The following is a 61,462-nucleotide window of genomic DNA, read 5'->3' as shown; positions in this document are numbered from 1 at the left end:
AGACGTCTTTCCAACGTTGTGAAAGAGACGTCAACACACCTTTCATTATCAACCAAAAACAACGTCTTTCCAACGTTGTGGAAAAGACGTCTTTCCAACGTTGCAAAAAAGACGTCTTTCCAACGTTGTGAGAAAGACGTCAACACACCTTTCATTATCAACCAAAAAACAACGTTGTTACAACGTCTGGAAAAGACGTCATAACAACGTTGTAACAACGTGGTGTGTTTGCTGGGGTGCTCCAAAGGGTTTTAAAGAAGTGAAAGAGGAAGAAGCTAAGAAGCGACAAAAACAGAAGACGAACCCATACTCTAAGTCTGCTTTTGTATGGAGTTCATCTAACGATGACTTTGTGCAAATTTATATAAAGCCTCGTCAACATCATTCATATTTAATACATGAGAAACAGTGATTTGTAAATAGTTTACTGATTTGAAAGGAAGCAACAGTATATAAGGAGTTATTTTCTTGGGAAAGAAGTGCACAATCAGGGAAGGAACACTTATGGTGAACATGTAACACTTGACAGAGCAGGTAATGGTTTCATCAAAGGCATCCGAATTTCAGTAGGGCACTGCCATTTTGGAATCATGCATATTCATTTCAAAAAGCCTCTTTGCCAATGTGTTTTTACGCATCTTTAAGTCAATCTTTAGTGAAATACAACTACGTAATAACAGACCTACGAGAAACAACAGTATAGTTTAAATCATATAACTCCTAAGTCATAATGTAGAATCGAGATTAACTAAATGAGTATGCATTATCTAAAAATATTGTCTGCTATTATTCTTCTTGGTTGCATTTTTTGCTTACAGATTTTATTTCATACCAACTATATTTATTTTGACGTTTTAAAAGTATTACCATCAAAACATACTGTACTCGAGATTTTTTGCTTGTCTGTTAATGCTATTTGCACGCTATGCACCGTCACCGTATTACAACATTTTAATTACTTCCCTTGTTTTTATCCAGAACTGTATAATATATTTTTTCACTCTATTGAGCTATAAAATGTTTCTAACTTTGTATTTTTATCGTTTTTGATGAGTTGTTTTGTAAGATTCAAGCTGTGAACTTTTTATACGCTTTTGCTTTCAAACCCATTAGTTTGTTGGTGCATATATACGCCCTTTTTCTTCTGGCTTTATCGTTCTGCAGCTGGAAGTATTAATCATGCGGTGCAATTAAGGGCGATTGGCAGCATTTTTACAAATTTACAAAGAAGCAAACACACGACCAAATTCTGATCTGTGCCACTAGTGAAGGTTTCGACAGTGGTTCCCGAAATTTTGATAGAATGATGGTCTTTGTTATTTATTGTCCGCTGAAAATATTTAGGTGGAATCTTTCATCTAAATATTAAAGGTATTAAAGGTGTTTGATTATTATTATAAGTTAGATAAATGTTTGTGTGAAATAACTTTAAATATTCTTGAATAGAGCTAGATAAGAATGCACGTAAACTAACAAAACACATTTTTCATAATTGTTTTATTAAACATCTGTAACAGAATGCCAAAAACAGATCCCTTAAAAAGAATATTTAATATGCGCTAGAAGGAATCTTTTGGTAAGCTAAATCTTCTTGTATTATCTACATGTTGTACGAAGCAGTACTGTATATTTTGATATGCTTTTCTCTTACGCTAGAATGACATCACGTTAACGTGCGGTGACGTCAATGTTTTTGTTGCGACCAAGAAAGAACGCTACTGTTTTATCTACTGTTTTAGATTAAGGGCATATTAGAATCGAAATAATTCATAGCAAAACCGTGTTTTAACACTATTTATAAACTCGGGCGGTAATACGTCGTACAAATAATTTCACTCGGGCTGCGCCCTCGTGAAATTATTACGCCCGACGTTTAACCGCCCATCGTGCATAAATAGTGTTAAAGCACTCTTTTGCTATAAATTATTTCTTAAATATAGATGTTTACAAACAACACGTGACACCTGTCAAAATGCATTATGGGTAAGTGAATAATATTTTTTTTATTTTTAGATACATGCAAGTGTCTGAATGATCTTGATTACAGAAGTCGCATTGGAACCTAGTAATATATTTCTAAAAAAATAGAAGAAAAATATCTTCCCCGGGGGAATTAAACCGGATATTGCTTCGTCATCTTTGATGTGGACACAAACTGAGAAGATAGGAAAATGGCTGACTACTTGCCCAAATAAGCATGCGCATATTGTTGTGACGTATGGCCAGGGATCGATCATTGTCGAAGTGTCATTTATATTTTTTATTGATAATAATTTGTTAATTTTGTTTGTTTGTTTGTTTTGGGTTTAACGCCGTTTTTCAACAGTATTTCAGTCATGTAAGGGCAGGCAGTTAACCTAACCAGTGTTCCTGGATTCTGTACCAGTACAAACCTGTTCTCCGCAAGTAACTGCCAACTTCCCCACATGAATTATCAGAGGCGGAGGACGAATGATTTCAGACACAATGTTTTTTATCAAATCGTCACAGAGAACATACGCCCCGCCCGGGGATCGAACTCGCGACTCCGCGATCTGTAGACCAACGCTCTCCCAATAATTTGTTAAGGCCCCATAAAATAGACAAAATATATAACTTTAACATTGAATAAAGCTTTTATCGAAATTACGGATTTGTCAAAAAAGTAAAATATTACTTTAAAAAATTCAGTAACGTTCCAAGGCTGTTTGGATCGAAAACATGAACTTCATAGGTCAATGAGGTCGTTCAATTCCCAACCTTGTAGAATCTAACCAGGACTTGCTACTGTGCTCGTGGTGGGCACGGAACTCTAAACCTAAGACAACCTCTGATGGCTGAGAATGAACCCAAGCCAATTAAGGTTCCAGACAATAATCTACCAAACCTTGGACCTAGACCTTTTGCCAGCTTGCTGAAATAAAACTAACTGAAAATGGTGTTAGGAAAATTCTGGAAAACTTAAATCCATCTAGATCAGATTAAACCTAGAATTTTAAAGGAATGTGCAAATGAGATAGCTCTAGCACCAATTTTTACTGACTAGTTCAATATTAAATTCCCTTCATACTGGTTCTGTACCGTCAGATTGGTCCGAGACCTATATAACGCATGTTCTTTAAAAAAGGGTGAAAAATTTCAAGCTTCGAATTATAGGCCAATGTCTTTAACCTGCATAGCTTGTAAGATTTTAGAGCACATAGTAGTTAGTAATGTTTTAGATCATTTAGATAAATTTAATAGATATACCCTGGTGGACTATCAGCATGTTTTTCGAGCTTAGCGGTCTTGCGAAACCCAACTAAGGAGATTTATTCATGATTTAGCTCAGTCAGTACAGCGAAGCCAGGTTGATGTTGCCATCATGGATTTCTCCAAATCCTTTGATGTAGTCCATCATGACAGACTGCTCATAAAATTAGCCCATTATGGCATCAGGGACTGTACTCATTCTTGGATAAAAGCATTTCTGGGAAATCGAACTCGAAAAGTTGTGGTCGATTGGGCAACATCCAGCTCGGCTCCTGTTAATTCAGGCGTCCCTCAAGGGTCAGTTTTAGGACCTCTCCTATTTCTGCTTTACATAAATGCGTCTGTGTCTTCCAGCGTGCACCTTTTTGCAGATGGCTGTGTATAATTTATAATATAGGACAATAAACTCTCAGAATGATTCAGCTCAGATAAATGCAAGCGGGACATTGACAGTTCGTTACTATGGGAACAGAAATGGAAGATACCATTCATGTAACCAAATGTCACATACTGCATGTCTCTAATTCCTAGTCAGAGCTTGGGTTTCTTAAAACGTAACATTCATTCTAAAAGTTCTACCAAAGCGGCTGCTTATAATCTATTGTAAATAAAATCTGGAAAGTAAATCCCTCGGAAGCATCGAGACGCAGGCAAAAAGTGAAAATTGCAGACTCGGTTTGATTGAGTCTGTTCATGAGCAGTAATGGAAAATGCAACACTGCCCACGCCTACTAGCACCGGCTTAAGCAGAATTCAACCCCCAAACCCAAACGAGCCGAAACCAATGATCCCGAAGGACCAGAAAAGACTGAGATGAAGTCGGGGCGACTTTTTACGGCCGCCACACAGCACTTAACACCCGCTGTTGTGAAGTAAATAAAATCTGGAAAGTAGATCTCTCGGAAGCATCGATAACAAGGCAAACAGTGAAAATTGCAGACTCGGCAGTAATGGAAAATGCAACACTGCCCACGCCCCCTAAGACCAACTTTAGGATGCTTTTCTAGTGTATGGGATTCTTACCATCAAAAGGATATAGATAAACTAGAAATATTCAAAGACAAGATGCAACATTTGTAACAAATAATTATAGCAAGACCACGGGCACAGTCACAAATATCATAAAAGACCTAAATTGGAATACATTGCAATTTAGAAGACAATATAGTAGATTCATTTTATTTAACAAAATTGTTAATTATCATGTAGATGTTGATCCAAAGCAATACCAGACAGTCCAGACACATACTACAATCATCTGGTATTTCAGATTCCATCTACTACAGCTGAATATTATAAAAAACTCATTTTTCCCTAGGTAGTCAGTGTTGAAACAGACTCCGGATTCAAATCAGCAATAGCTACATTGATGTCTACACCATAATTCCAGTACATATCTTTTTGGTTTTATCCTGTTTTTAACCCTACTAACGTCTTTTTTTTTTCTGCACAACAGATGTGCATATATATTCGCAGTTAAGGGAATTTAAGTTCAAGGTTTTTGCAAGTTTTTTTTATCACAACTGTTAGGAAGAATAGAATGTTTGTATAAATCCATGTAGAATTTAACCAAACAAGATTTTTTTTCAAAACTTTAGAATATAGAAGGCAAATAAAAAAAGAGGGCCCCTTGCTTGCTTTTTTGCCAGACTGATTTGAGAAATTTGGAACTCACAGAAGTTTTCATAGTGAAAGTCTATGGGAATAAAATTAGTTGGATTAGGCCTACATTAAATAGTTTCATTAAAATAAAAATGTAGGCTATCCGCGAAAATGTTATCAAAATGGTGAATTTCCCATTGGTACCCGTGATGAAAACTTGTATGAGGTCCAAATATTCAAATCGGTATAGCAAAAAGTCAAACACACGACCCTATATAGATCTACATCTACATTGAGAGCGTTGAGCTGTCAGGCTTGACAATGTTTCAACGGTGCACAAGAAAAGAATACATTTAGATGTAACCGAAAGTCAGAAAACCGGTTCCAAATGGTAAAAGCCAGAAAAAACAAAGCTTGCACAACTATTAAACTCCATCAGAGTAACCAATTCGGCTTGCGTGGCGCTACAAGGACACACGGTCCCGCCGACATAGCTTTCTCGTCTTTTGAGAATGAAGCAGTTAAAGTGTTTTCCCCTAGAAGGTTAGGTCTTTCAGTCCACTCTTAACTTTAGGATACCAAAGATGGGGCCTCAGCAACTTCAGCTGGTAACTTGTCATTCCACACGGGTCTTATGCGCGGAAAGAAGCTGTACTTGTCATCAGATGTAGAAAAGCGAAGGAATCTAGCACTACGAGTTGATCTAGGCATGACCTTCCCTGGTGTAAGGTATATTTTATGCCTCAATGTCTACAAGTTGGTTTGCAATTTTGTAGAACTTTGATTCGGCGTGATTCTAGTGATTCCCATTTCTGGTATCCGAGCATATCAATCACGCTGCTGGTATTGTGATACTGTAAAATCAATTAATTTCGTGGGCATGAAATTTCGTGGATTTGGTCAAATCGGCAATTTCGTGTGGATGTGAATTTGTGAATTTCAACTTTTGAATATAAAAGAATGGGAATTTTACTTGTTGGTTGGGATTAAATTTTGTGGATCGACTCAACCACGAAATCCACGAAAATTAGTCCCCCGTGAAAATTAATGATTTCACAGTATCTGTTGGTCACAAAACTGCTGCTCGTCTTTGGACCATTTCAACTTTCTTCACATACTTTTGTGATGGGGATTCCAAATAGTGCAGCAGTACTCAAGATTTGATCTGACCAGGGAGATGTATGCTCTGGTTTCAGTCTCTCTGCTGGTGTTATATACTGTACGCAGATTTCGCCAAGAATGATGGAGGCTTTCTTTGTCACTCTATCAATATGTGTATTCAATGATAGGTCTGATTTTAGATCTACACCCAGGTACTTAGATGTCTGCTCCTGACCAAGAGTAATTCCTTTAAAGATGTAGTTTTCAATGAATGGTGACTTGACTCAAGATTGCCACTCTGAAGACGCTGCATTTCTCGGGGGGAAAGTCCATACCCGACGTAGCCTACCAATTGGCAAGTGCATCCAGATCCTCCTGTGGTAGCCGTTGGTCTCGTACGGACCTGAACTGGCGGTAAAGTATGCAGTCGTCTGCGAAGAGGCGTGTCTTTGAATGGAGCCATTCAAGAAGGTCGTTGATGAATGTCAAGAATATTAAGGGACTTAGGACCGATCCTGGTGGAACCCCGCTAACGACAGGGACCGCATCGGAGCTTTTGACATTGAACGGGTACCTTCTGTGACCTGTGGTGTAGAAAGGACGCTATCCAGTCATATGTGGAGCCCCTCATGCCATAGTGTTGGATCTTTTCTTAAAAGACGCTGATGGGGGATACGATCAAACGCTTGCTAAAATCCAATATGATCATGTCAGTCTGGATGTGCTTGTCCAGTGATGACGCTAGCTCATGTACGAGTGTTAATAGCTGAGTTTCGAAGGTCCTCTTCGCCCTGAAACCATGCTGGTAGTCATGCAATATATTGTGTTTGGCCAGGTGCTTCTATGTCTGACTCACTATGACATGCTGTAATATCATACAACAGAGGCTTGTTAAATATACAGGTCTATAAGTAGCCGGGTCTTGTCTGGCTCTCATTTTGTAAATCGTTGTGACGTTTGCTAGTTGCCAGTCATCTGGAATCTTTCCGCCACTAAATGAGCACTTGAATCTCATAGTCAAGATTGGAGCTAAGTGATCGGCACAGTCCCTCAGTATCCTAACCGACATACCGTCGGGAGCAGAAGACTTTCTGGGATCTACATTATTAAGCAGCTTCAAGATGCCCTCTTTCTTGATCTCGATCTTATCCATGTCAGAATATTATGTTCCATTTGGACTTTGGATGTCACCTTCAGATTCCTTAGTGAAAACCGACATGTATTGTCTATTTTGGATGTTGACTTTATCTTTATCTGAATTAAACAGTCTGTCCTTGTCTTTGAGTGGAGAGATACCGGTGTTGTCTTTCCGGAGGGACTTGATGGAATTCCAAAATTTCTTCTGCTTAGGCTGTTTATCATCATCGACGTCATCATTCACTTCTATCAGGTGATTCACATAGTTGAAATAGTTACTCCTTTCTAATTTTGCGTCATTTGTTTAGCTTTTTTTTATATTTTTACAGATTCTTTACCAGTTTTCTTCTTCTTGGTGTACACCTTTCATCTTTTCCTGATGGCAGCCTTCACTTTATGATCTATCAAAGACTTCCTCTTGTGACTTTCTCTTAACATTTTAGTTGGGATGAATTTATCCGTGATGCGAATTACATTTTCTTTGAACTTGAACCAGAGAGTATCTATGGAGGCCTTTTATATGTTGGACATCTCTGTATGGATCTTCTGAAACTCATCTTGCAGTCAATTATAATTCGCTTTAATATATAAGGACACTTTCCACTTCACTTTTGGTGTCCTGTGTGGCCTTAAACTAGCTTCCACATAGACAGCCTCGTGGTCAGATATTCCAAGGATGACCTTGGTTGTATTCATCAAAGAGCTGTTGTTTGTGAAAAACAGGTCCAGGAAATTGCTACTGTCGAAAAGGTTGTTATTTGCCAAATCAAGTATTTGATTGCATAATTTGGGTTTTGAAGTTGCTGATATGTTACTGCATTATTCTCCCAGTCAATACCGGTGTAACATTAGATATTGACCCCGTTGAAAACTGACCCCATTGATCAAAAATTAATGTTGGCGGGGTCAATTCTCAACGATGAAAAATGACCTTTTGATCAAAATTTAATGTTAAAATGTTGATGGGGTCAATTCTCAACGTTGAAAAAGGACCTTTTGCTCAAAATTTAATGTTGAAATGTTGATGGGGTCAATTCTCAACGTTGAAAAAGGACCCATTGGGTCTATTTTCAACGGGGTCAGTATTTAATGTTACACCGGCAAGATTAAAATCGCCACCAAGCTAAATACTTGCCCCAGTTGGGATCTGGGATAGGAAACTAGTTAATAAAAAGTATTCAGGTTAATTCATATTTGGAGGGCAATACAATGCTCCAATATAGAGGTCTGAGGCTCCACTAGCTTTAACTCGGATCCAAAGCATCTCAATGGTTAGCTCTGCGGGCTGCATGCTGTCAAAACTTTTGTTAACTAAGATAAAGACACCAACAACATTGCCAGATTTTCCATCGCGTCTAAAACATTGCAATGTTCCGGGAAAATTTCTGAACTGTGATGTGAAGAGTTCAGTCACGACTCAATACCGATAACAATGTCCTCTCCAACTCTTTTTGACATGTTTTCTGTTCAGTTATAGTTAAATATCTAAGTATAGTATGAAGTTTTGAAAAATCAGGGTTCTAGGCTTACACTGTAGAAAAAATTGTTACCCGAACTACAGACGTTCCAAACTTGTGTCCATATAAATATAGAAATACTATCACACAAATAAAAATTAAAAAAAAAAACACTCGACCTTGGCAAGACATTATTTAGAAACTTGTACCGTACAGAAAGAAACCTTAGAGGAACTTTGAAAGTTGTATAGATTAGACAAGGTAAGACCATATATATTTTCTAAATGCCCAGTTCTATGAACGCTCCCTCGTCCCACCCACATACTCCAAAAAAACAACAACATGAAACCACACAGCAGTATATGTATGTAACCTAGCTTGAGATTTGGCGGAATAAATGATAGAAGCGTCAGTGTAAAATGTTAAACCATAGAAAATGTTAACTATAGAGTGAACAACTTTCTTAAAAGTAGCCGGAATAAACGATAACACTTTGATTCCATGTAGTAATATCAATTTTATAATAATAATAATAATGATGATGATGATGATGATGATGATGATGATGATGATGAAGGTGATGATGATGATGATGATGATAATATAATAATGATAATGATCTCATATACTAAGTTTTTTCTGCAATGGATACAATAGTAACAGTATTCTAATTGTGGGCGAACGTATGTTTTTAGGCAGTTTCTTTAATATTATTGTTATTACATTGTACATACATTTTTTTATAAATCTGAGAGTGTTACTAGCTTTTGAAGATGTAATTTCAATATGTGTTTCCAAGTCAAGACACCACTAATAGTAATCCCAAGATATTTAGCATTTCCTGTAGTTTTTAGTTCTTGATTAAGTAATTTATATGGAATGATAAAATTTTTTCTCTCTTTTTGAGATTCCTATTACTTCGCATTTATCAGGCTTGAATTCAATAGACCAGTTACGTTCCCATTCTTCCTTCTTCTTTTTGTCAAATCATCTTGAACTTAGTAAGAGTATATTAACGAGTCTATGTTGAGGTATGTCATCAGCAAATAAGCGTATTCTACCTTTAACAGAGTCAGGAAGGTCATTGATAAAACAAAGGAAGAGACAAGGACCCAACACTGAAACTTGAGGACCCCCCCCCCCCCCCCCCCCCCCTTGATAGAACAGGTAAAGAGTGTGAGCCTTAAACTACTACAGATTGAGAACGGTTACTAAGTAAAGATTGAATCCAGGAAAGATAGATTCTGTAGACACAAAGTTTCACGATTTCATAGAGAAGGAGTTGATGATCGATCTTGTCGAAAGCTTTCGAGAAATCCATTACAGTGAGACCTGTTTGTTTCCAGATTCTTGTGTAAATGATAATAGTTGAGCCTCACAGCTATGTTTGGAACGGAAGCTGTATTGGAAAGGTGTGAGAAGATTCTTGACTATTTTGGTTCTCTCAGGTTTGATTTTTTTTGTGTTTTATGTGATTCATCAAGTGATTCATAAAACGGACTTCTGCCAGAGTAGCCAGAGTTTGTTTGTTTCCAGATTCTTGTGTAAATGATAATAGTTGAGCCTCACAGCTATGTTTGGAACGGAAGCTATATTTGAAAGGTGTGAGAAGATTCTTGACTATTTTGGTTCTCTCAGGTTTGATCTTTTTTTTGTGTTTTATGTGATTCATCAAGTGATTCATAAAACGGACTTCTGCCAGAGTAGCCGGAGTTTCTAGGGCTTTAACATGTTGCGAAATGACCCTTTTTTACCCTCAGGGTTGATTTTTAGTGTTTCATGTATCAAGTGATCCATCAAACGGACTTCAAAGAATTGTCTTACTTATCAGTTAGCAGTCCTATAACTGTTTAATCCAAACACAGTCAATATCGTTTCATACACACACACAAGTAATACCGAGTTAATACAACACGGAATGTTGATTGTCTGATGGCATAAGGTGACCACAATCAATTTTTGAATGGCATTTTGCGTTGTGATTGGCATGTCACAGGAACCTACCTTTTTCCAAGGGTTTAGATGAAATACCGTTATTAAGCCGCTTTAGGTGTATGTGTTCACATGTCAACCTTTGGTCAACTGACACAACTTTAAAATGCAAACTTCAGGAATTGGTTGCTGTTAACAAGTATGAAAACTTTATTCTCCAGTTTCTTTATATTATATCTTCAAGCTAATTTATTTGGTACAAATTCAAGGCAAACACTGAAGTTTAATAAATACAAAACCAGAAGCCTTCAAATAAATATTCTTTATTTTTACACTCAAAGTTATATGGAATTCACTGCAATTGTTTATGATATCAATATAAACAAGAGGACCCATATGGTCCTGAATAAGGTCCTGAATCGCTTAACCTGGACCTTGTCGGTTATGACAGTCATAGTAAAAATTCACAATTTGTAATAGTTAACGCTACATTCTGGGCATTCTGGAAATTTTAAACTTATATTGGATAAGATTAGAAGTATATTGATAATCCACAGAGAGAGACTAATATTGCCCTAGGGGTGGTGATTCAATCAAGTTTGAAAGAACTCCATTATAAATTTTGCTAATTTACATGCAAAATATTTTAGCTCTTACCCTTGTGGCTCTGAAAAAGATTTTTGCTATATAAGTAAATCATGTTTTTTAGCTCCACTATTCGGAGAATAGGGGGGCTATACTACTCGCTCCGGCGTCGGCGTCGGCGTCGGCGTCGGCGTGACCCTTCTTGGTTAAAGTTTTTCGGCAACCTTTGTTTTTCTGTCATATCTTTGTAACTATTGCTTATATCTTACTGTAACTTCACATAAACATTGTCCAGTATACAAACAATGTATGTGTAGGGGCTGAGCCCATTATACCCAAGGTCAAGGTCACCAAGCTGTTATACTTAGGTTATTTTTAAGGTTAAAATTTTTCGGCAACCTCTGTTTTTCTGTCATATCTTTGTTACTATTGCTTATATGTTACTGTAAGTTCACATAAACATTATCCAGTATACAGACAATGTATGTGTAGGGGCTGAGTCCATTATACACAAGATCAAGGTCACCAGGGTGTTAAAATTAGGTTATTTTTAAGGTTAAAGTTTTTCGGCAACATTTGTTTTTCTGTCATATCTTTGTTACTATTGCTTATATCTTACTGTAACTTCACATAAATTTTGTCCAGTATACAAACAATATATTTGTAGGAGCTGAGCCCATTATACTCAAGGTCAAGGTCACCAAGGTGTTATACTTAGGTTATTTCTAAGGTTAAAGTTTTTCGGCAACTTTTGTTTTTCTGTCATATCTTTGTTACTTTTGCTTATATCTTACTGTTAGTTTACATAAACATTGTACAGCATACAAACATAGTATATGCAGGGGCTACGCCCATTATGCCAAAGGTCAAGGTCACCAAGGAGTTTACTTGGAATTATTTTCGTCTTAATTTTTTTCGAAAGCTTCGTTTATAGACATATCTTTGGTAACAATCCCCATAACTCTGATTTGTATTTTTGACCAAATTGTGCCCCTTTTATACTTATTTTTTTTAAACAAACTTCGTTTTCTGGACATAACTTTGGTACTATATAAGATAATAACTTGAAACTCAAAAATATCTTTACAATCATCATCTGCATGTGTTGTATCAATCCTAATAACTCTAATTTGTGTATTTGATGGAATTTTGCCCCTTCGTGTATCTTCCTTTTAAAGTAGAAGTCTCTTATTCAGACATATATTCATTTTACTGTCCCCGAATAGTGGAGCACGCTGTCTTACGGACAGCTCTTGTTCTATATAAAACTAAGTAGGAACCATTTTGATTTGAACATGTAAAATATCTTAACTCTTGTCATTGCAATTCTTTTGAGATTTTAAAAGATTTTCCTGTAAGACTTTGCAAGCTCATTAGCACAAGCGGGGGCAATTTTGACATCAGGGGGCATGATTTGCTCAATTTTAAGAGATGCATTCATTAGGCCATGCTACATACAAAATATATATAGTCTGGGCCTAAAGGAATATTTTTATAGGATTTAATATATTACTCTATGTGAAACTTAAAGCCCCAAGGCAGATCCAATATGTCCCCGGAGTCCATGATTTGAACAATTTTGAAAGAGATGTACTTGCCAATGCTTCTTGCAAAATATCTAAGCTCTGGGTCTTGTGATACTTGAGAAGATTTTTAAGGTTTTACAATATAAAATGGAATATGTACTGAGTTCAGTCAAAGAGCCTGACTCAATCTGATAGACAAGACAAAAGTTGATCACAAAACCTCACCTTGTCACACAGTGACACGAGCTAAAAAAATTCAAGTATAGTTTAATCTGACTTAGTCTTACCTATCAAATGGAATTTTGTTCAATAATGTAAATTGACTTTTCACCATTTTCACACTGTTATGTATGGCGTTCCGTTTGGACAGTCGTGACCCTTTGTTTAATACTAAACCGCGATGCTCGATGGTACGATGATACACTTAATACATATAAAACACTAAAAAATCAAATCTGAGAGTACCAAAAGGGTCATTTCGCAATAGGTATTACAGTATTTTCTCTGGCTATTCTGGCTAGCTAGGGTAGCTAGAACCAGTGGACATCTCGGAAATTCTGGCAGTTCTGGCTAGCCAAAGTAGCCAGAGCAATTGACATCCTGGTTACTCGGCTACTCTGGTCAGCCAGAGTAACCAGATTTATGGCTACTATGGCTTCTCTGGCTAAACTCTGGCTGACCTCTGGCTACTCTGGCCAGCCATAGTGACCAGAGTTCTGGCTACCATGGCTACTCTAAATAGCCACATGAAAATAGTTATTAACTTGAAATTCAGTTTTAAACATGCTTTTTAGATAGAAATGACATATTATGAGTCGCGCCATGAGAAAACCAACAAAGCAGGCTGGTCTGGATCTATGCTGGTGGCAAAGCCACTATGTTTGTTTTCTCATGGCACGGCTCAATTATTAGAATTCATGATCAAATTCAGCAAAGACTGAAAAGATTTTGTGAACTTGGGACCTGGTTACTCTGGCTACTCTGGCTGACCAGAGTAGCAAAAACATGTTAAAATCCTAGAAACTTTGGCTACTCTGGCCAGCCAAAATAACCAGAGCAAATGGAATCCTGGTGACTCGGGCTACTCCGGATACTCTGGCTGACCGGAGTAGTCAGAACATGTTAAAATCCTAGATACTCTTGCTACTATGGCTGAACTCTGGCTACTCTGGCTGAACTCTGGCTACTCTGGCCAGACAGAGTAACAAGAGTTCTGGCTACTCTGGCTACTCTAAATAGCCACTTGAAAATAGTTATTAACTTGAAATTCAGTTTAAACATGCTATTTAGATAGAAATGATATATTAAGTTCATAATCAGACTCAGCTAAGACGGAAAATGTTTTGTGAATTAGGTTACTCTGGCTACTCTTAAAATCCTAGAAATTCTGGCTACTCTAGCCAGCCAGACTAACCAGAGCAAATAAAATCCGGGTGACTCGGGCTATTCTGGATACTAGCCTGACCAGAGTAGCCAGAACATTTTAACATCCTAGAAACTCGGGCTTTTCTTGCTGAAGTCTGGCTACTCTGGCTGAACTCTGGCTACTCTGGCTAGCCAGAGTAACCAAAGTTCTGACTTCTCTGGCTACTCTGGCTAAACTCTGGCTGAACTCTGGCTACTCTGGCTAAACTATGGCTCAACTCTGGCTGCTCTGGCTAATTTCACGCACATGATTCAGCGTAAAATTTGCATCTGATGTTCATTCAGCGAAAGACACTTTAACTAAATAGATATCTTCTCTACAGTTATTTGCCGAATATAGATGTATTCATAATTATTATACCCCCACAAAACGAAGTTTGGTGGGTATATAGGAGTAAGCTTGGCGGTCGGTTGGTCGGTCGGTTCGTCGGTCCGTTGGTTTTTGTGGTTTCCGGATGATAACTCATGAAAGGCTTGACCGATTTGAATAATTTTTGGTACACAGGTGTAACATCAGAAAATACAGGTCAAGTTTGAATTTGCGGTCAATAGGTCAAAGGTCAAGGTCACAGTGACCCTGAACAGTTAAACAGTTTTCGGATGATAACTTGAGAACGCTTGGGCCAGTGATCATGTATTTTTGTACACAGGTGTAACATCATGAAATACAGGTCAAATTTGATTTTGAGGTTTGTAGGTCAAAGGGAAAGGTCACAGTGACTCGGAAGAGTTAAACGGTTTCTAGATGATAACTTGAGAGCGCTTGGGTCTAGGATCTTAAATTTTTGTACACTGGTGTAACATGATTAAATACAGGTCATGTTTGATTTTGAGCTTTGTAGGTCAAAGGTCAAGGTCACAATAACACGAAACAGTTAAACGGTTTCCGGATGATAACTTTAGAACGTTTGGACCTATGATCATGAAAATTGATAGCGAGGTTGGTTATGACCAGCAGATTATCCTTAATGATTTTGAGGTCAGCAGGTCACAGGTCAAGGTCACAGTGACCCGGAACACTAAAACGGTTTTCGGAAAATAATTTCACAACGCTTGGGACTAGGATCACGAAATTTAATAGGGAGGATGACCAGCAGATGACCCGTAATTATTTTTGGTTCCAAAGGTCAAAGGTCATTTAAACATTTTCCGGACAATAACTTGAGAACGCTTGGGCTGAGGATCATGAAACTTCATAGGGAGGTTGATCATGACCAGCAGGTGACCTCTATTGATTTTGAGGTCAGTAGGTCAAAGGTCAAGCAAGTGCAGCTTTGACATTGGCTTAGTTCTGTGACAAGGCCATATTTGGGGGGTATAATTCGTCACTCCTGTGACAACTCTAGTTATATTTATTGTCTATTTGAGTCTAGTTGAAATGAATTATTCGAAGGAGACACGACTTGTTCATATTCACATGTCTCTCGAAAGCTGAGCTGTTGCATAATTTTGTTACGACACATATATCAATATTGCAGTCCTTTATAAATGATTCTGTCTTCACATCTGCTTTTAATATCACTTTAACCATTTAGTCTGGTTAACTTCTTTTATTTCACCGGTTAACTGCTTTTCCTTCATCGACTCATTGGCCCCGGTTAGCTGCTTTTTATCTCTTTCCAACCATTGGCCCCGGTTAGCTGCTTTTTATTTCTCCTTGGCCATTGACTCCGGTTAGCTGCTTTTCGTCTCACCTTAAACATTGGGTCCAGTTCGCTGCATTTTTTAAATTCAACTGAACTATTCACTCTGTCTAACTGCTTTTTATCTCGCCAGAACCATTGACTCCGATTAGCTGAGATCGAGCTGTGTCTGTCGTCCGCTGTACGTCAGCAACCATAGGCGGTTATTTCATTTAAAGGTCAAAGAAATCACCATTGACATCTTTACCAAGATAGCTAAATGAACTGGAGCCCTGTAGCAATGTAGTTTCTATGACAACTGAACAGAAACACTGTAACAGTCTTCCTTTCAACAGATATCTTCACTTCGTGATCTTTTCATCAAACTAAAAAGACAAGACCACCAGGAAACCAGTGTCCAGGATCTGATTTGATTTCACAGAAATTATCTCGATGCGTTTGCCTCATCTATTGTATTTCACTTTACTAAATATAAAAAAAATGCATATAGAACTACCGGTATATTCATAATAAAATGTCATACAAGAACAGTGGTAAGTTTGTTGATTATTAAAAAAAGACAGCCAGTTTTTTAGTGGTAGTAACATTACTGTTTTAGGTAATGGATTTATTGTTTTAGCAGATCTGAAAAACAATTTAAATCTGTTTGACCCAGATAAGAGAACTTGCACAGCAGTATTGAAGTTAGAGAAAGGTCCACGAGATGTGTGTGCGTCTAATGTTAATAATACTGACTTGTATGTTAACGAGGCCGGTGTCAAGGGGATTCATTTAATAAATACGAGTGATTTTAGTATTTCAAAAACATTACCGACAGAGGCTGAATGCTATGGCGTGGCTTGTTGGAAACGTGGTATTGCAGTTACATCAACTTCGTATAAAACGTATTATGGGCAATATGAACTACAACTTCTTGATTATCACGGACGTGTATGTAGAAAATTCGTTGTTGCAGAATTATGAAGTTTCAGTGCGAAAACGAATGTTTTGATATTATTATCATTGTATATTTTTAAGGTTTTGCATATATACATTTCTCGATAAATAAAGTTGGACTTTTCGTAATGTTTTGACCCTTTATTCCTGTTGATGTTTTATCAAGTATATGACTGTAATAAGGAATACTTCATAACTGATATGGTAGCCTTCGGAATTACAAACACAACCAATAATATGAGCCGCGCCATGAGAAAACCAACATAGTGGCTTTGCGACCAGCATGGATCCAGACCAGCCTGCGCACCCGCGCAGTCTGGTCAGGATCCATGCTGTTCGCTTTCATAGTCTATTACAATTAGAGGAACCGTTAGCGAACAGCATGGATCCTGCTGGTCGCAAAGCCACTATGTTGGTTTTCGCATGGCACGGCTCATATATTTTATAGAAGACGGTCTTGTTATTTTTAATGATTTAATTGAACACTCCTCCCTTTGGATAACGATATCTTTGCAAACTAGGACTTTGGCATTTTGACCTTTATCACTAATTTTCAGTCTGTGCGAGATAAGTACAGATAGTTCGTATTTAGATATTATCAAATGTTTATGCACATAATTTTTCTCTTGCATATTGTCTTTAATCCAATTGGATTTGTGTGATAAAACAGTGTACTAATTATAATGTGGAGAAAGAGTACGCTCTTTCGGGTTAAACATGGATAGCTGTGGAAGGCTCCCACCTCCTCCACCATTGAACCTCAACTTTGGAATCGCTCCGACTCGACTGATAGCTAAAAGACAATTTGGCAAATATCAAATGTCTGTGTTTTTTTCGTGTTATAACGTCTGCAGAATCCCGAGGGATTGGTTGGTGCCCGAGCCCGTAGGGCTAACGCTATTCTAGCATAAAACGCGGAGAAAACTTATAAATGAATACATTCTGCCTCAACGTCATTAGATTTCCATGAAATGCGCTGTTTTTTTCACGTTGACGTCATTTTCCATTTCAATTATCCGTTTTGGGTCCGAAATATGTTTACACTTTGCCACGAAACGCGCATATATAAAAGTGTTATAACAGCCGTGAGCGCGAGAATCTCTCTGTTAACACACGTTTTCTCTCTTGTTAAAACACCACTGAAATGTGACAAGAACAGCAGTTTTATGCTAGAATACAGGATTGTTACACACATAGTTCAGGTGCACTTATAAGCAGAGCAACCAAAATTTTGCAACTGGAAAGTTTTTCCAATTGGAATGATCCCACTATAAGTTTTTGATCTTTGTCACTCTTTGAGCCGCGCCATGAGAAAACCAACATAGTTGCTTTGCGACCAGCATGGATCCAGACCAGCCTGCGCACCCGCCAGCAGGCTAAGGGTTCAGAGAGACTGACTGATTGAGACACGAAAGAAAATGAGCCGTGCCATGAGAAAACCAACATAGTGGCTTTGAGACCAGCATGGATCCAGACCAGCCTGCGCATCCGCACAGTCTGGTCAGGATCCATGCTGTTCGCTTTCAAAGCCTATTGGAATTAGAGAAACTGTTAGCGAACAGCATGGATCCTTCCCAGACTGCGCGGATGCGCAGGCTGGTCTGGATCCATGCTGGACGCAAAGCCACTGTGTTGGTTTTCCCATGGCACGGCTCAAATAGCAAGCTTAGATCATTGGTATTCGGTGGTAAATAAACCTATTTTAAAATTTCTTCTGGAGGTATTCAACGGAACCAAGCAAAATATTAGCAGACTAGGTTTAGTTTATACATAATTTATTTAGGTCGATTGTGAAGGAAATTCTACAAGTTATATTAATGACCCTCGACACCTCATTCCTGACTCTTGTAAAGTGTATCAGATTTGAATGCTGTTGAGTGTGGTAGCTGTATTTTAGTGTTATTTCTTAACTACGCTCGCTAAATTGCTATCACCCTGTGTTCCGTGCGTATTTTCAGGGGACCCTGGGTTTTTGACATTTCATTCCTGGTGTTTATTTTATATATATAGGGGGTATTTTTTGTAAAGATAGACTTCTGTGGTCTTATTGATAGAATTTCAGACTCCTGTGCATTAGCCTATCGAGGCGGTTTAAGACTAGGTTTGATTGAGTCTGTTTATGAGAGGTAATGAAATAATGTGCAACACTCCTCAAACACTTTGTTACCGACTCCGTAATAAAATAGGCCTAACATTGAGTGAACCTCCATGTCTAACCAGATGGAATATATAATAAGATTGAGTGAACTCTTTTTCTAATCAGCTGGAATATGTAATACTATTTTGTGAACTTCAATCATGTCTCATCAGCTTGAATATATAATAACACTGAACGAACACCATGTCTAATCAGCTGGAATATATGATAACATTGAGGGAACTCATTTTCTGATCCGCTGGAATATAGATCTAGATCTCTATAATAACATTATGTGAACGCCATGTCTAATCAGCTTGAATTTGCGCCCTCGTGAAACTATTACGCCCGACGTATAACCGCCCATCTTGCGTAAATAGTGTTAAAATTCTCTTTTGCTATAAAACAGTTACTGCAGATGAAATATAGTAGCGGTCTTTCTAGGTCGCAACAAAAACACTGACGTCACCGCACGATCTTACGTGACGTCATTCTAGCATAACCGTATTTTAAGGTATTCGATCCGCAAATAAGCAAGTTCCATATAACAGTGCTATTAAGATAATTATATCAAATATTGATGCCTGGTAAGCTTATAATTTTGGTATCATTTGAAAGTGCATTGTTTACTGAAAAAGCAAATATAAATTACATGACCAAAAAGATATGATAGAAATTTTCTTTTTCAGTGATAGGGATCTACTTCAACAGAAACCCAGTCTATTACAGTGTAAGATTTATCATTTGCAGTAAAAAAAATGGACAAAATGATTTTTGCATGTCATTTATGGTCAACTTATTTACTTATTCTTGTTCAGCAGACACAACTCTTTCAAATGATACAAAAAATCATGGGGTCACCAGGCATCAAAATTTTCCTATTTGTGGATCGGATACCTTAACAGAGACAAGTATATTAGAATATATAACGTCGAACGAACTCCATGTATAATCAGCTGGAATATATAATAATAATATTGAAGAACTCCATGTTTAATCAGCTGGACAGAACATATTTATTCAGCTACATCCACCTGTACATTGGACTTAACTACCAGGTAAATAAAAGAAGTAAATAGTGTAACTTAAAATGAAACTTTATTAAAACACCGTTCAGTTATATTTGCAAAGTCTTTTCTCATGGCAATCTGGGGATGCATCAACTGGAGTGCATGTCTAAGCTGAAATGTAATAAGTTAAATATGATTTAGATTTACTTCAGTTTTAACCAATGCTTACATACTGAAAAAGACATCGAAATAATCTAAAGTTCATTTCTCAACATTTTTAAAAACATACAAAATGTGCTGTGTGATTTTTTATGCACCCTCGCCTCCACCCCCGCCTCTGCCTCACACACACGCTTTGGTCGGCATATGCTGCCTTCCTGAGTCTTCCCCATTTATTCATTTATTGATTGATTTATTTTATTATTATTATTATTATTATTATTATTATTATTATTGGCAATGGCATCATGTCTAAAACTACTGTAAAGAATTAAGAATGTAGAGAATTATGACAACTTGTATGCTGTAATATAGGACATTGAGAGGAAGGGTAGTGTAGAGGGACCATAACTCTACTTACTTACTTTTTCGGATTTCTACCTTTAATTGTTGCTTTATGCAAGGCGTATCTTTTAGTATATTAGGTGGGTGGGATATGGTCGCATATATCTATTGACAGAGCTTCAAGCGCCTGTGGTTTCAAATACTCGTACATAGCTGTTATTCCTTCGATTTATTTTGCACACTCTTTGACATTACCTTTTATGTTGCGCATTTATGTTAAGTAGATATGTTTAAGTGAGAATTACTAATAAATTTGAACATTGTCGTCCCTGAATGAACATATTTGGAACATTTCTGTTTGGAACATTTCTGTTTCCTTTTAAACGTTCTTTGAACATTATAATTTCTGGAGGAAAGTGTTTGGAACATTTCTGTTTCCTTTTAAACGTTCTTTGAACATTATAATTTCTGGAGGAAAGTGTTTGGAACATTATTGTTTATAATGAACGTATTTCGATTATTACATATTTTTAATGAAGATTATAGTTTCGTGATTAATATACTTGGGTTACGGTTTAATAATGCACGTATTTGGAACATTACTGTTTCTAGTTGAAAATATTTGGAACATTAGTGTTTCTAGTTGAAAATATTTGGAACATTACTGTTTCTAGTTGAACGTTTCTGGAACATTACTGTTTCTAGTTGAACGTATCTGGAACATTACTGTTTCTAGTTGAACGTTTCTGGAACATTACTGTTTCTAGTTGAACGTATCTGGAACATTACTGTTTCTAGTTGAACGTATTTGGAACATTACTGTTTCTAGTTGAACGTATTTGGAGCATTAGTGTTTCTAGTTGAACGTATTTGGAGCATTAGTGTTTCTAGTTGAAAATATTTGGAACATTACTGTTTCTAGTTGAAAATATTTGGAACATTACTGTTTCTAGTTGAAAATATTTGGAACATTACTGTTTCTAGTTGAACGTATTTGGAACATTACTGTTTCTAGTTGAACGTATTTGGAACATTACTGTTTCTAGTTGAACGTATTTGGAGCATTAGTGTTTCTAGTTGAACGTATTTGGAACATTACTGTTTCTAGTTGAACGTATTTGGAGCATTAGTGTTTCTAGTTGAACGTATTTGGAACATTACTGTTTCTAGTTGAACGTATTTGGAGCATTAGTGTTTCTAGTTGAAAATATTTGGAACATTACTGTTTCTAGTTGAACGTATTTGGAACATTACTGTTTCTAGTTGAACGTATTTGGAACATTACTGTTTCTAGTTGAACGTATTTGGAACACAACTATACTTGGAACAGTCATGATCACAGTTTCTTGGTATGCGTACTGGCAACATTACTGTTTCTTAATGGAAGTACAGTATATGGAACAATGTTATTCAAATATTTCAAATCTAGTCACAAACATACCTTCACGTTTACCATGATCCCCACATTCACAATGACCATGGTTACACACGCCATTTTGTCCTGCAGGACATCCTCCGTCACACTGGTGGTTACTATGGCAAGTGTTTTGACGTTTACCTACTGCGGCATTGTCCCCACAATCACAATGGCCGTGCGAATTGCAGACACCTTTACTACCGTCTGGACAAGTGGGACAGCTTCCACCACCATGGCATGTTGCACGTTTCGCTGTGACGACAGAAAATATGTTATTACACTGTGACCAATAAATTTACAGAGGATATATCTTGTTTTAGTGTAAAACAATTTTAATACATTTTTATTTCAGTTCATTTTCGAGATACTACACTGCAGTATATCTAAAGATTACCACAGTAGAGTTTTTGATTTTGATGTTTTCAAATATATTTCACTCGACTGTTTCAATAATTCACTGTAAAAAGACCTCAATATTGTGTTGCTATAGTATAAAAGTTTCGTCAAACTTAAATGTTCTTGCATGTTTTCAAAAGCCGTCTCATGTTGTTCTTGTTGTTGTCGTTCTTTTCTCTCTCTCTCTCTCTCTCTCTCTCTCTCTGTGTGTGTGTGTGTGTGTGTGTGTGTGTGTGTGTGTGTGTGTTGTAAAATGATTTTGTTGAAGATCATGACATATGTAACAAAACTGCGACGTAGACCTGCCAAAATGTGGTTGAGATAAATCTAGAGGTTAGTTGCTTTAAATGGATTTCCTCTTAATTGCTGTAGTCTTAAGGAAATGTTTATCAGGAAAGACGGAATCACGTTAAAAATATTTAGAAAATTACTGTTTCTTGATGAATGTACTTGAACGTAGTTTCTAAATGGAAACAATGCAATTGAAAGATTGCTCTTAAATTTTGCAAATTTACAAAGTAATTGCTGTCACAAACTAACCTGCACGTTTACCATGATCCCCGCATTCACAATGACCATTATTACACACGCCATTTTGTCCTACAGGACATCCTCCGTCACACTGGTGGTTACTATGGCAAGCTATAAACATATCTTTCTTATTTTATTTCATTTACTGAATGCAATGAATAAAGACAATTCCGGTGGTTATTAAATGCATTTGGAACATTATCATTGTTTAAAGAACGAATTTGGAACATTACTGTTTAATAATGAACATATTAGTATTGTGTTCCTTGCTGTTTGTTGATGATTTTCTCTCTTTTTTTTTTAGAAAATAAGATTCTACTTAGAATATCACTGTTTCTAATGAACGTATTGTGTGTGCATTGCTGTTTGTTGATGATTCTATTTAAAATATCACTCTTTGCTTATTGTATGATTTTTTCTTTTTTTTTTATGAATAGATTTATTAATATCACTGTTTCTAATGAACGTATTGTGTGTGCATTGCTGTTTGTTGATGATTCTATTTAAAATATCACTCTTTCTTATTGAATGTATTGTATGTATTGTTGTTTGTTCATGATTATATTTATACTATTACTGTTTCTAATGAACGTATTTGTGTGCATTGTGGTTTGTTGATGATTCTATTTAGAATATCACTCTTCTTATGAACGCATTGTTCATTGTTTTGTTGATGATTCTATTTATATATCACTGTCTTCTATGAAGTATTATGTGTGCAATGTGTTTGTTGTGAGTCTATTTAGAATATCACTGTTTCTTAATGAACGTATTGTGTGTGCATTGCTATTTGTTGATGATTCTATTTAGAATATCACTGTTTCTTATTGAATGCATTGTATAAATTGTTGTTTGTTCATGATTCTATTTATACTATTACTGTTTCTAATGAACGTATTATGTGTGCATTGTGGTTTGTTGATGATTCTATTTAGAATATCACTCCTTCTTATTGAATGTATTGTATGTAATGTTGTTTGTTGGGGATTCTATTTAGAATATCACTATTTCTTTATGAACGTGTTGTGTGTGCATTGCTATTTGTTGATGATTCTATTTAGAATATCACTGTTTCTTATTGAATGCATTGTATAAATTGTTGTTTGTTTCTTAATGAACGTATTGTGTGTGCATTGCTATTTGTTAATGATTCTATTTAGAATATCACTGTTTCTTTATGAACGTATTGTGTGTGCATTGCTATTTGTTGATGATGTAGTAAAATACCGCAGAAAAACATTGAAATCCAATGGGCATTGCCCGCGTGGGTTCGAATCCCATCCTCGTCGCCATTGTAGTAAAATACCACAGACTCTACCGGGGATCGAACCCAGACCTCGTGATCTGAAGGCGGACACTCTAACCACGTCGCTAAAGGGTTAACCCAACAGCAAGGCTGTTGGAAGTGGCCTTATATACCTACAACCACTACACTGAGTCTAATTAGAATATCACTGTTTCTTAATGAACGTATTTTGTGTGCATTGCTCTTTGTTGATGATTTTATTTAGAATATCACTGCTTCTTATTGAACGTATTGTATGTATAGTTGTTAGTTGATGATTCTATTTACAATATCACTGTTTCTTAATGAACGTATTATGTGTGCATTGTTGTTTGTTGATGATTCTATTTAGAATATCACTGTTTCTTAATGAACGTATTTTATGTGCATTGCTCTTTGTTGATGAGTCTATTTAGAATATCACTGTTTCTTAATGAACGTATTTTGTGTGCATTGCTCTTTGTTGATGATTCTATTTAGAATATCACTGCTTCTTATTGAACGTATTGTATGTATAGTTGTTAGTTGATGATTCTATTTAGAATATCACTGCTTCTTATTGAAGGTATCGTACGTATAGTTGTTTTTAGATGATTCTATTTAGAATATCAGTGTCTCTTTATGAATGTATTGTGTGTGCATTGCTCTTTTTTGATGAGTCTATCTAGAATATCACTGTTTTGTAATGAGCGTATTGTGGGTGCATTGCTGTTTGTTGATGATTCTGTTTAGAATATCACTGTTTTCTAATGAACGTAATGTGAGCATTATTGTTTGTTGATGATTCTTTTTAGAAAATCACTGTTTCTTAATGAATGTATTGTGCACATTGATATTTGTTGATGACTCTATTGAGAATATCACTGATTCTTAATGAATGTATTGTGTACATTGCTGCTTGTTGATAATTCTATTTAGCGTACAACTGTTTCTTAATGAACGTATTTTGATAATTTTGATCATTATTATTTTTAATGAACTAATTTGAAAGGAAACGTCAGCTAAATTCAAAATTCTAGTATTTGGAACATAACATTCTCTCAACGAAGGCATAGGGATCATTTTAGTTTCTTGGGTAACATCCTTAGGACATTTCTGTTTCATGATGAACATATTTTGAACATAAGTGTTTCATGATAAACATATTTTGGACATAGCTGTATTTAAACATTGTTTCTTAATGAACATTCTTGGAACATTATAGCTTCTTAATTTGAGAAATTGCTTTTAAATATGTCAAAACTTACCTGCACGTTTACCATGATCCCCACATTCACAATGACCATTATTACACACGCCATTTTGTCCTACAGGACATCCTCCGTCACACTGGTGGTTACTATGGCAAGCTATAAACATTATCTTTCTTATTTTATTTCATTTACTGAATGCAATGAATAAAGACAATTCCGGTGGTTATTAAATGCATTTGGAACATTATCATTGTTTAAAGAACGAATTTGGAACATTACTGTTTAATAATGAACATACTAGTATTGTGTTCCTTGCTGTTTGTTGATGATTCTCTCTCTTTCTTTTTTTAGAAATTATTACTGTTTCTTAATGACCGTATTATATGCATTGTTGTTTCTTGATCCGTCTGTTAAGAATAACACTGTTTCTTAATAAACGTATTGCGTGTGCATTGCTGTTTGTTGATGATTCTATTTAGAATATCAGTTTCTTAATGAAAGTATTGTGTACATTGCTGTTTGTTGATGATTCTATTTAGAATATCAGTTTCTAAATGAAAGTATTGTGTACATTGCTGTTTGTTGATGATTCTATTTAAAACATCACTGTTTCTTAATGAACGTAGTTTGTGTTCTGCTGTTTGTTCACGATTTTATTTAGAATATCACTGTTTCTTAATGAACGCAATTTGCTTTTTGCTGTTTGTTTACGATTTTAATTAAAATATCACTGTTTCTTAATTAACGTTTCTTGATGAACGTATTGTGTGCATTGCTGTTTGTTGATGATCATGATACTATTTAGAATATCACTGTTTCTTAATCGAACGTATTGTGTACATTGCTGTTTGCTAATGACTCTATTTAGAATATCACCGTTTCTTAATAAAAGTATTGTTTGCAAAGCTGTTTGTTGCTGATAATATTTAGAACATTACTGTTTTTTGATGAACTTTTAGTGTGTATTGCTGTGTTGATGATTCTTTTTAAAATGTCACTGTTTCTTAATAGTACGTATTGTGTACATTGCCGTTTGTTTAAGATTCTACTCAGAATATCACTGTTTCTAATGAACGTATTATGTGTGCATTGCTGTTTGTTGATGATTCTATTTAGAATATCACTCCTTCTTATTGAATGTATTGCATGTATTGCTGTTTGTTGATGATTCTATTGATACTATCACTGTTTCTTAATAAACGTGTTGTGTGTGCATTGCTATTTGTTGATGATTCTATTTAGAATATCACTGCTTCTTATTGAACGTATTGTGTGTGCATTGCTCTTTGTTGATGATTTTATTTAGAATATCACTGCTTCTTATTGAACGTATTGTATGTATAGTTGTTTGTTGATGATTCTATTTAGAATATCACTGTTTCTTAATTAACGTATTATGTGTGCATTGCTGTTTGTTGATGATTCTGTTTAGAATATCACTGTTTTGTAATGAACGTATTGTGTGTGCATTGCTCTTTGTTGATGATTCTATTTAGAATATCACTCCTTCTTATTGAATGTATTGTATGTATTGCTGTTTGTTGATGATTCTATTTATACTATCACTGTTTCTTAATTAACGTGTTGTGTGTGCATTGCTATTTGTTGATGAGTCTATCTAGAATATCACTGTTTCTTAATGAACGTAATGTGCGCATTGTTGTTTGTTGATGATTCTGTTTAGAATATCATTGTCTCTTAATAAATGTATTGTGCACATTGATGTTTGTTGATGATTCTGTTTAGAATATCATTGTCTCTTAATAAATGTATTGTGCACATTGATGTTTGTTGATGATTCTGTTTAGAATATCACTGTTTCTTAATGAACGTAATGTGCGCATTGCTGTTTGTTGATGATTCTGTTTAGAATATCATTGTCTCTTAATAAATGTATTGTGCACATTGATGTTTGTTGATGATTCTGTTTAGAATATCACTGTTTCTTAATGAACGTAATGTGCACATTGATGTTTGTTGATGATTCTGTTTAGAATATCACTGTTTCTTAATGAACGTAATGTGCGCATTGCTGTTTGTTGATGATTCTGTTTAGAATATCACTGTTTCTTAATGAATGTATTGTGCACACTGATGTTTGTTGATGATTCTATTGAGAATATCACTGTTTCCTAATGAATGTATTGTGTACATTGCTGCTTGTTAATGATTCTTTTTAGATATCACTGTCTCTTAATGAACGTATTGCGTATATGGTTGTTTGTTGATGATTCTATTGAGAATATCACTGTTTCTTAATAAATGTGTTGTGTACATTGCTGCTTGTTGATAATTCTATTTAGCATACAACTGTTTCTTAATGAACGTATTTTGATAATTTTGATCATTATTATTTTTAATGAACTAATTTAAAAGGGAACGTCAGCTTAATTCAAAATACTAGTATTTGGAACATAACACTCTCTCAACGAACGCATAGGGATCATTTTAGTTTCTTGAGTAACATCCTTAAGACATTTCTGTTTAATGATGAATATATTTTGAACATTAATATTTCATGATGAACATAGCATAGTGGACATATCTGTACTTAAACATTGTTTCTTAATGAACATACTTGGAACATTAAAGTTTCTTAATTTGAGAAATTGCTTTTAAATATGCCAAAACTTACCTGCACGTTTACCATGATCCCCACATTCACAATGACCATTATTACACACGCCATTTTGGCCTGCAGGACACCCTCCGTCACACTGGTGGTTACTATGGCAACTGTTCTGACGCTTACCTACAAACATATATCTTCGTTTTATTTCATGTTTCAAATGGTTTTATACAAATATTTCCCCTTTCTTGCTGTGTGCTGTAGGGTTTATTACGCTTTTTAGCGATTTTTTGATAAAGTAGAGTGTTATATATCTGATAACTTCACAGCGATATTGTTTAGATAATTTTTACTATGAAATTGTGAGAAATGTTTCACTCTACTTTTTAACGTTTAACTTTATGTATGTATGTATGTATGTATGTGTGCGTACGTGCGTACGTGCGTGCGTGTGTTTTACATACATTACCTTGGTAGCACCCTGTCGAGAGCAGTTCACATAGATGATGAAATCAACTGTCGTATAGCAAAAGCCAGTGCTGCATTTGGGAGACTACAACCTACTACAGTATGGAAACGTCGCGGCATACATCTCGTAACAATGATAAGTGTCTACAGGGCTGTCGTCATCACAACATTGCTATATGCTTGCGAAACATGGGCAGTTTATGCCAGACACGCCAGACGACTGAACCACTTTCACTTGACCTGCCTTCGCAAGGTGATGAATATCAAGTGGCAAGACAAAATCCCAGACACTGATATGTATTCACTCGAGCAAAACTCCCCTAGATATATGTCATCCTCCAGCGATCACAAGTACGTTGGCCTGGTTACATCTGCCGCATGCCAGATACACTGAAGGATCCCCAAACAACTTCTGTTTGGTGAGCTAACTGCTGGGACTAGGTCCTTAGGCGGTTTGCGGAAACGCTTCAAAGACAGTCTGAAAGCATCCCTGAAGTCACTTGGATTTGGCACAGACACATGGGAGGAATTGGTGAAAAACCACACAGCATGGAGAACAGCAATATCAACAGGAGCCAGAAATCCAGAGACAGCAGAGACAGTTGGAGGAGTGCAAGAAGAGACGTACGCATCTCAACTACAGACACTGAACACAGGTGCCCGACCTGTGGCAGACATTTTCGTGCCCGAATTGGACTGACGAGTCACCTTCGGACACACCGAACCCAGTCAACTACATAGAGCATGATGTCATGGTCATCTTCGCTGAGCGATGGACGAACATCATGTATGTATGCATGTATGTATGTATGTATGCCTTTTTTATTATTATTTTATTTTTTTGGAAAATGAAAATGCCAAATTTGATTTTATTTCCACAAACAAATGTGGCTGAATTGCCTTAGTTAAAATAAAACCTACCCGTAGTAGTATTTTCACATTTGCACACACCAGCGACACAAACAGCTGTCAGAGTAGCATCGTTACAGCTTCCACAATCACTGTTTTGGGCACAATGAGTGTTTCCATCTGGATGTGGGTGATGGTGTGTATGATCTCCGGTGCCTCCGGTGCCAGTCCCTGGATGATGGTTCACCGCCACCGCATAAGCTAAATAAAAAATTTGAACACATCTGTCGCAACGTTATATAGCTATTCGTAAGTTAAAGTGAAAAAACCTTCATAAAAACTGTATAACATAATAAAATATAATAAAATGTATACATAATATAGGATACAGTGTCACTTGAGAAAATTTAAATAATAAACACGGGCAATTTCACGGTATGTACCGCAGACATGTGACCGCACTAGTGTTCTTTTTAGCAAAACAAAAGAATTATAATAAACGGAATTGATATATTTCTGTTATCTACTGACTTTCTAGCATAACAAGCCTGTCTGTGCATCAATTAATCAATTTTGTATTTACTGACAGCTCATTGGCTGTTCCTCCTGTGACCTCTGACAGTGACTTTAACTGCATTCCCACTACACCCCCCACGTTCAATAAAGTGGGTCACAAGGGCGACAAGTGTGTATGAAGGAGGCCTGGGAGGCCACAAATGGATCCCTTGCAGAATCTGGCATAACAGGGTTACCCTGCTGGATAATTAACATGGAGGTTAAACCAATAATTAACATCTAATGCGAAGAACACAATGACTTCCTTCTTAAAACAAACGAGATTCCCCAATGGAAGGTTAATTACTATATAGAAGCAGTTATTCCACACATATCTTATAATAACAAGAACTAAGGTCATGGGATATCCTGATCTAAGTTCATAAACTTCTGGGATGTCTAGAAAAACATACCAAATTATTAAGGCCATGGGATACCCAGAGCAAGGACCATATTACTGACACTAATGCATACCAGGGGATACACATACTGCAATAGTTCATAAACTACTGAGTTGCACGGAGAAACATACCAAATTATTACGGTGCTGCGATACCCGGGGATGGGACTATCATACTCATACTAATGTGTACTATGGGAAATCCATTCTGTCCTAAATTTCAAAAACACAACCAAGATACGTAGCAAAACATACAAATCTGAGAAACCTGGGTTTTCTGGAAAGCTTGGCGGACAGATAGACGTAGTTTCTGCATCTTTCACAAGGATAAACCTGGGATGCCCAGGAAGCAGGGAAGACCCCAAATAGATGGACGCAGTCACTGCATCTAATGCCAGAATGGACTTTGCCTTTGCTGACCTGTATCTGAAAGAGGATCCAAAGTAAGTGATCCATGACCCGGAGTCCCTTTCCCCAGGCCTCTAACCCTAGAATCTCTATTGCTTAAACCAGGCTGGTCCTGCGGCAGGTCCTGAAATACCAATTCCCATCTGGAAGGGACTCATGCTTCAACCCAAGTACAAAGGATGCTGTGGTTAAATAAAGGCTGCACAGTCATATCTACCATCAGTTTGAGAGACTGCAGTCTCACACTGGAGATAAATCGATCTTGCCGCCACTTAACCAAATCCACACGTCCACTTACAGAATAAGAGTTAGCAAGCCACAACCAGACCCACAAGTGAGACTCTGGCCCAACGTGCCTCTACCGGTCTATCCATCAGAACAGGAGACCTGAACACATCCCAAAGACCCTGCACAAAACCCCTTCAAGTCGATGTTTCCATAATTGTGTAAAGCCATAGTGGCAGGTGCCAGGCCCATACTGTAATTGTTGTCATTACCCGACCCTTTCCCCCGGATTGTGCACAGAAAGAGTAGTTAAACTACCAATCTCTGAATGAAGGGATTAGTAAAACTGAGGTGAAGGACATCGATCCCCAAACAAGGACACTACAGTTTGCAACACGGGACAAGAATCGCTCAACATATATTTGTTCCATAGTTGCTGCTATGGAGAAGGACTTCACGTACATGCACTTAGGTTAAATGTACACCGCGAGATGTAAGAGTATCGGCCGAGGCGTCAGTCGAGGTCTATATTCATATTTCGAACGGTGAACATATTTCATATCACCCTGTCAGGAATGCAATATATATTTTTTACTAGTATACCGAAAATATGTTAAGGTGAAAAACATTTACTGAAAAATCAACATATGGGGTTAAATGATTTATTCAACATTAAAAAGTCATTACTGACTGTAACAGCAGATTCCCATATTTCTACCGCATGCTAGGATAAAATGGTGGCGTAAGAAAGTTATGTCTGAATGGGGGAAAGGAGTAAAATTCAGTAGGATGTATTTAACGAACGGTAGTTTTCTTGTGTGAAGGTTAACACCCCAGTTTGTTTTTGTGTTCTCTACAGTAACGTTATAAAGTAAGTGGACTTTACAATGTTTAAAGATAGGTTATTCAAACGTCAAGGTCACTGGAATCATATATTTAAAACGATGTTTCTCATAACAGATCTTGTGCGGCCGTTCTGCGCATGCCCGGAATAACTATAAATTGGAGCACACAGCAAAATACGCATTTTTTTTTTGTATGTCCGCACGCATTTAGTGTATAATGTGTATAATATACTGACTAAAGGTTATGGTTTAAGTATCACCATGGTTACAAAATATATAATTTAAGATATTTTTCGTTTAAATTGCTTGAATCCAGTATATACTGGAGTCTGTAATATATCACCGGCGCACCAGATTTGTTTTTAGTCACAGCCTATTTAAAAAGAGTGTTTGTTAAAGTGTTAAGACACGCTTCTAAAATTCATTTATATCTCATAATATATCCCATTACCGGGATTCATTAAATTATATCTCTTTTACTAACACCTACCCACACTCCTTCTGCTAGTTCTAACCTATTATCCCACTCCCCTACTCCTACCAAAAGCCCCCACTCACAAAACTCTTTTTACTTTCCTCACCCTGATCTATATCCCCTCATACGTCTGCTGCTATCAGCTATTCATCCAATTTCATCGCCCCATACTTAATGGTTCCTAGTAGGCATCCACTCCTTTATTATTTCATTCAACTCGCAAATGCAATATCCTCTTATTTCTTACGTCTTAGTAAATATTTTCGAATAGTCGATCGCAATGTCATGACGCAGCTCTTGTTTATTCATTCAGTTCGGAAACCTACATCATAGAACTTGCTTCTAATTTTTTTTTTCGAAAAAAAAAGTATGCACTTACCAATTACGCATACCGCAATCAAAAGCTTCATCATTTTTTTCAGATTTTATCGGAACACTGTGAAGCCTTCGGATATAATGGCGCAAAAGTATTCAGGCCTGCTTTTATACTGCCCACATAAGATGGGATTTAACATCTGCTGTTAAATTTTATCTATGTAAGACAGATTTACGTTATATCAGTGAAAATCGTGATTTTATACTGCACTCTAAGATCACTTAAGATTGGAATTCGTTATAACCGTGGCAACTGAAATCACGACTTAAAATCTAGGACATGTTTTACAAAAGTTCACAAGTTTGATCCTAAAAGTTCTCCAAGTATGTACGTTTAAACATATCTACTTCATGGGATATAACTTGTATCTTTTATAAATGTTGTCATTAATTGAATTTCATGACAGATCTACTTGATTTTTCTTCGGCATAACTGAATAGTTAAAATGGATCTATTTAAAATGGTGTTCGTTAAAAACCTTTTAACTTCTCTTAACCCCCCTCCCCCCTTATTGTATAATTTGGACCCTTTTAAACATTTGAAATTTAAAAGATTTTTGCATTAAGGCCATGAAAAATTATATAAATAATAATGAAAAATAAAAGTACATTCATGTGTATATTGATACTGACATTATCTAATGAAAGAAAACTCAGTCAAAACGAGACCTGTCAAACGTCGCCGTGCCGAGCGTCTTACCGACAAATGTCACCCCGCCTAAACGAAAGGCGCTCAAGCAAACGCCACCCAACCGAATGTCGCCCCGATGAACATCGCCACGCCGAATGTCGCCCCCCCCCCCCCCTCCCCCCAAACGTTTTATCCAAGTCGGCCATCGCCCCGCGAAACGTCGCCTCGCTGAACGTTGCATCGACAAACGTCAACGCTCGAAACGTCGGCCCATGAAACGTTGCCCCGACAAACGTCGCCGCATCTAACGTCGCCTCGACAAACGTGGTCTTTTCCCTATTTTCACGGAATGACATGGTAGTATTAATCTAATCGGAGATAAAACGCGGTGATATTTTAATAGTTATGATATATTTGTTGGTCCCTAATGAAGTATTACCAGAGGAAATTGCTCACGCTTACCCACCCTATCCCCAATCCCCACCCCTCATCACTATCCCAACCTTCAATACATCCGTGATCCTATCAGTGACACGTTGATAGATGGAGGGCAATATGCGTGCGTCCGTGCATCCGAGCCCGTTCGTCTAATTTTTGTCCAGATTACACCTTTGTCGTACTTTGGGAGATACTTTATGCCTGCCTTCGTGAGACGGATTGTCGCTAGCAAACAGCATACTTCTATCTTTAAGGTCAATGGCATACTTGGCTAAGAGGGCTTGGCAAGGGTCATGTCAGATCTTATCAGAGTAGTTACATCAACGGTCACTGAGATTTTTTTTTTCATTTCATAGATTATACTGCAAGTGTCATGCCAAATCAAGGCCTTATAAAGTGAGATAGGGTGACGTTTGACGAGGCGACGCCCGCTGCGTCAGAACGAAATAACAGAATGGCACAAATCAGCCAAAATACATGTCCCCATACTTGTTTCCATCATAGGGATCCGTCACGTGCTATGACAGAGGGGGAAAAATTATGATAGAGGGGATTTTTTTTGTTTAAAGTGTTTTTTAGATGAAAATTCAAGAACTTATATGTGAAAAAAAAATACCCATAAATAACATAAATATAAACAAGGGGTGGAACATGGCTAATTTCGATCTTGTCAACTACCTTCTTGTACCCCATTCTATCGCGCCACATATTTGTAATATCCGACTCATAACCACTGAATTACATGAGCAAAGGCTCACTCTAACAGAAAATGTATACTTTTCCCACCTTAAAATGTTCAACAAAGCCGTAATTTATAATTTTATATATGCCGACACAGCCGTGTTTTCATCTTGGACACACAGTCGTAAAATATAAACACGATCATGTCCAGGTGTAAAATGCAATAAATAGCCGTAGAACGTGGTAAAACAAGTTATGGTTCTTAAGAATGATAATAAATACACTAACTGCAAACATTTACACACCTCGGAAAGCTCTATCGACGAAGAATTCGTGTATTTTGTCTTTCTCGCTCTATTTTCTATCATTTCTCGGCATGTTGATATCACGTGACAATCGTCAAACACAGTTCATGAAACCTGTGTTCTGATTGGATGACTGATACAAAAAAATGATCATGTGACATTTCTAGTGTCATGGACGGAAAAGAAGAAATGTTTGTTAGAAATGATAAAAATACGCGAATTCTTCACCGATAGAGCTTTCCGAGGTGTGTAAATGTTTGCAGTTAGTGTATTTATTATCATTCTTAAGAACCATAACTTGTTTCACCACGTTCAACGGCTATTTATTGCATTTTACACCTGGACATGATCGTGTTTATATTTTACGACTGTGTGTCCAAGATGAAAACACGGCTGTGTCGGCATATATAAAATTATAAATTACGGCTTTGTTGAACATTTTAAGGTGGGAAAAGTATACATTTTCAGTTAGAGTGAGCCTTTGCTCATGTAATTCAGTGGTTATGAGTCGGATATTACAAATATGTGGCGCGATAGAATGGGGTACAAGAAGGTAGTTGACAAGATCGAAATTGGCCATGTTCCACCCCTTGTTTATATTTATGTTATTTATGGATGATTTTTTTTTCACATATAAGTTCTTGAATTTTCATCTAAAAAACATTTTAAACAAAAAAAAATCCCCTCTATCATATTTTTCCCCTCTATCATAGCACGTGACGGATCCCTATGGTTTCCATGGGTTTAATACAGCCTGAGCTGTCAACCTGAATGCGGACCATATTTTAGCCCCCGGACAAAATAGCCCCCTTGCTCATTAAGAATTGATGATAACCATATTGGATTTTTTTTTTCATTTTCAATTGAATATTTTATTAAAAAATATCAATGGAGAGTTTCCCCTACCTTGACCGAACTGAGCATAGGTGTTTTGTCCCAACATTATGTGACAGATGTAGGAAGATTATGATCCCCTTGCTTTAAAATTAAACCATGTCAAGCGCTCGACTTTTAAGCAAGTTCACTTTATCAAATCGTGATTTTTTTTCTGTGTAAAGTAGAAATATGACTTTACTTTTAAAAGGTCACAATTGGACGTAACATAGTTTTTTTTCTAGACGGTCAAAACAAGTTCTAACTACTTTTAATTACTGCTAGCGGAATTCAGAAAATTTTGAGACAATCGCGTTTCGGTAGAAACTGATAAAGGTAAAGGCACAATTTTTTTCCATGGACTTCTAGTAGGTTTCAATAGCCATATATATTGAAAATTTCAACACAGTTGGTTTTCTATAGCTGAGTTAAAAAGACACACGTATTCACCGATGTTCGTAATCACGGAGGCTCCATCACGGTGAGGATGCGTATACCGGATACGGATAAGGTACAATGTACTTTAATACAGATTTTCTATATTTCATGTGCACAGTCTTAAAACTTTTCTGAACTCCCCTCGTATGATCTAATTTACCGACAATGTACATAGTCTAGGTCACGGTTATCTCAGTCACTAGCAGAACAAATTATTTTATGCTTTCTATACTTTGTTCGTTTTTCTATATAGGCATTAAGGATCCACAAATCATTTCAGCGTAAAGTCATTTAAGGTAGTATGCGCCCTTTGTCGAGATTTTTAAAAAGTCGTCGGATTCCTTTCAAATTTGGAATAAGTAAACGTGATACAACTGCCGTTGGTTTTATGAACTTTTTGTTTTATTCTGACGTCGGTACCATAGCAACATAATGACGTCAAAGCGCCATCTGTCGGCTCTAACTGAAATCGGGGTGTTTCTGTCTTTTTTCGTTGTATCTTTTTTGTTAGTGCATCAAAGTTTAAAATTCAAACTACACTGAAATCACGAAGAAAATATCTATGAAAACGTTACTATATATTTGTCGTTAATTCTCCGAGTGTGTGTAAATCAGTAAAAATGCAACGTCAAAACGTTATAAACGTACCTGTTTTTAACGCACTGTTGTATCTTTGACTGCGTATAACGAAAAAACGGCGCGGTATTTTTTTTTAGAAATTTGCTGTGAATTTCTCTATCATTTTACATTTAAACCTCAGAATTGTCATTTCTTACAATTACAAGGACATAGCAAACCATTTAGCTAGATTGTGTTTACTTGTGAGTACAAAATATAGCTATACATTGTAATCTATAAAACATATATTTATGAAGTCAGGTAGCGGTTTATCGTTATCACAAACAGTGATTTGTCTTTGAATAAAATCGTTATTTGTAGTTCAGATGCGAAGGAATTATATCACCAAGATAGGTAAGGGGGTAACAATAATAAATTTAATACACTTGTATTTCTAATGAATTTCGGATAGATATATATTTGTCAACGTTAAACTTTGACAAATAAAACACAATAGTTCTTAGATTCATACAAATCTGTAGGCAACGTTTACTTATTAAATTTATACATATGTTAAAGAAGGACTCTATCTTGGTAACCAGGATAAAAAAGACCAACTTTTAAAAATACGTCTAGTGAAAATCTTACACGTATTAAGCACTTATAGAACACAAAAAGTATAAATGATCATTTGATAGACTTTCTGACAAGTCCATTACTTGATCAAAATCGGATTTATCACCTTTAAACCTAACACACATAAACACAAACATGTTAATTTGATGTTGAAGTCATTTTTCATTTTTTTCAAGTATGAATTTGGATCTAATAGATATTTTAAATACCTAACTGTTGTCTTAGAAAGTTAAAGCAAATCGGAGTAACCATTACTTGCTTTTGGGTATTTGAAACGACTTGTTAAATTAACCTATATCATGCTGGACACAATGGGTCCTGTCTTTGCGAGCAGTGTAGATCATGAACAGCCTGCACATCCGTGCAGTCTGATCATGATCTGGACTGTTCGCCTTTCAGTCAGTATCTTTTGGTAGGCACTCCTTTTAACAGCTAATGGTACTATCCAAATTGAAAGATGGACAAGTTTATTATAGAAATTTAGCATGGTAAGGGTTAAGCCAATAGTTAACTTGTTTGCCCTATCATGATGTCCGACCTGTCGTCCGCTTAGCTCAATAAAGAAGAGCGCAAATCTACGGATAGTTCGTCGAAAGACATTGTCTGAAATCATTCTTCCTCCACATCTGATTTATGTGGGGCAGTTGTCAGTTCCTTGCGGAGAACAGGTCTGCACTGGTACAGAATACAGGAACACTGGTTAGGGGTACTGGCCTCCATTACAGAACTGAAATACTGTTATTTGGTATTCAGTTATCTTTTCTTCTCCTAACCCCCACTCCAAAAAATATATATTAAATTTAGTTTCTTCACTTCAGCTTCCTCTATTCTTCATCTTGTGTTTCTTGGTGATGTTTTGCAGTATCAATACATCCGTTTTTCTAACTCATACCCCTAATATGAAAGTATATAATATGTCGCTTGCATTGTCAACCGGTAAGATATGATCATACATTGACATTCTTGGTGCGGGATCGGTGGAGGCACCAGTGTCCTACGGATACATCTAGTGGAAGGGGTAGGGACACCGGTATCCTGTGAATACATATCTAGTTTAATCATTTTTATTTCAGAGTTGAATATATAGTAATGGTTTGCCAAATTAAACCCTAGCGCACAGACCTAAGCTATTACTAGGGGATAAAGGAAGGTAACTCGAGCAAACAAGTAATTTTATTGTTGGAAAAGTTGTCTTGCTTTGTCTGAATGAGTGCAATATGACTCATATGCTGTAGTTTAAGAATGAACGCGTCTATGAAAAAAATGAAAAACAGTTAATTGCAAAAAAGAGCCATGCAAGTCACTAAATGAAAGTGCGGAGGAAGTATTTGGCTCGGACGTTAACCGTTTAGGCGGTAACGCGGCAGAAATTTCCATCTACACCTTTAACCTGTGAAAGATATGTACATTGTGTTACTGGCGTGTCATTTAACAGGGATGTAGCATGTTGATCTGACAAATTAATGGAGGTTATAATAAAATAGAAAGATACTTGTCCTTTTTATCTTTTGTTTTTTGCATGACATATTACATGAAAATCGACGTAAACCAAGCACAATACCATTATTGTTACAGTATGTATACATTTATTGTTATAAACATTTCAAGCAAAAATAGTGTGTATGAAAGACATTTACAGAGAAACATTTACAAACAAAAACGACATGTCATCGAAATATGTAAGGACTGGAAACAGTTGTAAGTTGCATTAACAAAAAGTTAATGAATAGTTGCAGTTAGCGTAAACAATACTGACAGCTGACGCTGATAAATATGATGTTTACAAGCACATCTCGATTCTTTACATAAAATGCACAAATTGTCAGAGGTTCAAACACAGCACAGAAATCTTGAAGCTTTCCTCTTTTCCGCATTTGCTTCGACAGTCACATTTTTGATTGGTTTTACTCTTGTTGAGTTTTTCAAAAAACAAGTAATCATTCATTTAACTTAATTTTCTATTATTGTTTAGAATGTGTAACATTATCTGTTTAGAATGTGTAACATTATCTGTTCAGAATGTGTGACATTATCTGTTTAGTAGAATGTTTATCTGTTTAGAATGTGTGACATTATCTGTTTAGAATGTGTAACATTATCTGTTTAGAATGTGTGACATTGTCTGTTTAGAATGTGTAACATTATCTTTTTAGAATGTGTGATATAATTTGTTTGGAATGTGTGACATTATCTATTTTGTGATATTATGTCTATATAGGGAGAAGGTTTTCGTACTCTTACTTTGTAAAGAAAGTTTGGTTGTTTCTTTATCATAAAGTGATATCGATTGTGATTTAAAAAAAGTCTCGTAAGTACTTTTTTTAAAGAAAGACAATAGTCCAAATATTTGAAACACAATATTGTACTGAGGATGCGGCGTTGCGAGTTGCAATACAATAAACACAAACTTTTGTTTCATCTATCCATCATGTATTATAACTATATGACTACAAAACTGCAGCCATGACACTACCATTCGACCATTTATCTAGATGATATGCACTATAATCACTGTACAACACATAATAGGTCAAAAAGTGAAATGAAAACTGACATAGTAGCTCTTAGCTTTCAAGTTAGACATAACAACTGAAAAAAAAACAAAAAAAAACGTAACATGAATTTGCGGTTTCTATGCCAATTGCTCGCGTCACGACTTGTTAGAATTTGCGACACTAGTCTGTGGTCGTTGTGGTTATCTGCATTTGCTTAACAAACTAACTTCCTCTTAAGATCAAGCTATTTTTTTATTAAAAATATCTATATCACTAGGTCAAACTGGAGGAGCGAACAAGGGCTTTCGGAGATAGTGTATCGCATCTCCCCGCTCACCCCCTTCAAAAAATCTTTCCATTGCAGTGAAGCAGTTAATACTAATTCAATTTACAAACGTATACAATAAAGCTGCTGCATTTATGAAAAAAAAAACTTGAAGTTTAGGGATCCCTCTGATCTTACGCCTATGAAAAGAGGTCTCACTAGTAATAACATATTTCGGAAATTCAGCGGGGGTGGCATAATGCCATCTTATCCTCTTTATTTTTTTCAAGCAAATTAAAAAGAATTATTACACAGGCATACAGACAATTGTAATTAACGCATTAACCGACCTACAGCATGTTTAGCATGTTTATAGCGCGGCACTGGGTATATTGCTTCTCCAGTAAACTCCGACTTTCGCTTGTATAATGAAATCAAGAATGTTTTTGTTCCTCATATCTGTAGAACACGGGTGCTTCCGTAGTAATAACATACATTTTTCATTTTAGTATTATTTTAGTAGTAGTTTCGATTATGCAGCTTCTGACCGCGTGTGAAATATACACGGTTTAGTAGGTTGGAATTTGGCTCAATAATGCACGTGTAGATCAAGTTTTACGGATTTCAAAAGCATTGTATTTTATAATGAACCTCCATCCTTACACTCAAAATTACAAAATTAATGATGTTGAACAAATGCATTAAACCTTTATCAAACATTGTAATGGGCCGTCAAGGACTGATTAAGATAATCTGTTTGAAAACATAACCTAATTTTGCGCCGAATTAAACCAGCTAAAGTAAAGCTGTTGCATTTATGAAAAAAAAAACTTGAAGCGGACTAATTTTCCCATGTATAAAATTATGTTGTCCTATACACAGGAATCTTTAAATGTTTCTTCTAATAGACCATGTATAAATGAAAATAAATCTGGGTTCTGTTTCAAAAATCAGAACAACTGTATGCTTAGGGGCCGACCATTTTATATTCTGGGGTTGGTGGTGGTGTGGGAGAGGGAGGGGGAGGGGGAGGGGTAATGTTTTTTTTTTGAAAAACATTTACTGACTTTGGATTTGCTTGAAAACGATATTTTGGCTTCAATATAATGAAAAATAAAAATTCTGAATCCCAGATCACTTTAAAAAAAATTGGCTACAGGTCAGATTTTAAAAAAAAATCCATTACAAACCCATTTTTTGCTTTTCAAATACATTTCATTACATAAAATTCTTTGAAGAGCAATAATTTCATTAACATTTAATTATCAAACAATGCTGAAGAAGAGTGCAGCATTAACTATACGGTATATATAAGCATGAGAGGTGGGAGAGGGGAGCACCACCTTTTGAATGAATACAAAGCTAGAATTCTGTATTTGCTTTCTGAAATAATCATCAATGGTACCATTTCACAAACAAATTTACATATATGAAGATATAGAAATTTTCCAGGGAAAGACCCCCGACCCCCTCATACAGAAAGGTTGCAACACTTTTAAAAATTAGATGACTATTTTATTATAACAGTTCGTTCTAAAACAGATATACAAAAAAAGCAAATACATTGTAACAATATTTATTGAGTTTTAACTCTTTGAAATAAAAAAATAAAACAAACTTTACTACTAGTAAAAATCGCAACGCACTTAATGACAGAATTTTCTTTAGAAGACTGCATGACTTAGCGTTTAAAACATCAAAATTTTGCAGGACAGGGTCCCCCCTCCCGCAATCCCTCCCGCAATCTCTCTCCCCCCAATCCCGGCCCCACAACTTTGAGAAAAACTCCTACAGACATTCCTGAAGTAGAATGCATGACTTAGCGTTTAAAACATCAAAATTTTGAAGGACAGCCCCCAACCCCCGCCCCCCCCGCAATGTCCCCCATCCCGGCCCCACAACTTTGAAAAAAAACCTCCTGAGCAGAATACATGACTTAGTGTTTAAAATACCAAACATTTGCAGGACAGGGTCCCCCCACCCCCCTCTCCCAGAATTTTCCCCAATATGGTCCTACAACTTTAAAATAACTCCTACATCCTGGTATACTGTGTATACTATCTGATTCAGTTGATTTACTCAGAAAAAAAAATATTCTGACCATCAAGTTCTGAATAAAAAAAATCTTGACTTTCACAGAAAGCGAAAACAATTCTTGACTCAATCGAGTAAAATCCCAGATCCCCCAGAAGTTCAAATGGTCTAATGTTTACACTGAATGTTAAGAAAGGCTGATACAATAATAAAACATGTATTATTTACAACAGATGTCGTCTGTACTTTCCAATGTAACTGACAGGATGTTCATGTCTATCTTTTACGAAGAAAAATGATACAACTTTAGTTGTAATTTCGCTTTCAGTGGACCTTAAAGTCCGAATTTTGATAGAGAAATAGGTAAATATAATTTCTAATTTAAAGCTGACGTTTGTTTCTTTTGATGTATAATACTAGTAGTAATACTTATATTTAATAAGTTATTACTAGTACTGAACAAATAAATGAGATCAATGATACTGAATGATTGATTCGTTCTAACAAAATCTGAAAACAAGAGCTGTCACTAATGGTGAAAAATGCCCCCCGCAGCGCCTTGACCTTTGACCTGGTGAGCTTGACCTTTGACCTGGTGACCCCAAAGTCAGTAGGGTCGTGTACTCAATAGGTACTATCAGCATGTGAAGTTTGAAGGTCCTGGGTGCAGTGGTTCGCGAGTAAAGTGCCTTCATGCAAAAAGTTAACGTTGTGACGAACCAAAGAGCTATAAAAATAATATACTTCTTTGGACGAACGAACGAACGAACGAACGGACGGACAGTTGAAAACTAAAAGATACTTCGGAAGCAAGGACTGAACCAATGATAGCAGACTTGGTCTGACTGAGACTGTTCACGAGACGCGATGGAACATGCAACACTGCTCTATCAATTCTGTTGTCGTGTAATTGAATGGACCCAATGACCCCAAAGAAAAAAAACCGAAACAAAGTACGGGGATAATTTTTAAAGCCGCCACACAACACTTCAAGACTGCGGTTGTGATAGTTAATAAAAGACACATTTCTTTCATTCTCTTCTTGGTCTGTATAAAATAAACGTGCGTAAATTAGCGTTAAATTTTGCTAATTGTTCTATTTATGAAAGCACTTGACCTAGTCATAAAAACAAGCCAACAATTAAACTCCATCTGAAAAATAGTATCACAGATAAAAACACCACCCACTCTCTCTTGAAACAATGTACATGCCACTCTTCACGTGTAAATCACATGTAATCATGTGAGCCTTTCTTTTTTCTTTCCGATTTGTAACTATTTGGAATAAATGGAATTTGAGGTTGAAAGTTTTAACTCAAATTCATTGAGTGGCGGCATGATCAAGTCAAGTGTTCACTTTCATTAAACAATAATGCTGGACGAAAGAAATAAAAAGTAAGTTATCAACATAAATTGAATAAACAAAGGATGCCCATGTACTGGTCCGCTTGCGGATACCAAAGCACTTCTTTCTGAAAAGTAAATATATAATAATGCGTTAACCCTATGTGCCATCTACCACATCACTAGCAGCTAAATGTTTAATTGAGCCGCACCATGAGAAAACCAACCTAGTGCGTTTGCGACTAGCATGGATCCAGACCAGCCTGTGCATCCGCGCACTCTGGTCAGGATCCACGCTGTTCGCTTTCAAAACCTATTGCAATTAGAGAAACCGTCAGCGAACAACATGGGTCCTGACCAGACTGCGCGGATGCGCAGGCTGGTCTGGATCCATGCTGGTCGCAAACACACTATGTTGGTTTTCTTATGGTGCGGCTCGTTTAATTTATTTCGGAAAATATTAATCATGCTGTTGAAATGTAGTTTTTTATAGATACTTTTCAAACTTTATAAATATTACTTTAAAGGTTTTCTTACCTCTGGGATTTATTACTTTTTGAGCAGTATCATTATATGGTTCAATATCATTATAAGCGATGCAAGAATAAACGCCGTCATCATGTTGGTTCACGTTTTGTAACACCACGGAACTATTCACTGTGTTCTGTTCCTCAATAGCATGAGAATAATTTGTTATGTTTAGCTTAGAACCGTTTTTGGTCCAGATTATATTTGGAATGGGTGACCCTGATGCTACACATTTTAGTTCTAAATCCGTATGATATGCTTCCATTGTAAAACTTTCTATAGCAGGACTAGCTGAAAAAGAAATCATTACAATAATTTCAAACATGAGTCTTCCAAGAACGGTAAAAAGTAGATTAGCCCCTAGACTGATAATAAAGAATTCGTCACAAAATTCAAGCTTTTGTAATTTTTCTTTTATTCTGTGCAATAGAGACACATGCCAGTCTAATTTAGAGATTTTCTCAGGGAACTGATTATTGTAAACTCTCATCAAATTCATAAATACTGTAAACTCTCAACAAATATTTTCATGGTTACTGTAAACTCTCATCATATTCACGGTTACTGTAAACCTCATCATTTTCATGGTTACTGTAAACTCTCATCATATTCATGGTTACTGTAAACTCTCATCATATTAATGGTTATTGTAAACTCTCAACAAATCATGGTAACTGTAAACTCTCGTCATATTCATGGTTACTGTAAACTCTCATCATATTCATGGTTACTGTAAACTTTCATCACATTCATGGTCACTGTAAACTCTCAACAAATTTATGGTAACTGTAAACTCTCGTCATATCCATGGTTACTGTAAACTCTCATCATATTCATGGTTACTGTAAACTTTCATCATATTCATGGTTACTGTAAACTCTCAACAAATCTATGGTAACTGTAAACTCTCATCATATTAATGGTTACTGTAAACTCTCAACAAATTCACGGTAAATGTAAACTCTCGTCATATTCATGGTTACTGTAAACTCTCATCATATTCATGGCTACTGTAAACTCTCATCATATTAGGTTACCGTAAACTCTCAACAAATTCATGATAACTGTAACTCTCAACAAACTCATGATTACTGTAAACTCTCATTTTATTCATGGTTACTGTAAACTCTCAACAAATTCATGGTAAATGTAAACTCTCATCATATTCATGGTTACTGTAAACTCTCATCATATTCATGGTTACTGTAAACTCTAATCATATTAGGTTACTGTAAACTCTCATCAAATTCATGGTTAACTCTCATTATATTCATGGTTACTGTAAACTCTCATCATATTCATGTTTACTGTAAACTCTTCATGGTTACTTTAAACGCATATTTTATTCATGGTCACTTTAAACTCTCAACAAATTCATGGTTACTGTAAAGTCTCACCTCTTAAGAAAACTGATCTAGGTTTCTGTATCTTCACATCATTTTTTTGTGTCAACGAACATAGATATTTCCCCATGTTTGTTCTGTCTGGAAAACAGTAACACATATCTAACTGATATATTGATTAGGTAATGTCTGTACTTGCGGCCAGCTATTTATTCTGTCTCTACTGTAGCACTGAGAACAGCTATCTAATTAAAACAGACATAAATCGCCGTTCGGCCAGGTATGTGAAGAGCCTCAAAGACTTTCTATTCCTTTCAGTATTTAATACTACATACTTCTGTATTATACGACCTCAGTAAATAATTGTAACATACTCTAAAGCAACATTTGTATTTCACAGGTGCGAACAATAAAATGTGTACCTTTCTGAGGGAGAGAAAGGGCAGCGTACCATGTTTCGCATTCTAGATAAATTATACGGAATGCCTGAAAATTTTCAGGTAATGATACAATAGCTTGCTTTGTGGTACATACATCGAATTGCTGCCTGGGGAATATGAAAACGACATATGTAATAATTTATACATGACTGGGCATAAGAGTAAATGTTTAATGCTATAACGTTTGGTGTTCCAGAAGATTTTCCTCTCGAATATGTAATACCTGGCTGGTATGTTCGAGTTTTGGGTATATACTGATTTTCTTTTTGGTTTGTTGCTTCTTCCACGTTGTAAGGGAGAAATTAAATTGTGATAGTCTCGCTGTTTCAAACTGGAATTTTTAAAGAAAACCTATAGTCATATTTTCATAAATAAAAGATAAATTAAATGTTTAACCTTTTTATACCATTCTTCGAAGATAGGTATGCACTTCAACTGCCTCCTTTTGATTAAATGGATTTATGTTTATAGTCTGTTAATACCTGACTTAAAGACCTGTTCCAGTCCCGCCTTTTAACCTTATATTGTCACTGAAAAGGCACGAAAATCCTGACTATGAACAGTGACGCCTGTCAAAAAAGAGTCTATTTTATATAAAATACCTTTGGTTTTGCGTGCTAAATTGTGACGCGTGCCCGTTAACTGTTACCTATTGTAATCATGGATTGCATACACACAACAGAATTTGAATAACCGCGGAGCAGGGCTTTAAGAACTGGACTAACATTGTGTAGAAACATACTTGGATTTTTTATCTGTAAAATTCCGTTGTTGTTCTTATTAACCATTTTGAATTTTTCATTATTTCTCAAAATTGTGTCCTTGTATGTCCAAATCCACCTTACATCGTTACTGTCCGCTGTCATACCATTGGTGTTGCACCGTAACTCTAGAGCGTCAGGGGACTGTACCGGTAATATCGCGTCAACCGGTGTTACTGTAAAAAGTAAATTTTGATTATTTGAATACTGAACTTAACTGCGGTTACTGACAAAAAAGTAAAGTTCCATGATTTGGACACAGAAATAGATGCTCATTAATAACAACACGTTATTCTATCAAAAAAAATAAAATTTCAACGATTTTTAATATTGAAATGAACAACGTCCATTTCTTAAACATTCCTGAAACTAAACCGCAGTAGCAATAGGGGAATGAAGTATTTGCCATGCAGTACAAAGTCCCCTAATTCTCTCTACTGCAGTATAACATAATGAACTGATATCTGTCAATGATGTATAAACAATATTGTACTATATATACAATATGTTATAACTAAACGCTTGGATTAAACTTTGCATATACAAAAACCTACAGTTGTTGATTGTTTCATAATATCTATGAATATAAACAAGACTGACAGAATGTCACAATATATGCCCATCATAGCAAATTACTTTACACTTACACTAACACCTGTATTTTTTTTTTTGGCCAGTTATAAAAAAGTTATAATATAAGCTATTTTATAGTAACAACAAAGGGAAGTTAATCCTAAAAAAATCTATATAAAATACGTCGATACAAAACTCTTTACAAAGTAGAGAGAGCTCAAAATACACCTCAAAATTGGATTCAACATGCATGTTGTTTACAGAAAAGTGGTCTCGATTTTTCCCTGTAATGAAAGTTATAATATAAGCTATTTATAGTAATAACAACGGGAAGTAATTCTAAAAACAAGGATGCCTCGTGGTGGTGAACATTTGTGCCAAGTTACATCAAAATCCCTCAATGCATGAAGAAGAAATGCTCCGGACAGTCATTCTTGTATTTAACCTTTGACCATTAAGTGTGACATTGACTTAGGGTTCTAGGTGTTGCGCAGGACACATCGTCTCATCATAGGGAACATTTGTGCCAAGTAATATTATAATCCCTTGATTGATGACAGAGTTCTGGACCGAAAAGGAAAAAAAACTATGTTGACCTTTGACTTCTAATTGTGACCATGACCTTTGAGCAAGGGTTCTGGATTTTGCGCATGACACGTTGTCTCATCATGGGGAACATTTATGAAAAGTGATATTAAAATCCCTTGAAGAATGACAGTTATGGACCGGACATGAAACAGACACTGTTCATGCCATGTTAACATTTGACTGCCAAGTGTGACTTTCACCTTTGAGCTAGGTGTCTGAAACGTGAACATGACACATCGTTTTATTATGACGTACATTTTGTGCCAAGTAATATTAAAATCCCTTCATAATTGTGACCTTGACCTTTGAGCCAGTGGTCCGGGTTTTGCCCATTTCAAGTCGTCTCATCATAGGGAACATTTATGCCAAGTAATATTAAAATCCCTTAATGAATGATAGAGTTATGGACCGAACACGAAATTGCAGACGGACGGACGGAAAAGCGCATGCCTATAGTCCCCGAAACTGGTTTTCAACCAGTAGGGGACTTAGAAAGTAATACTTAAAGAAAAAAGTTAAAAAGTCAGTTGAATGTTTAAATCTCGGTTAGAAAGTAGAACAACGCCTTCGTCGTTTATCTAGCATACAGGTTCTTCTCCTTAAGTCCTCCTTCTCAAGGTAATCAATGTTGATTATATCTACGTATATCTCACAGATACAAACATTAATAGCGTGCATAAATGAAATTGTAAGTATAATATAATTATGTGAGAAACATGTGTGTAGAGACTCCATCATGCTGTCATTCCTGCACAACTTTATTCTCACCTAGGAGACAGAGAATTCCGAACAATATACCAGACTACTTCATTTTATTAAGCTGTTCAGAATTGTCATAAATCATGAAAATAAACAAACACTGAGAAAACAAGATACCTTATCATGCTAGACACGATTGATTCTGCCTTTGCGACCAGTGTAGATCATGATCAGCCTGCACATCCGTGCAGTCTGATCAAGATCTGCGCTGTTCGCAATTAGTCAGTATCTTTTTGTAGGCACCCCTTTTAGCAGTTAATGGTACTGTCAAAATTGAGAGCTAGACAAGTTCATTGTATAAATTTAGCAGTGTAAGAGTTGAGGCGTTGTCCTTCAGAGTTCTTCTATTTGTTCGTTTCAATTCTTTATCTACATCGTTTAACTTTGGCAACATATTTTGTGAATATGTTATTTATGTACACATCTACAAACACGCTGGTATGGGGTCAAAGTTCATAGAGGCTGCAGTTTTGGAACGTGGATTTTCTTCTAAATATTTGATCTTGTTTTCACTTCCATTAAGTTGTAGACTATGTTTTTCCTATCTCGTTTGAGATATGTGCAAAAACCCCGGCAGTACCTCAGTTTTAGACAGATCTCAATGTTAGATGGATTTTTCTTATTCGCATCTCGTGGGAGTGTTTGGGTGACTTTTATCCCACTTCCTCTATATCGGAACTATATGGTTGTGAAGTATGTTATTAGTAAAATCCTTATCCTATTGGTTTGTTTTGTATTATTTTAACCTAATACGTATGTGTTTTCTGAATTCTTAAAGAATTTAGCCGATAATGGTACAATAATGCATATGAGCCGCGCCATGAGAAAACCAACTTAGTGCGTTTGCGACCAGCATGGATCCTGACCAGACTGTGCGGATGGATCCATGCTGTGTGTGGCAACGTTAAATGTCGCAACGCCGCTAAATGTCGCAACCACCGTTAAATGTCGCAAGGTTGACGTTAAATGTCGCAACCACCGCTAAATGTCGCAAAATCGTTTGCCGCTAAATGTCGCACCTTTAACGTTAAATGTCGCAAAAATTTGCCCACCGTTATATGTCGCAACACCAACGCTAAATGTTGCAATTCCTATTTGACACTATGACTATCAGTTCCTTGTGTATATTTACTTTTTTGAGGGAAGAATAATTAGCAGGTTTATGTAATACAAATAATTATCTTAATGATAAGTGCTGTTACATATAGCAACAAGAGGGCCTTGTTGGCCCTAGATCGCTCACATGAGTTCCACACCTTGCTTGAGCAGTCATGCAAGAAAAATATTTGTGAAATTATTTTGTAATAGGGCCAGTATTTTAGGACAGAAATATTCTGAGGTTTCTTCTAACTAAATACGATTTGGTAATAGTGTTGTATGTTTGTGGGGGTTGGGTATGGGTGGGGAACGGGATGAATAACGACACAGAAATCTAAGACACAAACACACAGCACCAAGACAATTAATAGAAAATATAAATATTTACATGTTTGAAGGGGTGGGATGGGGTGGGGGTGGAAATAATACCCATGGCTGATTAATAGAAAATCTTCGTTTTCTACAGCTGGTACAAAACACAGTCTTCGTTTCGCGTAGTTGAACATCCTGTTGTGTAACAGGCCTGGATTGTTGCCCGAGCCGATTCCTCCACCCCAAACCCCACCTTTGTTGGCTTACTAGTGACTTATACTAATCAAAGTTGCACCCAACTATTTTGGAAATAATATTTTCTCAAAATGTTGACCCAAAACGCCCCAGAGGCGAACATTTTATACTTATATTTCAAAATTCCCCAGGGGGAAGAACCATTGACCACTTAAAATGGGGGGAGTACCCCTCCAGTACCTTAAAATTAAGAAAAAAATGCACCAGAGGCAACAGTTTATACCTGTTTTTCAAACATTTCTCGGGGAGAGACCCTTAGCCCTCGAAAATGACAGGGATAACCCCTCCCATACACCGAAATTTTGAACAAAAAATGCAATAAAAGTCCAGCATTCCATACTTGTATTTCAAAATTGTCCATGGGAAAAGACCCTAACCACCTAAAATAAGGGGAGTGCCCCTCTAGTACGTACCTAAAAAATAGACAAAAATGCACCACAGGCCAACATTTCATACCTGTATATAAAAAACGTTCCCACAAATACGGACAGAGGAACCCCGTATCTACCGCACGTCGCCGGTGACGCTTTAGTTTAAAACTGGTGAGCCCCCCCCCCCCCCCCCCCCCCCCACATTCTCCATCAACAATTTCTGGCCCTCGGCCTGTTGTGTAACGAAATTCAGGTCGACTAAAGACATGCGATACAACGCGCGACAATACGGAGCCCGAGCTTAATGTCTCATGAGCTAAACAGGACTCCATTAGAATTACATAGTTCGGACCTGAAATAAATCTAGCACTGTGGCGAGTACCACGTTAGTGCTCAAACCTTTACATATGAAATATAACGTATGTATGGTGCGGTAACACTGAAAAGCAAACGTGCAAATTAGAGTGAAAGGTCAATTCAGCCCTTCCCAAATCAAGCACGCATTACCCAGTCTTGTCTCTAAGTTGTAAAGACTGTTTAACTTACCTTATTTTGCTGTGCGACATTTAGCGTTGGTGTTGCGACATATAACGGTGGGCAAATTTTTGCGACATTTAACGTTAAAGGTGCGACATTTAGCGGCAGACGATTTTGCGACATTTAGCGGTGGTTGCGACAATTAACGTCAACCTTGCGACATTTAATGGTGGTTGCGACATTTAGCGGCGTTGCGACATTTAACGTTGCCACACTGTTCGCTTTCAAAGCCTATTGCAATTAGAGAAGCCGTTAGCGAACAACATGGATCCTGACCAGACTGCGCGGACACGCAGGTTTGTCTGGATCCATGCTGGACGCAAAGCCACTATGTTGGTTTTCTCATGGCGCGGCTCATATATGTTTTCATTTATGCGACATTCTATACGGTTCACTTGAAAACTACGCACAATTTGGCTGAACATAATGGACGTATCTGTAGATCAGATATTCAATGTTGCCGAAGGAAACAACATACTAGTATAACAACAGGCAGTTACAAGAAGTTTATGTTTTCCACTTATACCGCGTATGTCAGGAAGCTAATAAAGTAAGAAGTGTATCAGAAGGTAAGTAGAACAATGTGCTTAATGATCGATTAAACCGTCAATTCAGGACTTGTTGTTATGGCTTTAGATATATTCTCTTTTCAAATTAAAGATTCAGAAAACTAAGGCTTACGGCCTCAGTGCTGCATTTTGTGGTCCTTTGTGTTCATGGGGAATTAGAATTTCGCTTAAGGTAGCAGAGTACACTTAGATTCGAAAATTTTGGACACGGCCAGGCTTACATATAGCGCGTCGCCAAACTTCGAAGTGTAGTATCAGTCCAATTTAGAGAAGGGCTGGGCCTCTTATTGATGCCGACTGTACAGGGGTGGGGTGGGGTGGGGGTCATCTTATCTCTCAAAAGCATCATAATAGCCACCTGGGCAATATAAACCCAAACTGATCGGGGGTTCCGAAGGAATCAGATTTAAATGGTGAGATTTTTTTGATGCAATGTTCACTTTTCTACACACACATTCTTCTGACGACCATTACTGAGAGTAATTCTTACCTTGGATAATATAAACCATAAATTCAGTTGGTCTGCCTGCTACAGCACAGCTATATTCAGTAAATATATAAAATGGTAAACTACTTGAACAAAATTTGAAATGTTAGTAGATTTTTTTTCTTTAGCACAGTTATATTCAATAAATATTATGGAATAAAACTTACCTTGAATGACATTAACCATTATATCAGCTGATTTGTCTTCTACATCACAGCTATATTTACCAGTGTCTGAAACTTTAGATTCCATCTTTTTCAGAGTTGTGGTCCTTGTTACGTTCTCAGAATTTGGATGAATCTTGACAAGAATCTGTTTTTCACGAAAAGAAAACAAAGAAACAAAATTTTAACGACCATTTTCTAATATATTTTCAGACTTTAGATGACCATATAAGAATCTGTTGTACACGTGAAAAGAACAAAGAAACATAATTCACGTTAACCCATTTTGTTATATTTTCAAGATCTGGATGAATCTTTTAAAAAATCTGTTTTGTAAAGGACTTTAAATGTTATATCATGTTAAACCATTTCGTTATATTTTCAAGATCTGGGTGACTCTTTACAAGAATTTTTTTCACGAGTAATGGACTTTTAAAGTTATATCATGTTAAACCATTTCGTTTATTTTCAAGGTCTGAATAAATGGACTTCAAGGTCTGAATGAAAGGACTTTAAAAGTTATATCATGTTAAACCATTTCGTTTATTTTCAAGGTCTGAATGAATGGACTTTAAAAGTTATATCATGTTAAACCATTTTATTTTATTCTACGAATTTTGGTGAATCTTGACAATAATCTTTTTTCTCGAGGAAAGAACAAAGACACAAAACTTTAAACGTCGTTTCATGTATAGCCTTTTTATCTTGACAATGTCATTTATAGAATAAAAATTCTAATGAGTACCCTCCACACCAAGAGGTTGCCTTTTAGCCACATTTACGTATCTCAGACCTCAGCGAAATATGACTTGACTGTTATAGGTGACATTCTCATGTATGCGTTTTTCTGTCTGAAGTTCTAGTTATTTGTTTATATCAAAGGTACTATGCTCATTTTCAATCAAAGGATGCCATCAATTCTGCTTGTATCTGATTTTCATCATCTCGTTTTGAGATGAGAACATATTGAACAATACATATGAGCCGCGCCATAAGAAAAACCAATATAGTGCATTTGCGACCAGCAGGGATCCAGACCAGCCTGCGCATCCGCGCACTCTGGTCAGGATCCATGCTGTTCGCTTTCAAAGCCTATTGCAATTAGAGAAACCGTTAGCGAACAACATGGATCCTGACCAGACAGCGCGGATGCGCAGGCTGGTCTGGATCCATGCTGGTCGCAAATACACTATGTTGGTTTTCGCATGGCGCGGCTCAATTATCATTATGTGGAATAACCGAATGACAATATGATAAATAAAGATATGTCCGATGTCACTTTTATTTATTGATAATATGAGTTGTATTGTATTTAAGAAAAGGACTTATTTCCTATACAATATGAATACTTTTTAAGTATCATTGGATATAATCATTTCATATAATAATCTTCAAAGATGCTTTAGATTTGAAGGACAAATTTGTAACCTCAAATGTCACGATGATCTTGTAGTCTAAACTGTATATAATATCTTAAATCTGACATTTAATTTAGTCACATGACACAGCGATAAAACACGCTTTCAAATGTCAGTGCTCTGTCAGGTTTAATCAATGGTTATGTTGTGTCTATTCGCCGTAAATCCTGGTAATAGCCGTGCAATGTACTGAGTGTCGAAATAATGTTAAGCATAGCAGGCATTTTTGGACTAAGAAATTCGTTTTAAAATCGAGCTGTTGCAGCGAGATGGTGTTATAATTAAAGATTTTTTTTTTATCTTTAGGATAAATATGATCTGTTTCAAATGGTTTCTGTTTACTTTACTAATTTAAGTGTAGCAAACGTTATAGGATACATGAGCCGTGCCATGAGAAAACCAACATAGTGGGTTTGCGACCAGCATGGATCCAGACCAGCCTGCGCATCCGCGCAGTCTGGTCAGGATCCATGCTGTTCGCTATTATAGTTTCTCTAATTCCATTAGGCTTTGAAAGCGAACAGCATGGATCCTGACCAGACTGCGCGAATGCGCAGGCTGGTCTGGATCCATGCTGGTCGCAAACCCACTATGTTGGTTTTCTCATGGCACGGCTCACATTACACATCAGATATTATAATTGTATGTTTCCTGTCACTTGGACAGACTTTCCCCTTTTTTTCGTAAAAGTGTTTCCTTTACATTATATTTGACCTTTTCTTGTAAGATGTAAAATGATACATTATATAACTACAATATATAACATCCTGAATATTAACTAGTTTATAGTCGTACAAGTATTTATCTTTAAGATATAATACATAGTAAAAAATTATCATTCTCTACTGATATTGATATAAGTTTTGTAATACACTTGGACTGAGAGACCGTAAAATTGACCGTCAAGTTATCATGTAGATATATTCATAGAAAAGGGAAAGACTGACCGACAAATAATTATGTAGATATTTATAGGATATGGATTAATTGTTAGTGATTGTTGTAGGGCAATAATTAGGCCATTCAAAAAGTTGAACCCAGACCCAGCTGGCAAGTTATATACCAAAATGTTCGCAAATGTCCGAAGTTTATCTGGCTGCCGGTATAAACTGGCATAATGGTGGCGATCTGAGAAATCCAAGATAGCGTCCAAGATGGCCGCCACAAATGTTTATTATTTGTTTATTATTTTACTTCGATAGGCCAGATATTATGAGTATCTTTTTAACATAAATTGCATAAAATGTTATGCAGATTAAAGGTAAAATATTATAAAACTGAAATATCAGATGCTGAGATAGATAAAAGTATATATTTAGCATATATGCAGTGCTCACGGTACCGTTAATAGTACTCAGTGAGCAGTACACATAGTTACGTCAACACTACTCAGTGAGCAGTACACATAGTTACGTCAACACTACTTAGTGAGCAGTACTCACGGTGATGTGAATACTATTCAGTAAGCAGTACTCAAAGTGACACGGACATGACTACTTAGTGAGCAGTACTCACGGTACCGTGAATACTACTCATTGAGCAGTATTCACGGTAATGTGAACACTACTCAGTGAGCAGTACTCACGAGGCCGTGAACGCTACTTAGTGAAGTACTCACGGTGCCATGAATGCTACTCACCGTGACGTGAACACTACTCAGTGAACACTACTCACGGTGACGTCAACACTACTCAGTGAGCGGTACTCACGGTGCCATGAACGCTACTCACGGTGACGTGAACACTACTCACGGTGACGTGAACACTACTCAGTGAGCGGTACTCACGGTGACGTGAACGCTTCTCAGTGAGCGGTACTCACGGTTACGTGAACACTACTCTCGGTGACGTGAACACAACTCAGTGAGCGGTACTCACGGTGACGTGAACACTTCTCAGTAAGCGGTACTCACAGTGACGTGAATACTACTCAGTGAGCGGTACTCACGGTAATGTGAACACTTCTCAGTGAGCAGTACTCACAGAACCGTAAACACTACCCAGTGAGCAATAATCACAGTTCAGTGCCGCGAACACTACTAGATGATCAATGTTCTGTGAAAAGTACTCAGCGCTGTGATCACTCAACACTGATAATTAGCAATGATCACTGACAAATTGTAACCCCAGCAAACTTAGAGTCCTTTCCACTGAACATTTCTCACTTAAAAATGGACATCGTTGTAAACAAATGTGACCGTGCGACCACATACACGCATCACAGGACCGATGCTCCTTTCCCTAACGAAAATGTTAACCTACCATATCCCCTTTTGGGATAGGTTATCAGTTAACTGTTAAACAAGGGGTATGAAGAAATAGTTTATATTTGTCATCATTCTTACATTTAAGAAGGGTAATAGTGTCACTTTGTTTTCAGTTTTGACTTTTAAAGTGGAATATGATTATATAATTTTCTGGCCGATATGACGATGATTATTTTTTTTTTCAGTTCCTGTTTACAAAACTGATTTATTAGACTTTTAATTATTTCAGTGACATCGTCGAAACGTTTTGAAAACGTTTTAAATAGATCAAGAGTTATGCAAACATATACTCTATTTTTGTATGCAAATCTTTGCTTTAGGCAATATGCGCACAATAATTGAATAGCATTGAAAACCTGTCTATGGATAATACGACATTATCCGTGTCCATGATAACAAATATAAATAAATGTACTAATATACAGAATTTAAAACAATTACCATAAATGAACCAAATATGTAGTTATTCTTTGTGTCAGGTAACCTTTTTGTGCCATTCTTTGAATTCTTTCAAAAGGATTTATAAGTTCTGATTTTCAAAACTACAAACAAGTGATAATGAATGGGTAAAATTTGTATTTTTACCAGGAATTTACCCTTTGGACATGCTAGTATTTTTTTTTAACCTTTAAATGTAACAATTTTAAAGTTTTACAATTCATGAAAGATGTGTATAATGCATGCCAGCAGTTTATTTCATCAAAATTGAATAAAAGATACACCTTTTTCATTTTATGGCGGTCATTTTGGAAGCCATCTTGGATTTCTCAGCTCGCCACCATTTATGCAAATTTATGCCGGCACTTTCAGAGTCTACAAACTTTTACGAACATTTCGGTATATAACATTCCTTGTTAAAAATTGGGTCCGGGTTACCCCTAGAAATAGTGGACTTTCTCGGCCGAAGTCACCCTACTTGGCTGTCAAATAATTATGCAGATACTTATAAGAACAGAGACTGGTTGATTGTCAAATATTTATAGGACAGGGACTGATGGTCAGTGATTGACCGTCAAATAATTATGTAGATATTGATAGAATAGGACTCTTGTCGAGTATTTATGTATAATATTTATGTATATAATTTTAGAAAACGTAATAACTCTTGTCACTTATTGACTGGATATCAATCAAAAGGTGGTTAAATGTGTTACACAATAATTTTGTATTTCTGTGTTAAAAAATAAGGGTGTTAAATTCCAATTATGCTAGCTGTTTCACTCACTTTCCACGCAACCTTACTACACCCACATGTAACAGTACTCAAATGCACTAGCTCACAGACTGTTCTTATTGATTCAAGAGTAGTTAATCCGATCTTCAAATCATGACTTGACGATTGTTTCCGTATCTATAGTATGCACTTATTGAATGACTTGCCTGTCAATAGTCAAACTATTACCTAAGGTTCGAAAGACTGAGGGTCTATAGTTTTGACTGTTGCCCGGCAAGAAAGTGTTCTTTTACACGACATCAGAAAGAAAATCATATATTTTCTTACATTTTTACTTCAGTCCAGCAAAAGTTAGTGTTGAACTTATAGGCACATCAATAACATAGCTATGAGCACGCGATTTATGAAACGAGACATACAATAAAAATCATGGATATAACTATAAAACATGAAACGTAAGAAAATATTACGTCATTCCATTAATAAAATTAAAGTAACATTAAATAGTCATATTATAAATTTGGTATCGTTTAAAATATTGAAGGAATGGTTTAGAATTAAACACTAAACCTAGGAAAACCATAGATATCAGAAGTCACGACAAAATGATTTGAATGAACTAAGATTTATAATGTATGACCATCATGACATAGAATCTGGCGAAAAGGAGACAACGCATGTTGCCATATATGTATAAATATACACCGTGACTGTATAGAAAATGAGAAACACATTTAAAAGTATCTTTAAGCTCCAATATTATTTAAATGGCATATAATTAGTGAGTTTTGAAATCACAATTTGAAACTGACCAATGTTAATTCTAGCCTAGGTCTTTAATTTGGAAAATCAAGAAAATTGCAGGACTTTATTTTGTATACTTACTGTAAACCCTTTATCGTTGCTCATTGGAATGATCTGGCCCCCTTTAGAGAACGTTGCTACATCAGTTACTTCACCATTGTATACATGTACACAATCTAGTTTTAAAACGTCTCCCGCCGCTAGCAGAATGTTTGCCTTCTCTGGAACGATCTTTAAACTTACAGTTGACGCTGAAACGGCGGACGAAATATTATTAAAGATATCCCATGCTCCTCTACCACTTAAATATTTTGGCTTTAGATATTTACTTCAGATGTAGAAAATTCTCCTCAAATGTAGTTAACGTTTCCAATATAAGTTAATTGTACATGTAGGGCTACATTCATATAATTATACTCTATATATTAACATTAATACTATACTGCCATGACTTTGATGGACCGTAATTAAACATTTAAGTTACTTTCATAATGAAACGTCATGTAGTAACAGTCGACTGTAATAATAAAACTTCTAGTTCTTTTGTGGTTGGTGCACATTTATATTGTGTGTAGCTAGACATGCATTAAATGTGTCCTTATTTTAACCAAATGCATGTTAAATACAGTTAATACACGTAAACCTGTCATTTTTATGTTTATATGAAATACGTGTAGTAATTATCCCTGAATTTGGGTCTTGTAAACCAATAGATATTTTCGTTACATTTCTTTCGTCTTATATATGAAAAAACAACGTAAGGGCTTAACACACCGCCACACCCTTTGAAAGTACTTTTGAATGTTTAATTGTAATGAATATATATCGGTCTCCCATTTCGGATTTCAAACGATTTCCTTATTAACTTTCACTTAAGGCGTGTCTGAAATTCGATCGCATCAGTATCTTCACGTTTCATTTTGTAAATTAACCTTTAAACCACACCCTGATCTCTTCCGTCAATGTAATCAATACGGGATTGAAACTGGCGATTGTAACTTTGATGACTAAATGGTTAATCATTGATTAGTTGCAAACGCAGATGTTTAAGTCGTGGAAAATGTCACATCAGTTCTCCCACATTAGTTACATGGAAGTAATGAATACCTTCCTACTTAAGGATGGTCTAAACTTTCAGCATACTAGTATTAGTATCGGTACACACCTGGGTTCAAATTTTGTCTTAGGAGAAAATAAAAGATAAGGAAATCGTTAAGAGTTGTCGAACATTTTACGGCCTTCGGTAATTCATTTCATTGTTTTGCCAAGATATTGAACTGCTACAATTTGTCATAATTAAGGAGGTTGACGCCGATCGACAGAAATGGGCGATTTATATATTAAATAAAAAATATATACGTAAGATAGTAGTCAAAATAATAGGACATAAAGGGACATCGATATAACTTTTGAGGGATTGCAAATATAAAATATCAGATCATAAAATGAGCCAAGCCTATAAGCCTAACAGGTAAGGCTAGTGCGATAGTATTAAATAGTTCCACGAATAAGGAAAGCTGTTTCTTATGTGTGTAGGCGCATTAATAATTTGTTTGTATATGGACTATACAATAATCATAAATACCAAGTGCAAAGAGTGTTTCAGATATATCAGCATTTGTTTAGTAAGAAACGTATTGATATTGTTAATAGATACTTTTCATCACACCATATACAAGCCCATTAAGATACGAAACTTGCCACATGGTGACATTACAATCGATAAAATCAAACCGATGCACACCCTTAAAGCTTTTTTCATGCTTTCTAATGTATAATCTTCAATAATTAATTGAGGTAAATTATTAAAATCCGGGTTGGTTTAAGAGAAGACGATATTTTCCCGATCAATGCTTTCATTGCGTCAATAATAAGAGACTGAATTCAACCACATTCTCAATGTGTTCATAAGAATCTAATCTCCGCTAATTTCAGTTTCAACATATAAAATTAATTAGGGATGCCCGGCGTTTTCTGGGAACTGTAAGGCTCCTTTCCGATGACTGTATAACCAGTTTTTGATGACAGCCAATACTACATTGTTTTATACATATAAAAAGTATAAGCACAGGTACTGCCGGGGTCATTGATCCGGCCAGTATGATAGTTATATATGGCAAAAACACCTAAAGACAGTTCATGACAAAACATCCAGCACATATAAGTAAATATTTATTCTTTAATTTCGGAGACGGACCGAACTATTAATGTTATATGAACTTGTGGTCCAACCCTTTTACCTTTCTTAGAATGTTTTGTTATGTTCATTGTATATGTTGTCATAAAAAGGAAGGAATAAAATATGTTTAAATCAATGAAAGTATATAGTACATGGGCGATGAATTTAGTGTTTTGATCATCATATACAGCATTATTAATATTGCTCAAAGAAATAACTAGCATGCCTGTTAGTATAAAAAGGCTTGAAATATATATATTAGTATACTGATTAGATTCATACGTAAGAGCTTCACGTATGTGAGAGTAGTATATTAGAATCATTTGTTTCTCTACACTATACAATGTACAATAATTTTGTAATTAAGTGGAATGAACTCCATCGAATATCTGTCTGTGACTACTTGTATATCCGTTTATTAGTGTTTGTAATACACTGAAATATTACTACATTCTACACAGTAAAATATATAAGCAATTTACTTACCATTACAACATATAAAAGCCACTATTATATTAAACAAGAAAATGATAAATTTCCACATGGCGACATCACAATCGATAAATTCCAGACTACACATTCATGCCATCTGCCAGTTAGTGAGTCAATACGCACTTTATCACTAAACGAAAATTGCTTTAATATAATCCCCACTTCGGTAACATATAATTTACTAAATTCAGATAAAATTACTTTCCGTACTAGAGTAACAATAGAAAATACGTATGCATAATGAGTATATATGTTATACACCAGACAGCACGCTGTGCGATCAATATACAGTTGTAATACTGCTATAGCCTATATCACATCGTGTCCTGTGCAGTTGGGAATTTCGCCCGCTTGCCGGATGCGGTTATTTGTAGTTTTTCCGGAAAAGTGGGATTTCCGAAGGTCCCGCTTTACAGTAAGACACGCGTACTGCACAATATGCATATTTATAAAGGTGCACGTTCACATACACCGATCTAGACCGATAAGACCTTTTTCACGCGTTTTCGATAATAAGATTACAGTATTTGATTTTGTATAAAACATTTATTAATCAGCTGATCGTATTTTGTTATTTTAGTTGTCGGTTTAATTAAAAAAAAAAGAAAAGAAAAAAAGAAAACAAACAAGGGAAGTAATCTTGATGTGACAGAAAGAAAAAATGACTATTGAATTCACTCCCTTCCCCGTATGCAGACATTTCATAATTTTATGTGATCTTTTCGGGTTTTTTTTCAATGTGTTACATAACGTGTCAGACTATTTCACATGACTTTTGAGGTTATGCCAGTCAAAAAATTACATCATTTTAGTGAACAAATGAAATTTCCTAATCCTAAGCATTTACTGCATCTGCAAAGTGTCTTTCCCACATTTATGTCCTCTTGAAATCACAGGCAATCGGCGTGTGACTTTGACCCCTTATGAATGATGGACCCCTCACCCTGTTCTCTACAACCCAGATCCCCAACATAATAACAGAATCAAAGCGCTCAAAGCGCTGATGGTGGCTGCTAATCAATGTTTAAAATATTCTCACGGCAGGTCACATTGCAAACAATATCGAATGAATTTTAACTGAATGTTCTTTCATTTTTGTTCACTCTCGTATTGTAAGCATGTTTTAGTATATTTTGTTCTTGATATAACGATGAACTGTACATGTTCAAGTTATATCAATAAAGTACTGTTCTGTTCATAAATCATCTCACTAAATTTGCGCTAATTAGTGTTAATTGGCAGTATCAACGCCCGAGGAAATCCATATCACTGCTGATTATCGATTTTCTATAAATAGCCTAATCAACATGCGGTCATATTTTTGCGTACTTGAAACGAAAACGAGACAATGCAGTCGAAAATTCAGTAACATTCTTAGATCACTAGGGTTGCATTAATATAATATCTTACAATTTGATAGCTATAACGA

General features: G+C 36.1%; 1 protein-coding gene across 2 annotated transcripts; it reads right to left on the bottom strand.

Annotated features, from left to right (window-relative positions):
• Positions 1-19,793: 19,793 nt before the first annotated feature.
• Positions 19,794-60,362, bottom strand: LOC128559003 (uncharacterized). Of its 2 annotated transcripts, XM_053549660.1 has the most exons (12): positions 60,028-60,342; positions 57,444-57,613; positions 51,704-51,848; positions 45,969-46,163; positions 44,841-44,927; positions 43,453-43,734; positions 29,007-29,195; positions 27,684-27,800; positions 25,103-25,204; positions 22,580-22,681; positions 21,668-21,895; positions 19,794-19,893 (listed from the first exon to the last, which is right to left on the bottom strand). In XM_053549660.1, the coding sequence occupies exons 1-12, from the start codon at positions 60,119-60,121 to the stop codon at positions 19,889-19,891; spliced, it is 1,716 nt and encodes a 571-aa protein (XP_053405635.1). In that variant the 5' UTR covers positions 60,122-60,342; the 3' UTR covers positions 19,794-19,888. The 2 variants fall into 2 exon arrangements, with proteins under 2 accessions (XP_053405635.1, XP_053405636.1); XM_053549661.1 differs by lacking the exon at positions 22,580-22,681 and having other exon boundaries at positions 60,028-60,362.
• Positions 60,363-61,462: the final 1,100 nt, after the last annotated feature.

This window comes from Mercenaria mercenaria, chromosome 8, assembly GCF_021730395.1.
Source record: "Mercenaria mercenaria strain notata chromosome 8, MADL_Memer_1, whole genome shotgun sequence".
Classification (NCBI taxonomy): domain Eukaryota; kingdom Metazoa; phylum Mollusca; class Bivalvia; order Venerida; family Veneridae; genus Mercenaria; species Mercenaria mercenaria.
This window is presented reverse-complemented; position numbering and strand designations above follow the sequence as displayed.

Excerpts from the sequence above, each read along its gene's own strand:
- LOC128559003 (XM_053549660.1), bottom strand. The coding sequence starts at position 60,121 with ATGTGTAGTCTGGAATTTATCGATTGTGATGTCGCCATGTGGAAATTT. Across the intron at positions 57,614-60,027 it reads GGCTTTTATATGTTGTAATG|CGTCAACTGTAAGTTTAAAG; the intron begins GTAAGTAAATTG and ends CCGCCGTTTCAG. Across the intron at positions 27,801-29,006 it reads ATGTGAAAATACTACTACGG|GTAAGCGTCAGAACAGTTGC; the intron begins GTAGGTTTTATT and ends ATATGTTTGTAG.